This window comes from Rhodnius prolixus, unplaced genomic scaffold (assembly GCF_049639745.1).
Source record: "Rhodnius prolixus isolate KJV_2025 unplaced genomic scaffold, Rpr scaffold_16, whole genome shotgun sequence".
Lineage (NCBI taxonomy): Eukaryota > Metazoa > Arthropoda > Insecta > Hemiptera > Reduviidae > Rhodnius > Rhodnius prolixus.
In genome coordinates this window covers 1280438-1347792 of record NW_027411616.1, presented here as the reverse complement: position 1 = coordinate 1347792, position 67355 = coordinate 1280438, and the positions used below count along the sequence as shown (strand labels likewise).

Genomic DNA, 67355 nt, shown 5'->3' with positions numbered 1-67355 from the left:
CTCTCTTTGTTGTTTAAATTTCATGATAAAAATGTATTGATTATTTTTAAAATTGCAATAATAATAATTAGAGACGTTATATTTCGAACTTTTGCTTGAAACGTTCCTCCACCCCCCAAAAAATAATAGAAATTGGATTCCGGAAAAATCTATGGCATTGATATCAAATGTAAGCGTGGCTGTCTAGAACTAGAGAATCATTAAAATGCAGAATTCTGACGTAAATCAGCATTCTCAGCACCTGAGTAGATCTATGAATTTTCTAATAACCTTTCCGGAAATATTCTAATATTCTGCTTAAAGCATTAATTGGGACAACTGATGTCAAAATTCCCCTTAGAGCTTTGTATAGGTTTTTAGTTCATTCATGATGTGTGTCTTTATTACCGCGGTAGAAATAGGAGGAATTCATTCAATATCAAAGTAAAATTAAGCATTTAAATAACATAGATTGAGCGAAAGTGCCGCTTAACTGAATAAATTTCGTAGATTTTGTTTATGTTTTACCCCTATATGGAAATAACTGTAGACTATAATTGTGTAAAATTTCGTAAAAATCTACCGAGTTTAAAACGAGATATTTAGAGTTAAATTTTGTTTTCGTTTAACAGAGTGAAAAATTCAAATTCAAATATCCCGTAAACTAGTCGATAGAATTTGTTTATATTTTTCCTGTATATGAAGACAACTGTTGTCTACAATTGTGTTAAATTTAGTAAAAATCTATGTAGGAGAAAACGAGATACTTTGGGTTAAAGTTTGTTATCATTTTACAGAGTGTAAAATTCAAATTCAAATATCTAGTAAACTACTCGATAGATTTTGTTTATATTTTTCCTGTACGTGGAAATTACTGTTGTCAATAATTGTGTAAAATTTAGTAAAAATCTATCGCACAGGAAACGAGATATTTATGGTTAAAGTTTGTTTTCGTTTCACAGAGTGAAAATTTAAATTCAAATATCACGAAAACTAGTTGATAGATTTTGATTATATTTTACTTGTATATTATTTCCATACTTGTGTATGGAAATAACTGTGGTCTATAATTGTGTTAAATTTAATAAAAATCTGTCGCGCAGGAAACAAGATGTTTAGGGTTAAAGTTTGCTCTTGTTTCACAGAGTGAAAATTGAAATTAAAATATCTCGTAAACTAGTTGATAGATTTTGTTTATATTTTACCTGTATTTGGAGACAACTGTTGTCTATATTTGTGTAAAATTTAATAAAAATCTGTCGGGCAGAAAACGAGATATTTAGGGTTAAAGTTTGCTTTCGTTTTACAGAGTGAAAATTGAAATTCAAATATCTCGTAAACTACTCGGTAGATTTTGTTTATATTTTACCTGTATATGGAGATAACTATTGTCTATGACTGTGTAATAGTTAGTAAAAATCTATCGAGCGGAAAACGAGATATTTTGGGATTGTTAACATTTTACATAGTGAAAATTTAAAATTCAAAAATCTTGAAAACTACTCGGTAGATTTTGTTTATATTTTACCTGTATATGGAGATAACTGATGTCTATAATTGTGTTAAACTTAGTAAAAATCTATCCAGCAGGAAACGAGATATTTAGGGTAAAAATTTGCTTTCGTTTCAGAGAGTGAAAATTTTAAATTCAAATATCTCGTAAACTAGTCGATAGATTTTGTTTATATTTTTCCTGTATATGGAGATTACTGTTATCTGTAATTGTGTTAAACTTAGTAAAAATCTATCGAGCAGGAAACAAGATATTTAGGGTTAAAATTTGTTATCATTTCACAGAGTGTAAAATTGAAATTCTAATATCTCGTAAAGTGCTCGATGGATTTTGTCTACATTTTTCCTGTATATGGAGAAAACTGTGTTCTATGACTGCGTATAGTTTAGTAAAAATCTATCCCGCAGGAAACGAGATATTTAGGGTAAAAATTTGCTTTCGTTTCAGAGAGTGAAAATTCCAAATTCAAATATCTCGGAAACTAGTCGATAGATTTTGTCTACATTTTACCTGTATGTGGAAATAACTGTTGTCTATAATTGTGTTAAATTTAATAAACATCTATCAAGCAGGAAAAGAAATATTTAGGGTTAATGTTTGCTTTCGTTTTACAGAATGAAAATTTTAAATTCAAATATCTCTTAAACTAGTCGATAGATTTTGTCTACATTTTATCTGTATATGTAGACACCTTTATTCTATGAGTGTATATTATTTAGTAAAAATCTATGGAGCTGGAAACAAGATATTTAGGGTTAAAGTTTGTTATCATTTTACAGAGTGTAAAATTCAAATTCAAATATCTAGTAAACTACTCAATAGATTTTGTCTACATTTTACCTGTAATTAGAAATAACTGCTGTCTATGATTGTGTAAAATTTTGTAAAAATCTATGTAGCAGAAAACGAGATACTTTGGGTTAAAGTTTGTTATTGTTTTACAAAGTGAAAATTTCAAATTCAAAAATCTTGTAAACTAGTCGATAGATTTTGATTATATTTTTCCTGTATGTGGAGATAACTATTGTCTGTGACGGTGTTTAATTTAGTAAAAATCTATCGCGCAGAAAACGAGATATTTTGGGTTAAAGTTTGTTATCATTTTACATTGTGTAAAATTCAAATTCAAATATCTAGTAAACTACTCGATAGATTTTGTTTATATTTTTCCTGTACGTGGAAATTACTGTTGTCAATAATTGTGTAAAATTTAGTAAAAATCTATCGCACAGGAAACGAGATATTTATGGTTAAAGTTTGTTTTCGTTTCACAGAGTGAAAATTTAAATTCAAATATCACGAAAACTAGTTGATAGATTTTGATTATATTTTACTTGTATATTATTTCCATACTTGTGTATGGAAATAACTGTGGTCTTTATTTGTTTTAAATTTAATAAAAATCTGTCGCGCAGGAAACAAGATGTTTAGGGTTAAAGTTTGCTCTTGTTTCACAGAGTGAAAATTGAAATTAAAATATCTCGTAAACTAGTTGATAGATTTTGTTTATATTTTACCTGTATTTGGAGACAACTGTTGTCTATATTTGTGTAAAATTTAATAAAAATCTGTCGGGCAGAAAACGAGATATTTAGGGTTAAAGTTTGCTTTCGTTTTACAGAGTGAAAATTGAAATTCAAATATCTCGTAAACTACTCGGTAGATTTTGTTTATATTTTACCTGTATATGGAGATAACTATTGTCTATGACTGTGTAATAGTTAGTAAAAATCTATCGAGCGGAAAACGAGATATTTTGGGATTGTTAACATTTTACATAGTGTAAAATTAAAACTCAAATATCTTGTAAACTGCTCGATAGATTTTGTTTATATTTTTCCTGCTTATGGAGATAACTGTTATCTATAATTGTGTTAAACTTAGTAAAAATCTAACGAGCAGGAAACGAGATATTTAGGGACAAAATTTTTATTGTTTCACAGAGTGTAAAATTGAAATTCTAATATCTCGTAAAGTGCTCGATGGATTTTGTCTACATTTTTCCTGTATATGGAGAAAACTGTGTTCTATGACTGCGTATAGTTTAGTAAAAATCTATCCCGCAGAAAACGAGATATTTTGGGTTAATGTTTGTTATCATTTTACAGAGTTTAAAGTTAAAAATCAAATATGTCGTAAAGTACTCAATAGATTTTGTTTTTTTTTTCATGTATAGCAGAGATAACTGTTTCTCTAAAATTGTGTTAATTTTAGTAAAAATGTATGGAGCAGGAAACGAGATATTTAGGGTTAAAATTTGCTTCCGTCTTACAGAGTGGAAATTCCAAATTCAAATATCTCGGAAACTAATCGATAGATTTTGTCTACATTTTACCTGTATGTGGAAATAACTGTTGTCTATAATTGTGTTAAATTTAATAAACATCTATCGAGCAGGAAAAGAAATATTTAGGGTTAATGTTTGCTTTCGTTTTACAGAATGAAAATTTTAAATTCAAATATCTCTTAAACTAGTCGATAGATTTTGTCTACATTTTATCTGTATATGTAGACACCTTTATTCTATGAGTGTATATTATTTAGTAAAAATCTATGGAGCTGGAAACAAGATATTTAGGGTTAAACTTTGTTATCATTTCACAGAGTGTAAAATTGAAATTCTAATATCTCGTAAAGTGCTCGATAGATTTTGTCTACATTTTACCTGTAATTAGAAATAACTGCTGTCTATGATTGTGTAAAATTTTGTAAAAATCTATGTAGCAGAAAACGAGATACTTTGGGTTAAAGTTTGTTATTGTTTTACAAAGTGAAAATTTCAAATTCAAAAATCTTGTAAACTAGTCGATAGATTTTGATTATATTTTTCCTGTATGTGGAGATAACTATTGTCTGTGACGGTGTTTAATTTAGTAAAAATCTATCGCGCAGAAAACGAGATATTTTGGGTTAAAGTTTGTTATCATTTTACATTGTGTAAAATTGAAATTAAAATATCTTGTAAACTATTCGATAGATTTTGTTTATATTTTTCATGTATATCGAGATAATTGTTGTCTATATTTGTGCTAATTTTAGTAAATATCTATGGAGCAGGAAACGAAATATTTAGGGTTAAAGTTTGCTTTCGTTTTACAAAATGAAAATTTCAAATTCCAATATCTCGTAAACTGCTCCATAGATTTTGTCTACATTTTACCTGTATATGGAGATAACGGTTGTCTATAATTGTGTTGACTTTAGTAAAAATGTATCGAGCAGGAAACGAGATATTTAGGGTTATAATTTGCTTCCGTTTTACAGAGTGAAAATTTCAAATATCTCTTAAATTAGTCGATAGATTTTGTTTATATTTTACCTGTAATTAGAGATAACTGTTGTCTAAAATTGAGTTAAATTTAGTAAAAATCTATGGAGCTGGAAACACGATATTTAGGGTTAAAATTTGCTACCGGTTTACAGAGTGGAAATTGCAAATTCAAATATCTCGTAAACTAGTCGGTAGATTTTGTATACATTTTACCTGTACGTGGAAATAACTGTTGTCTATAATTGTGTTAATTTAAGTAAAAATGTATCGAGCAGGAAACGAGATATTTAGGGTTAAAATTAGCTTCCGTATTACGGAGTGAAAATTTCAAACTCAAATATCTTGTAAGCTGCTCGATAGATTTTGTTCATATTTTCCTGTAATTAGAAATAACTTACCTGTAATTAGAAATAATATATTTTACCTGTTTATCGAGATAACTATTGTCAATGACGGTGTATAGCTTAGTAAAAATGTATAAGGCAGGAAACGAGATACTTATGGTTAAAATTTGCTTTCGATTTACAGAGTGAAAATTTTAAAACAAATATCTCGTAAACTAGTCGATAGATTTTGTTTATATTTTTCCTGTATATGAAGATAACTGTGTTCTATGACTGTGTAATATTAAGTAAAAATCTATCGAGCGGAAAACGAGATATTTTGGGATTGTTATCATTTTACAGAGTGTAAAATTCAAATTCAAATATCTCGTAAACTAGTTGATAGATTTTGTTTAAAAATTTACCTGTATATGTGGATAACTATTGTCTATGACTGTGTAATATTTAGTAAAAATCTATCGAGCGGAAAACGAGATATTTTGGGAATGTTAACATTTTACAGAGTGAAAATTTCAAATTCAAATATCTCGTAAACTGCTCGATTGATTTTGTTTATATTTTACCTGTAAATAGTGGTAGCTGTTGTCTAAAATTATTTTAAATTTAGTAAAAATCTATCGAGCAGGAAATGAGATATTTTGGGTTAAATTTTGCTTCCCTTATACAGAGTGAAAATTTCAAATTCAAAAATCTTGTAAACTACTCGATAGATTTTGTTTATATTTTTTCTGTATATGGAGATAACTTATGTCTATGACAGTATATAATTCAGTAAAAATCTATGAAGCAGTAAACAAGATAATTAGGGTTAAATTTTGCTTCCGTTTTACAAAGTGAAAATTTCAAATTCAAATATCTTGTAAACTGCTCAATAGATTTTGTCTACATTTTACCTGTATATGTAGACACCTTTATTCTATGAGTGTATATTATTTAGTAAAAATCTATCGAGCGGAAAACGAGATATTTTGGGAATGTTAACATTTTACACAGTGTAAAATAATAATTCAAATACCTCGTAAACTGCTCGATAGATTTTGTTCATATTTTACCTATAAATAGAGATTACTGTTGCCTAAAATTGTGTTAAATTTAGTAAAAATCTATGGAGCTGGAAACACGATATTTAGGGTTAAAATTTGCTACCGTTTTACAGAGTGGAAATTCCAAATTCAAATATCTCGTAAACTAGTCGGTAGATTTAGTATACATTTTACCTGTATGTGGAAATAACTGTTGTCTATATTTGTGTAAAATTTAATAAAAATCTATCGAGCATGAAACGAAATATTTAGGGTTAAAGTTTGTTATCATTTTACAGAGTGTAAAATTCAAATTCAAATATCTCGTAAACTAGCCGTTAGATTTTTTTTATGTTTTACCTGTAAACGGAGATAACTGTTGTCTAAAATTGATTAATATTTTCTAAATATCTATGTAGCAGATAACGAGATATTTTGGGTTAAAGTTTGTTATCACTTTACAGACTGTAATATTGAAATTCAAATATCTCGTAAACTGCTCGATAGATTTTGTTTATATTTTACTTGTATATAAAGATAACATTTGTCTATAATTGTTTAAAATTTAGCAAAAATTTATCCAGCAGTAAACGAGATATTTAAAGTTAAAGTTTGCTTTCGTTTCTTAGAGTGAAAATTGAAATTGAAATATCTCGTAAAGTGCTCGATAGATTTTGTTTATATTTTAGCTGTAAATGGAGATAACTGTATTCTATATTTGTGTAAAATTTAGTAATAATCTATCGAGCAGAAAACGAGATATTTTGGGTTAAAATTTGTTATCATTTTACAGAGTGTAAAATTATAATTCATATATCTCGTAAACTCCTCGATAGATTTTGTTTATGTTTTACCTGTAAATGGAGACAACTGTTGTCTAAATTTGTGTAAAATTTAGTAAAAATTTGTCGCGCAGAAATTGAGATATTTAGGGTTAAAATTTGCTTCCGTTTTACAGAGTGTAATATTGAAATTCAAATATCCCGTAAACTGCTCGATAGATTTTGTTTATATTTTACCTGTAAATGGAGATAACTGTTGTCTATATTCGTGTAAAATTTAGTAAAAATCTTTCGAGCAGAAAACGAGATATTTTTGATTAAAATTTGTTATCATATTACTGAGTGGAAAATTGAAATTCAAATATCTCGTAAACTCCTCGATAGATTTTGTTTATATTTTACCTGTAAATGGAGATAACTGTTTTCTATATTTGTGCAAAATTTAGTAAAAATCTATCGCGCAGGAAACGTGATATTTATGGTTAAAGTTTGTTTTCGTTTCACAGAGTGAAAATTTAAATTCAAATATCACGAAAACTAGTTGATAGATTTTGATTATATTTTACTTGTATATTATTTCCATACTTGTGTATGGAAATAACTGTGGTCTATATTCGTGTAAAATTTAGTAAAAATCTTTCGAGCAGAAAACGAGATATTTTGGGTTAAAATCTCTCCCGTTTTACAGAGGGAAAATTTCAAATTCAAATATCTCGTAAACTAGTCGATAGATTTTGTTTATATTTTACTTGTATATAAAGATAACCTTTGTCTATAATTGTTTAAAATTTAGCAAAAATTTATCCAGCAGTAAACGAGTATTTTGGGTTAAAATTTGTTATCACTTTACAGAGTGTAAAATTGAAATTCAAATATCCCGTAAACTGCTCGATAGATTTTGTTTATATTTCACCTGTATTTGGAGATAACTTTTGTCTATAATTGTGTTAAATTTAATAAAAATCTATTGAGGAGGAAACGAGATTTTTAGGGTTAATGTTTGCTTTCGTTTTACAGAGTAAAAAAATCAAATTCAAAAATCTTGTAAACTACTTGGTAGAATTTGTTTATATTTTACCTGTATATGGAGATAACTATTGTCTATGACTGTGTATAGTTTAGTAAAAATCTATCGAGCAGGAAACGAGATATTTAGGGTTAAAATTAGCTTCCGTTTTACAGAGTGTTTTCTGATTCAAATATCCCGTAAACTAGTCGATAGGTTTACTCAATAGCGGAACAGTTTTTGTTAAGGAGATGGTGCTTAGGAACTCATTGTCCGATCCAGGTTTTTTTTTTTTATTATTATTTTTTAGTGGCTCAAATATGCAAAAAAATATATTTCATTTGAAAAAAAAAGTTGGGTACTGTATTTCGGTATATTTGGGATAAAAAATATGGGTCAGTCACTGAAAATAAACTAGACTAAAAATGTTTAATTATGTGTTTTCTATTTTTTCGAAATTTCCCGCCGTTAAAATAAAAGTGGGTGGAACATATAACTCTGGTCACCCTGTATAAGTATAGGGTGAATCAGTACGTATTGTCTATAGGCTTACTGTGTGGAGTACATCCAAAGTCCAGTTCAATGACGTATTGGCCAACTTCATATTTTCCACTGTTCTTGAGTGACGTCACTTTAATTTTTTTTTCTAAAAACATTACTTTTTTCCAATAAAAATGTTATTACTCAGAAATTTTTAGTCCGAATTCAATTCTGATGAAACGGTTAGAAAGACAGATAAATTTTCTAAAAATTGACACCATTTTGAAGCATAAGTAATTCTCCAAACAGCCTCAATCTTCCTCCGAATACTAGAAAAATAAAAATAATCGAAATTTTCAAGAAAACTCATTAAGCTCTTACGTGATCATTATCAGACCTAGGTGCTGGCATTTTTCATAAAAGTTTCCTTGTTTAATGGGCTTTCAAACGGTATATCATTTTCCAGGATTCCTTTTATCTTCGTATGAGAAATTACGTTTGTTTTGTAAGAAAACGTGTTGACGAGCACTCAAGAGTGTTAGTTATCAAGTTGTTTAATTCATTGAAAACTCTTTTAGATGGACCAGTAGTCAATTTTAAAGTAGGCTAAAAATAAGAAAGTCAAAGGTTACAAATTGTACTTTAAAAATTTACTTCTGATCTCTCTGAAATACTTGACAAAATGTTAGGAAATACTTTAAACTAGGAAATATTTTCTATTGTACCCTATTTGAAACTAAGCAAATTAACCTTCGATTATAAAAATGGTACTTTCGTTTCTGAAGTACATATTTATTTATCTATTAATTCTTCCATTAAATTTATTCAATCAATTATTTATTAAATATGGTGTGCAACCATTGAGTGTTTTAGGAACAGTTGTAAATTTTGGTGTAGATGGCAGCACGTGTAGTCTATACATAAATATCACCAATATTAAGTTTGCCACAGGCCTGAGAGAGACTAGTACTCTGATTTATAGATGTTCTATTTTTTTCCCCCATTTCTTTTAAAACGTATCCCCGTAAATCTGATCCGTACCCACCAAATTCCTTCTGGGGTTGGAAAAATTCTCGTACCGAACTGATAGATTTCATACACGTTTTTCCACATTAAATTTATCTTTAAAGCAACTGCCAAGGAAATGCTCTGAAAATCCCTTGGTACAGTAGCACTTCTGGTGTGCTAATTACTTCCTTCTGGGAATTGCGGTTAGACATTATATAATTAAATATTATGGAAGATAGATGACCTAAAATGGCACTTTAGGTGAACCTTCACCACATCCTTGGAACCCCATATAAATGAAGTCGTTTGGACGCACGTTACAAATCAATGTAATCATCCTTCAAGTAATGTAGAGTGTTTTTTAATCGACGTTAGAATCGATTTCGAAAGAATCGCTAACTGCAAATCTTTTCACTAAAGTGGCACTTTCTGGTATTATGTTTTACCCACAAGCTTGGGGACCAATAGAGGTACCTAAATATCAAGTTTCAAGTTTTGGCTTTTGAGTTATGCTGATCACACAGGGGTTAACCACTTTTGTCGCGCTTATTGCCTTTAATTAGAGAGATTTCAGATTATTTACTATATTTTAAATGAATAGCGACAGTCACTTGGCACAGTAGAGTTTAGCAATAAATATTGAGTAAAATATCGATTATGTTCAGCTATAAGAATGTATCATTTAATAAATAATACCTTAAATTATTTATAAAGTACAGTTGGGTGATGCAAACTATCGATTGGCCCAAAATATGCAAAACTACGTGGCTCTTCGACGTCAAAAAATCAGATGTGAACCACACTACTTTCTCTCTGCTTACTATTCTCATGTACTAAATTACAAATTTTCTTCCAATTGCGAATATTTAAGTCATAATTAATTGTTAACAACATTAAACACTTAGTAAAATGTATATTATACTGAATTATCGTATATAATTGTGAATTGTCCCACAACCCAGCCTGAGGGCTATTGCCCTGAAACTTTTTTTTTTAAGAAAATGATAACTAAATGTTTGCGTGTACATCAAGTTTAAAAGATACTTCGAGAAGCCACTTTCAAAAGAATCTCAAAATAGTGAACACACCATTTAGTTCAGGGATCAAGGAAGTTAGAATCTTCTATGACAGATTTGTTTTGAAAGCACTGACTCGCCCGGATAGATCAATGCTACCCTCAAAATCGCCTCCTCTTCTGCTACATGCTGTCCTGCTCCAATATCCTCGCCTGATATCCAAATACTAGCTCCTGTAAGGCCTGTCACTTTTATTTGAATCCGTGAAACCAGCGTTTCTGGAACTGTAATGTTCTAACAAAATCTCTCCTCTGGCCTTCTAAATCCATCTGGGATAAAAGGATTGGCAGTCCTTCTTATAGTTATCATCTCTTAACACGAAAACACTTATTCCACTCCCACTCCTATTCAGTCTGTGGAAGGCTTTCACGGTTTCCTCATTAATGATCACATCCAAAGACGCCAGATTTAGAATAATCTCGATCGCGGTCTTCCTCCTGCCAACAAAAAGCAAATAAGCCACTGTATTTACTAACAAGCTTTTCACTTGCCTCTGGAACACCTGTCCACCAAATATCCAGGAGTACGTGGTCTGATCACCGACGGTGCGATCCATTCATAACTTTGGGGCTAGCTCCTGTTTCTCGTCGACTATACAATAGTACACTACCAAGTGCCCACTCCGTGCTGGGTAGAAGTTCTCAATCAATGCACTTCCAGGTAAAAAAGTATTTAGATATTTCGCATTATCTTTTAGTGTCCATAAAACTTTTAATATTTCGTTTATTCAGAGGTTCCGTTTGGAGTCGCCATTGCATTACACCTAAAAAGTTACCACGGATGCAGCCTTTTCAGAAATAAGTAACCACTCTAGGATACCTCTACTTCTTACAACTACAATCTTACCACCTTAAGTAGAAGTTTATTAATAGCTACAGTAAGTGAAAGTGTGCGATTGCCGCCAGTTTTAGCCTTTGGTTTGTTATTAAGGAAGTGAACAAAACGATTGCTAAACGAGGCAGTCACGGTAGAGCGTATACTCACCACTACAATTTAGTCCTGCTCTGTGATCGCAAAATGTGCAAAATCGGTTTCGAACTGAAATATTCCTAAATTTACTACTCATTTGGGAATTCATTTACACATTGCTTTGTTTTCACTAGTTACTCATTACAATAATAAAATCTGCTGTGAAATAAACGGCTATCTCAAACTCCGAACATGAATAATAACATTTCATTTAAACTTGAATTTGTTATAGTTAATTATAATAAAGTAGGGGCGAGTGTTGGTCTAGTGGTCAAGAGCTTGGCTTACTAAGCAGGAGATCCCCAGTTCAAATCCCGCGACTGCTTTTTATTTGTTAGAAAAAATGTTTTACAGTAAAGTATGAGCTTCCGCCCCCGTCTACGACACCTAATTGATAATTGGACGTAAAGCCAGCCTGAAAAAATAGTCATTGCTTCACTTACCTCTCTGAAATAACTTGTACAAAGTGTTATTCAAATAAAAGTGATGCACCTACATGAATTAATTAGATGAGGAATTTTAATCAAACACCCTGCGGCCGTTTTTGCTAAAAGTGCAATCAAAACCAGAAAATTGATGTAACATAGTACACGCAATTGACCAATGTTTACCAAAACCTTGTTGTCAGGTCTACTAATAGCACAAAAACGAAAATTTGTACTTTTTGCGATTTTCATTTTTTACTTCACTTTGAGGTAATATCCATTTTGACCTCCCCAGAGACAAAAAAAAAAGAAAGAATTTTGTAGAGGCTTCATGTGCGCATGTGCGTAAATAAATGTATCAAAAACGAAAAGCCGCCAGAAGCTGAACTGAAACTTTATATTTCCGTTCATTTTCCCCCCGAGAGCGAATAACCCCTGGCGTACAAAACCCTTCGCCCTTCCGGCTTCTTCCCTTTTCCACTTTTCTAAGATTTCCCCCAAAATGGCTCCTGCGATTTCCTTCAACTTCCAAAGAAATAGTAGTAGGGAAAGTCGTGAGAGCATTAAACCAGGGTTATTAGTACTTATTTGCAACTTCCCTTGTATAACTTTGGATTATAACAGCTGTTAATAAATAAATAAATAATAGTTCGCTTTTCTCTAAGACATCAAAATCTTAATAAAAAGAGCGAGAATAGTATCAAAACGATACCATTTATAAACCCAGAAAGGGGACGTAAAAATTAAAGATATTGCATTACTTTCTCTTGTAAGCATTAAGGGAAGTGTTTAGAAATACTGAGGGATATTTCCCTGAACCAGACCAACCTGCACGCTGAGCGTGCGCGCGCATTAAGTATACCAGTGTTGAGCAGAAGAAATGGGCAGGCAATCGATCGCTAACAGATGGACAAGTGGCTGAATGAGAGGAGACTGTGGCTGTTCGGAAACAACCTGCCGTTATTGCCTCGAAGGTCAGCCAAACTATCTACACAAGCAGACTCTACTATTTTTAAATTTATATTTCACCAACAAAATAAATTTAATTAATAAAATCAGATTTTATATCACTAAAATGCACAAGTATAATGTATAAGCACAGCTGCACGTTGCAAAATGCTTTTCTGGTTTTGCAAACTGTTTATCGTTATATAAAATACTCATACAAACACACACTACTCCCTTTGGCTACTATACTCAACATTCTAACCCACAAATATTCTTCCAACTTGGAATATTTAAGATATAGAATTATCTCACCAGAATTATACAATTCGTAACTTTACATATACTAAAAAAGACAAGAACAGTGTGCCTAATTTTTCAGGCGGGTTTTATGTACAACTACTACATTACACTAAAATGTAACCCTTACAGGAGAACCAAATCACCCCTTTCCAAAAAATTGCCCTTAAACGAGTTTTTCCGGAAAAATGATTAAAGTAAACCCTATAAATCTATGTGTTTATAGTCTATGATTATATCAAGTTTACAAAAATGTCTATTAGGATTTTGGTGAAAACAAAACATTGAGTATACTCTTCAAGGTTGAAGAATTTTCATCAAACTCAATTCGTAGTGACACATTTAACCTCCTTAACAGAATACAAGAGATATGACTGCACGTTAAAGAAAAATGGGCGTTGGTCTAGTGGTTATAAGCGTGTTTTTGTAATTGGAAGATCCCCAGTTCGAATCCCCGCTTCTAACTACTTTTTATTTGATACGAAAAATAAATGTTTACAGTAATGTATGTAATTTCGCCCCCGTCCACGATATCTAATTGGTAGTTGGAAAAAATAGGCGATTACTTTACATTAAAAAAAAAGAAAGAAAAATGTCACTGTAAAGGAAAGCCAGACCATCTCCTTCTTCCAAATCGTTCTAATAGAATATTCTTGAAAAAAAGATTCAATTAAAAGATCTCATAATGTTAAGAGAAGATTGAAAAAATCGTTTCAGTTTCGGTTGACTAATTTTGACCAAAATTTCATTATGGCTTCCTCTATTGATATATAATGTACATATCAAATTTTAACTTTCTGCGATTTTCTTTATTTGAGTTACAGTGCTTACATACACAGGAATTTTTAAAAATCACTTTTTCGTATTCAGGGTGCCTTATAAACTAATTTTTCCGGTGAAATAAAAAAATAGGAAATCTTTACGATTAGTAGCAGGAGAAAATGAGCATATTAAAAAAATTAATTATTTAAGTTAGATTTCCTCTTGGTTAGGGCAAAGTTTGGAATGTTTACATAAATTTAATTTGTACTGGAAATTGTTCTACGTCACCTTTCTGTCAGTACTCTCGTAAAAGAATTTTCCTGGAGAAAAGATTTGAAATAGAAGTATTTGGTGCTAAAAGTTTGGATGCTCAGGCTGGAGACCCAAAATGCACATCTACATGAAATTTCTAATCGAATGATACCTCAATTAATGAAAATCGGTTCACGCGTAAATTTTTTTTTTTAATAGAAAAAACACCAAAGGTATACAGGCAGAATGAAAAACAGAAAAATAACTACTATTGAAAATATTACAAAAAAATAGATTTACAAAAAAGAAATCATATAAATCAAATGTAATTAAAGAAAAGAAAATGCAGCCACTCCCAAAAAGTAGAAAATGTCTCTTCTACAGAAATTATAAAAGCTGGAGATAACCTGTGCCGAGGGCCATCTTCAACAGGATTTGAAAAAAGTTCTTTAACTCACTATTGATTGTATGAAAAGAGAAATTTATTAATATTTAAAGTTTGTAACCGAGAACGTTCGAGCACAAAGAACGCCACTGTCAGGCAGCCAAATGACGTTCTCAGTAAATCCCCAAGTCTCAACAGGGATGTCTTCTGCACCACTTTTTCTGCAGTGAAGTACTACGCAAAAAACCCACCTCAATTCTTAAATGGTGTGAAAATATTGCTGAGAAATCCTCCGAAGAATTTGGGCCGCACTTTAAACTATTTAGTTCTCTTTCATGTGTTTCTCCACTAGGAATCTCATCCTCATCCTCACCTCTATCAAACAGAAGAAATTGAATCAGAATAATAAAATTTAATTCACGCTCTTTCAACATTCTTTTCCGCTTTTAGAAATTACGCAAAAAAGAAATCATTCTCGCGTGCGGTGAAAGATTAGAAGACGAGGTGAAACTTGTTCAAGTAGGTCTTGGCTCTGCTGCTACCTAGTAGCCTTTAATGATACTAATAAAATTAAAGTTAGCCCACTTCGCTATTTTCAAAGAAAACAATTATTTTTGGGGGACTAGGGAAGTATTTAAGAGAGATAAATAATAACGAAATAAAATAATGCTCTATGTATGCATTAAATAATAAAAATATGATAAATAAATGTGAATTGAAGTAACTAATCGGCGCTAGTAAATTCTTGGTCCAGACAAAAACCTCATTTGTGTCCCTGTCCATTAAAAGAGCAAAATATTGAAGAATTTCTATAAATTGGGGTTTAAGTTAGATTTTTTAGAGGGAGGCAAAGATTTGTAAGACATCCAGTCAACAGCGTCCATCAGACGCTTTGGCTATCGTTGAATTTATTGTATTAACGGTTATTAGCCTTTTTAATTATATACTCAAGGGGCAGGGCGAAAAGCACAGTTTTGTATAAACTGACTGGTTTAGTTGCGCCGAATCACAAAAATGAATTTGGGGACATAATATATCCATCCTTATTTTCCAACTTGGAGCCATCAGTAAATATTTTATAATAATGCTACCAATTCGGTTCCATTTATTTCTATAAAACACAAAATTTTTACGGTTTTGAGGCCCTGATGTTTAGTTACAGATTAATATTGACTCTTCATTTTTTTTCAATGTTTTCATCAAACATTAGGAAAAGGTAGTCAGAACATAAGAGTCACAAATCAGTAAATTCTTATGGCCGCAAGAAGAAGAAATTAACAGATACGTAGTTAGAGTAAGTTAGCGTCATTCTGTATCACATGCTTGTTATTATAAACCATTAAAGTTTTAGTAACAAGCTTCAGCGGTGATTTTCATTTTGAAACAAGAAAGGATGGGAAGCCCTAAGGCCCAACGTTATAAAAAATTTAACCATACATTTGATTTTGGTGTGCTTAAGCTTACAATAGTAACAGTAATAATAATGCAAAACTAGAAATTATTGTACTTGAAAATATTTAACTGTTTCAGATCAAGGGCATCTTCACGTATGATGGAGCGATATGAAAAGTTAGGCAAATTAGGAGAAGGCAGTTATGGAGTTGTGTTTAAATGTAAAAATAGAGAAACTGGACAGTTAGTTGCTATTAAAAAATTTGTAGAATCCGAAGATGATCCAATTATAAGGAAAATAGCGCTGAGAGAAATTAGGCTTTTGAAGGTCAGTTGGATTAAATAATCAAATAAATTACATTTACTAGCTGTACCTAGCCACGCGTTGCTGTGGCTCAGTCTAGTTAAATATGGCTTCTGCAAAATCAAAGTAATTTCTTTTGTACCAAACTTTGTACTATTTAGTAAACTCGCATTACTTGTAATTTGTTTATTCCTATTTTTGAAAGTGTATGAGAGGTAGGAATAAGAAAGATCGTCTGGAAATTCAGGCTGAACACTGCTGCTTGAACCATAATGTCCCGTCTTGAGACACAAAAAAAACCCTGGCTTGCTGAAAGAAAAGTTGTCACAATTGAAGGGAAATTTAATTTTCGGAATTCTAATTTCCACTAATCAGGCATAGCAAGTGATAGGTAAGGGTTAAAAAAGTCATGATCTGAGTTCAGTAGAATGTGTGAGCTTTCGGGATCTAAAAAAAAAATCATTTTTGAGATGGGTTAAAAAAATGTAAGAAGATTTACCGTAGATTATTAGAGAGCAAGTACAATACTCTAAGACAGGGGTCCCCAATTTTTTTCACGGGGGCCAGTTCACTGTCCCTCAGACCGTTGGAGGGCCGGACTATAAAACGAACTATTTTAAAGTAAACAAAACAAAACGGGAACAAATAGAATATTTCAAATAGAGAACAAGTAAATTTAATCCAACAAACTGCCCAGTATTTCTGTGGGAACTATGGACCTGCTTTTTGTGCTAATGAGATGGTCCAATGTCCGATTTAGTTATAGTGCTTTGCCTTTCTTCCTACTTCTGCTGTTATTTTTCGGAGCCGTGACGCGTCCGTCCCGCTTCACCGGAAGTAGTACTGTACATGAGTGACGCAGCGCTTTGCGGCACCGCCACATATAGTGCTCCTCTCACTGACCACCAATGAAAGAGGTGTGGCGGGGGCCGGATAAATGTCATCAGGGGGCCGCATGTGGCCTGTGGGCCGTAGTTTGGGGACCCCTGCTCTAAGACATAACCTTCATAAAAAAAAACTCATTTTGTAGTTCTGCAGCTAATCAAAAACTAACTCACAGTCTAAAATGGCCAAGTTTGAAAGTTTTTGATTTCTACTGGTGCTGATTGGCTCTCAAGCTTGTAATTGATATTTCAGAATGCAGTCTAAAAGAGAGTTGGATTTTTTCTAAGATTTAAAATTCCTTTCCTTACGAACTGATGTTTTATTTAATGCATTATCAATTTTGATTTTTTTTTTTATTTGCGGCGGCGTTATTGGCCGATCGTATCTATCTTTCAGCACTAATATAATAAACTTATTATTATATTTATTAATAGTTATTATATTTACTAATAATAATGATATTGATTATAATTATACATTTATTAATAACGATGATATTGTATTATATATATTAATAATAATGATTGTTTTCAGAGCTTGAAACATCCAAATCTAGTGAACCTGGTGGAAGTTTTTCGACGGAAGAGGCGTCTACACCTTGTGTTTGAATTCTGTGAAAGAACTGTGTTAGCCGAACTAGAGAGGCATCCGCAAGGGTGTCCGGCGGGAGTATGTAAGGAGATCGTGTGGCAGACGCTACACGGTCTGTCCTACTGTCACTTGCACAACTGTATTCACAGGGATATCAAGCCAGAAAACATTCTATTAACTGCTAATGGCGTAGTAAAGCTGTGTGATTTTGGATTCGCTAGAGTTATGAGTCAGTTTCAAATTAAAACAGAAACTTTAATAGACAGAGATTTATTACTTCTTAGTACGAACTTTCGGAGTTACTTCTGAGTCTCATTACTAAAAATATTTTCGGTCAATGTACATAAGGCCTTTTGCAACAGTATGTTTGCTATCAATGTATCTGAACCGAAATCTCTCATTAATTCAATAACATCAGGGCCTATGCAATCGAAACGCGTGTATCCTAATATCTCCAGCCAACTCATACTTCTCAATTTGATGAAGTTCTTGCACATATAGCATGCTAGCGAAAATTCAGACGGCCTAAACCTTCGCTAGCAGACTCTTTGGTCCAAGCGTGAGGAACATATTGTCTCAGTAAATCTTAGCCCAATTTTGATCAAATTTGGCAGGATGAAGACGTTACTGATACCCTATATAACATTTTTGTTGGCATCCCGCTCTTACGCCTATAAAGAGAAGTATTGCAATCGTTCCGAATTATCTACGCATGAACCTATTTTCTTGAAGTCAATCGGTAAACAATTTTATGTAGATATGCATCTTGGAGGGCTCGATGCTGTACATATTTTAAGAGAGAGTTTGCCTCACATATAAGTATGTAGACCTCGCTGAACTTATTACTTCTGTAAACTTAACGATCCTTTCTAAAAACCTCACTAAAATCAAATATTAGGGAGGAAAGTTCCTGGAAAACTGAAAAGTTTCAAGTAAAAGTCTTGTTAGGTTTCCAAGAAAATACGGAAAATTGGAAAAATGTTCGGCAAATTCCCATTTTTTTGTTTCTTTATACTCAGAGTTTAGCAACCCATTTACCCTCGTTAACACTTCATAAGAGATAGGAACCTTACATTTTTGAAAAATCTCAAATGAATGAAATTCCATTCTGTAATGAGATACTTCTTGTAAATCAAATTTAAAATTTGTATTCCCCATACAGAGTTTAGTAGCTACACACACAAACCAATTTGTAAAAACTACTTTTTACCACTCATGCAATCTCTAAACGAGTATTTACGTGAAAACTCAAAAAATAAACGCAAAACCTAAAGAATATGAGAAATTTGAAAAAAAAAATGATTAGGTACTGAGGGGCGACGAAAAATCTATGAGTGAATACTTAATTTAAACAATTTGACTCTCATTGCACTCTCTCTTACAGAACGTGAATAATAGAATAGTGGTAATAATTCAAAAATGTAAATATCATTGAAATTAGGGAAGGGATTAGCTATGCGGTTAGCGCATTGGATTCCAAAACGGGGGTCTCGGGTTCAAATCCAGCTGCTGACCCTTAGATTTTCTCTTCCTAGGAGCTTCTTACAGCACACTGTCCAATGATGGAGAAGAAGAAACGGTGGCCGGAAGTGCACTGAAAAAAGCTCCGGGCGCCAACAACCTCAAATGTTTGCGCCATAAAACATTAAAAAAATGAAATTATACGTTTTTCTCTTTCATTGAGCTTAAACTGTATGTTATATTGCAGGTCCTGGAGAGAACTACACCGACTACGTAGCGACAAGATGGTACAGAGCTCCAGAATTACTAGTAGGCGATACTCTTTACGGATCTGCCGTCGATGTATGGGCAACAGGTGATAAAAACCACTAATACTGTTCTAATGGAGTAAAAATTTATTTTTAGAAATATTTTACAGTTATTTGGTTCTGTCATAGACTTATGCCAACATAGGCAGAATATGCGATTGCTAAATAAAAGTGTAAAAATCTGGTGAGTACATAGACTTTGTTTTACTACTTTTCAAGAGGTTCTAACTCACTGGTAGTCTTCAAACTCCAACCAAAAATCGGTTCATAAGATCCTGAAGGCGGTTATGAATCTGGGCATTCTGGGCCGATGACGTCCCATTCTTAGAAAATCAAATTCAAAATGGTAACCAATAAACTTTAAGTTATGGCAACAACCAGATAATTTCCCGACACTGAATACGTGGAGAGCGACCCTTTGACATAAGAACAAATATTTATTTAAAGAACAAAAATGGGGAGAGAGTCGGCTGCGCTTTTGCCGTATCTCAGACTGGCAGAGTAATTGCTGAACAAAAATATAGGCATTATCAACACTGCTCAATGCTTCAAAATGCAAACGAAAAGCTGGAAGATAGATTGTCACTAGTGATTAGTATTGTCTTAATCATAAATCTTTACCTCAAAAGTTAGACAGAAATATTGGAAATCTTATCAAATTATTTTAACTTTATTAATTAAAATTTACTTAAAAAGAGCAATTGCCAGTATGTTGGTCATTACAACAATTATAACCAACGAAACTAATGTGAACGCTCGCACCACTTTCCCTTGCATTGTGTTTACGATACCTTCTTTGAGTGCAACATGCGCCGAATAAAATTCTGTTAGTCCTGACATAATAGATACACTACAGTAACCATATGTCGAATAAATGAATAAAATACTTTTTTTATTATCCAAAAATTCAGAATACGATCTTTGCAAATGTTTTCAGGTTGTGTATTTGCCGAATTGTTACGCGGTGAAGCGCTGTGGCCTGGCAAATCAGATGTGGATCAACTTTATCTCATTAGGAAAACATTAGGTAAGTTGTGTGTATTTACAGATATTAACGTTAGGCAACGTAATATTGATTGAAGAAAAAAATATATTTTAAAATTAGATTTTGGGCCAGATGCCGTTCGGGCTCAGAATTGTGAGGATTTATGCAGATGTCATTTGTTTTGAAATTCATTCCACCATGATCGAATCCTTTGGATCTGAGAAACTTAATTTACATTTTTTCCACTCATTCTAAATACTTTTCTTATTTTGGGTTCACAACTGAAGCTTAGGGAGAGTCTGGAAATCATGACTAAAAAACAAATGGTGGTTATGGTTGATTGGATTTCACCAGAATCCGTTTCACAGCTGCCGTCAGAAGGGCTAAATTTTAGGATAGATCCAATGCACTTTTCAGAATTATTACATATTAGTTTAGACATGACTGCTGCTCTTTATATATTAGTGTTTGGAGGGTGGAATCAACGCACTGAGATCTTTATAGTTTAAACCATATTCTAATTTCTTTAATGATTGAAACCCTTATTGGTTAATCGCCCAAATTTTGTCTTTTACACTTATCTTAAAAACTAATCTTTAGATCTAATATTTACGAGTAGATAGATTTATTGTACTGTAACTAAATTAGTATTTTTTGATACTTACGTATATCCCATGGTTTGTCTACTATGCGTACTCACTGAAAACTATTTTATGAGGCATATTTAAATCATTTATATTTAATTTACAAAAATACTACTCACTAATTTTAATGGACGCATGGTAATGGTGCCATTAGACAATGATGTAGGCGCTTAGACACAAAACATTGAGTAGTAAAATAGAGTTACTGGAATCTAGTGGACGACTACGCCCGAATAACAACGCTACACAAAGTCAAATGAGCCCAAAAATTGCATGTATGAATAAGATAAACAAACATAATAATATAGTTTATGTTTTTTGAAAAGCAGTCTGTAGCTTCTCGTTTATTTCGTTTGTGTACATGCATGAAATTACCTAAATTAGAAGATTTTCCCACACAATTTGTGATATCACTTTTGTCTCCATAGCTATATGAAGTAGTGGAATGCAAATTGCCAATAATCAATAGCGTTTCAAGTTCGTTAAGAAGCAATGAAAAAACAAATTTAATTAATATGAATGAATTTTAAGCCAAATTCGATGACTATGTAATTATTTCATTTCAAAAGTATAAAAGTAAATGTTCGCACGGTATTTTTTAGTAACACTTGAAGCAATCGATTGTGGGTATCCTTCGTCTTTTGAACGAGCAAAAAGCAAATGTATTATTTACACTTTCCAGGTGATCTAACGCCAAGGCATATGCACATATTTAGAACAAATGAATTTTTTAATGGAATCACCCTACCGCAGCCAGAAACTATGGAACCATTAGAAACGAAGTTACCTCGTCAAGCTATTGCCGATGAAGCAGTCTTGGATTTTTTGAAGGTAACTCCAAGAAAAATAACTATTTATGATTAATATAATTTCTATATTGTGAAATATGGCATTAGCCTGGTTTTGCGACCGTTAGTGGCGGCTGTCCTTATTATGTTATCTACAACATTAATTTGGCTCCCCTTGATTGCTGTGAAGTTAATTACTTTCTTTAAAGGCCACTTGCTTCTACTGCAATGTTTACCACTTCCAAAAATGAGAATGATTTCCAAGCCAGTTTACCTATAATTCTTGAATATTTAAAAGTCAAAGAATAATTATATATTTGGAATCCTGAATATTTGACGTCTTATTGTGACTACTTTTTAAATTAAAGTCTAAGTAATCTAATCTGTTTTATTTTTGTATATTTTAAATTTAGAAGTGCCTTGACAAAGAGCCTACAAGAAGATGGTCAGCTCATGAACTGCTCAGGCATCCTTACTTTGATAATTTCCACTTCAAGATACCTGATCTAGAACTAGAAGAATTCGAAAAATTAAAGAAGAGCCGCGACAGATCCAGAGTAAGTGGAAACTGAATTATTATAATTATTAAAAATTATGTAGACCCAAAAAAACAAATCTGGTAGGAAGTCAACCTCATTTCAGACGTGACGCCTTACTACAGCCATTTTTAGGAACAACTGTTCCTTTTCCTTTAATGGTGTTTGAATTTTTATGAATTTAGTATTTTGCTCAAAAATTGCATTAATATTGCCCGTATTGTCTTACAATTAAGGGCCACTATTCATATTACAGAAAAAAATATAACGCCTTCGGCTCACGGAAGACTCTCCTCTGTCAGCAGAACTCGAGCTCAAATGGCATCAACGTTGGTGGAGCATTACTTCCTCAGCTGAACCTGAACAATGGCCCGAGTCCGGAGTATGGTAGAACAGTTGGTGCTGCGCGACCAATAGGCCTAACATCTGACCATCTGCCAGACATATGACGGGGAAAACGATAGCTTGAACTTGGCATAGCCGAACTGAACAGCCAGCTGAAGCGTCTAAGAATGACCGTGCTAAATATGACAATTTCTTGGATGACTTTAAGATATTTAAGCTTCATAAAAATTACTGTACATAAAAAATAATAGTTTTGTATGTTTTGAACAAAATTTTAAACTTTAAAATAAGCAGAAAGGCACCAACCAGGTCTTTTCTGATTAAAAAAAAAAATATTGTACTCACTTGACGCTCCCTTGATGCACTTCTTAAAGTTTTAAATTACAAATTTTCTTAAAACGTTTACTAAATGTCAGGTGGCTTTGAAATTAAGCAGCTTCGTTGCAATAGGGTGGTTTTTAAGCGAGAATATAATGCCAATTCTTACATTACTTTTCCAAAATGAGTTTTTGAAATCATATTTTAATACATGTGATTAGCGAAACATGAATTACGGTAAAAAGAATCTCGAAAATGAAAAACCTAAAGTGGTAGGTCGACCATTTTCTTCAACTTTGAGGTTTAAAACACGAATTTGATTCTTATTATCATCATACGCAGAGTTTATGTTATAATGAGCTAAAATAACGGTTTAGAAGAAGACTCTTTCATCAAGTCCATCATACCCGCAGGGACGCCATGATTCCTGAAGAAAACTTTATTTTTGAATTTTAAGTTTGACATTTAAAAATTGTCTCATTATCAAATCAATAATTGAACAGTTTTACTAGTTAACAGTTCTATTACAGTACACGTAAAATATTAAAACCAATTAAAATTTTGTAAAATGCCAAGTTTTAAAAAAAGTAAGTTAGAACTTTAAGAAATGCAGAAATGCAGTCGTGTTTTTTAAATGGTAACGTTGGATGAAATTTTTATCTGGAAATGCCTGATTAGTTACATGATACTTCCTGTAAATACTATAAGGGTGAAAGTACAATATTTCAGAATTGAAATACTATAATGTTTAGTTAAATTAAAAACGAAATTGCAGAGAGCCAAATTTATTTTCATCTTAAAAATTTAACAACCAAATGGAATACTCAACAGCAATCGGTTTACCTCAGCACACCAGGTTGTGCGATTAAAGTTTTTATATCAACATAAATAAATTTACGAAATAAATGTGAAAATCCAAAGAAGTACAAATTTTTAAATTACTGTATTAAAATGAAGTAAAAAAAGTAAACATTTCTGCCTTTATACATATATCGTATAAAGGCAGAAATATACATCAACGAATTCACAATGGAAGATTTTAATCAGAATTATAAAAATAAAAATACAAAAATAAAATAGCTTGGAAAACTGAATTTAATGTGCCAGAATCAACTGGTAACTTGTAAATTTATATATGTCCAGTTTTAGATCAGTGATTTAGTTATGTTATCAAAGCTCCAAATTCAGGGATAAGCAATCAACGACTGTACTGATGCTGTTTAAAAGTATGCTGAAGCTTCTTCTCTCAACCAGATGGAAAACCCGGCAAAATTTGATTTCTATGTATTTTTAAAAAAATATATTTTGCTTCTGGATCAGATACATATTGGAAAGGTTGATATTTTGGAGTAACGAAAAACACTATTTCCCATCGTCATCCACCCAATTTTTTAACGAGATTGTATAAAAGTACCGCCAGAATGTACAGATCTATTCTAGGGGGAACAAATCGACAATCGACTAAGAGATGTGGGCATCAGTCTAGTCAACAGTTGTCTCCTGACACGGTTTGCTGCCCGTAGTTCCCTCCACTCACATTTTTCTTTCTAATTCTTTCCAATTTTGGGAATAAATTTTATGTTATATTTCTTTCATTTTTAATTCACATTTAGTAGTGTTATTCTTTTTACTAGGATTGGATACCCGGCACTGTTTACAACTATGGTGCTGAGTTGTGATCCCTCTTACTTTTAACCAAAAGTTGCGGGAGATGACGCTTAATGATCAAAAAATGGCCTGCAAGCCACACAACAGTCGTTAGGGTGTGATCTATTTAAAAGAAAAAAAAATAGTTAAAGGTCTTTGGGGGAGGGGGTCGCATCAACTTTTGTGTTAGCTTTATGATTTTATTTTTTAGTAAAAAAAAAATCTAAACTTTGTATGTTCTTGGTTTAAATAAATAAGCTGCATAGCTTTCTTTAAGATATTAACTTTCAAAAACAATAATTGTAAAAGCGTATGGACCTGGAGGTAATTTAAAATTTTATTTTTAATATCTATATTTTAATAAATAGTACAAAATTTATGTTTAATATTAAAACATTTTTAATGTACTCCATTCTCTAAAGATATTTGTGTAAGGACTTACGAAAATCATGTTTTTTTTTTAATCGAATAAATCACATCTTTCTTATCAAGTGATAAATAGTGTCCTATTTCCGCGATCGTAAAAATCATTAGAAACAATATTTACTTCAGATAGAATGAAACAGAAAATACAGCTGGTAAGTACAACTCCAAAGACAGTATTTGAAGAAATTTCACAGCTAAGCGCAAGGTGGACAATGTTTCACCGTATACGTCCTTATTTATTGAAGTAGAAACGAGTATGCGTAATATACAGATGATACTATCATGACCGTCGAATGTACTGATAGTATCACAACACTTAAAGAGGAACATTTAAAAAATCTGGAGGAGATATTTAAGGAATTTTCCAACAACAAAAGGGGAGAGAAGATGTACTAAATATATTGTTATTGTTTATATAATGGTAATGTAATAGTAAATATAATACGAGGTTATAAGAGGTCATAAATGTAATATGAGGTCAGGTAAGGAATAGCTCAGTGGTTAGTGTACTGGATTCCCAAGCGGAGATTTTCTATTCCTAGAAGCTTCTTATATGCCGGAGATAGGCATTGCACTGGAAAAGATCTGGGCGCCATTGACCCCAGATATTGTCGTGCCTTAAATTAAGTAATATGAGGTTAAGAGTAAAATCTTGCAAAATTTACAAAATAATCATTTACTTTTTATTTTTCAGCTAAATTATAGAAATGTGATGCGCATAAATTTATTTTACTGCAATTTTTTTCTTTTTGCAAATGACCAAACTCATGGCTATAAGATGTATTCTTAAAAGTCAAATAAACATTAAATGAAAAATTTATTTGTTTTCCTTCACATGTAAACATTATTTAGTTATCAGTTATGCTTGTTGTAGGTTACAGATAAAATAAGTTTAGAATGAAAAATATATTCACATTTATACCTATTGTACAAATGGGGTGGTATTAATTTGAACCAACCAAACATAAAACAAACACATTGAAATCAATTCACACAAGTAATCAATTATTTTGTGCCACACTTTACAAATATAATAGTTATGTTAATATAAAATGGCTATGATGAGAAAGAAACATGTAACTTAGTATATGGCTTGAATTCCTAACAGGACATATGAATTTAAATTTAAAAAAATATTTCTAGATTTAAATGTTAGTGACAATAAATAATTTGTAATAAACGATTTTATTATCTAAACCTCACGGAACTTGTTAACTTCAATGGTTTGAGATGCTATGTTCGGTGGCATGGTTGGTGGTTTTGGCGTAGAGATCAAACTTTCACCGGAATGAATGCGGAACCTTGAATCTCTGATTCTGTTTTGCAATAACCGAGGTGTGTCGGCCAGAAGTCTTATTTTACAGAAGAGAAAGAGCAGCCAATGAAATTCACACATGGAGTAGAACGTACGAGGTCTAGTTCTCTGAACTGAAGTAAGAAGTGTTAAGACCTTTCTCATTGATTGCTATAGCATATTATTTCCCCACATACGCCCTTTTTTTTAGTATTAGAATTGATTGAAATCTCGCCAGCTCCACCACAAAAAGATGTAAACGCAGTAACTGTAAGCCGAACAATCGTGACCTAAATTGATATTTAGACATAATGGTATATATTTGATTTTTGTTTGTTTAAATGGAGTTTTCAGTTTAATTTCTCGAATAAGAAAATTTATACTATGCTAAGCCGCAGCAAACACGGTCTTGACTTCTTTCTTCATCGTTGCCCATCCTCCCATCCATCTTCTTATAACATTCTTGTAGTACTTTCTTACTTCGATAATTTCAACTGGATCCTTAGGGTTGCTAAATCGTAGATCGAGATGGTGTGAAGCACCTGGTATGAGTACTGCAATAGCTGTTTTGGATACATTGTAAGTTACCCCGCCACCAGACCATGGGTCCAACAGACCATTACTGAAAATTAAAATAGCAATAAATTGAATGCTAGCTGATATCTATTTCTTAATCCTTAGAGGGAATAGCTCTTGGAAAAAAGAACATTAACAAAATTACACATACTTTGTGAAAGATCAATTTGGCTGAATAGAATAAGCCATTATTATTATATATAATAATATATTTTATATATAAATACATAAATAAATTATAAAATGAATACATTTAAGGGAAAAGCTATTAAAATTAATTTATATTTTAATTTGAAGGTAAGGAGAGAATGTTTACAAGGTTACAATTCCTTTTCTATCTCACCTTAACCTCTAAGCCAACTTCATACCAGCTATACCGGAGTTAATTTATTGATTAGGCTTAAAGATGCGTGGTAACCCGAATATACTATGATAAACCAGGAACAAAATATTTTTAGCAGTTATTTAGAGTGATAAAATTTTTATTCAGTGCGTGGCTTCTACAAACTTCACTCTTTCCTTATCTGAAAATGACCTAAATGTAAAATCTAACAGAAAGTGAGGTTTATATTATTAGAAAAGAGTTAGCCAAGTGGGCTATAGCATTACAAAAGTAGCCTACGCCCTAGGATAGTAGATAACTCTCAAGGTAAGGCTGGGTATCACTCTAAAAAGCCTGGTGAAGAATGACCGAGACACATGTCAACAGTCATAAGTTTTTGAGACATCAAGCTCTAAAATGAAAAAAGATTAGACAATGAACTCAGAAATCTGATTAATAGTGAACATAGTGTAGCCATCTTAACTTCTAAAACTGTGAAAACAGGACGGAGAAAAAGAATGCCTATTTGACTGTCACTATCCACTAGAGCACAAAGTAAGCAAACACCAGCTTGCAAACGAACACCTCCACTGTGGTTGAACGAATGAAGTCGTGTTCTTTGTTCGGATGAAATGAAAAGCGACTGAGCTCCAGACGCCAGATTTACAAGATTTGATGAATGTATTATCATTCCCTGTTTCCGCTTTCGTAGTTGGCGTAATCATGTCAAACAGAAGAATCTCACTGGGAACACTGAATCATTTATTTATTATTTGAGGAGGAGGTATAAACGCATAAAGGTATGTCGAAAAGCCCATAATTTTTTTCATGATATGCCATTTAGAAGCAAAATTGGAGCTTAGACAACCCAAGGCGACTATGTTGAAAGAACATCTTAACACTTGTGGATTGAAAGAATCAATTTTCACCTTAAAGTCCAGATCTGACCTCATCGAACGTGACTGATTCCATATTTATTTACGTGGGTAAATTTTTCAACTCAGAATACCAGATCAGAGGATAAAAAAAAAAAAAAACTATAAAATATTTACCTGAATATTATATTGGTGGCCCATTTAATGTTCTTTCCACCATACAGGTCTCGCACCAGATTCACGCTTGGTCGTACTTTAAATTGTTTAAAGCAATTATTTGAAACTTTATCAATATCCCATACTTTTTTTTCAAACATAGTAGAAGTATCATCAGTACACATTGGCATTATCATTTCAGTACAGGACTGCAAAGTCAAAGATAAATTCAACCTTAATTCACTGGAATCTAAAAGAATTCCACTGGAACTTGATTTATAATTAAAGTTTAAAGATCACCGATGCGTGCCGTAGGATGTGCCATACGCTTGGAATTGGAGGATTCAAAGTCGGATCGCAGAAATCATCTGATGCCGGAGAAGATGGGTCCGGAATAAGTAGAAGATAATCAGTTTGAGATAGAAGGTACAGCTAATTAGCCAGCTAGTTGCGAAAATCATTGATTGGGTTGAGGCAAACTGACAGTGCCAGATAGCCACTTGAACAGATGACGAAAGGCATGCTCCGACGATATAAGGTATAAGAAATTTGCATTAGAATTGTGTTGGTAGCTATTCAAAACCTGCTCCTTTCGAAACAAGCGAAGTGTCTATAAGGCTTTCTCATGCGTCCCTCTTCATCGAAGCAAATCGGATGGGGGAGTCTGACAGAAGTCGACTTCGTGTTCTGTCTATAGTTGGTTTATTTCAATCAGCTGAGAAAACCCTTTTTCGAACTAATGTACATACAGATGCTAAAGTTCGATTCCTGATTAAATCAGGATTATAAAGATTAAATTTAATCGCAAGAATATAAAAAACAAATACATATATACAAATTCTATATATGGTATATTTAGGCAACTAAGGTACTATCTAAATAATTGATATGAAGCAATATAAGAATAAATTGTATGAAAAACTATTATTTAACCAATAATATATTTACTTGATAATCCCAGGATTCTGTTCCAAGCTTATCTGAATCCACCAAGCTTAGACATTTTGCAGTACCCGTTCCATTGAAGTATATAGAAATACCTTTAAATAAGCTCCTGAGAATATCTTTGTCTGATGATCCAACGTTTCTGAAATTACTACAAACTTCCTGGAATTTAAATCACTTAATTAGCAATCATAGTTTCTGATTTTACATCCCGTCTCTTAAAAACTTTTAAGATCACTCTCAACTTCAAACTCTTAAGTTCAAAAGTCTATGATTTTACAGACTGACAGAACAAAGGTTTTCAGGAAAATGAAGAAAATGGAAAACAAATTCAAATGAGAATTTGAATTTTTTATTTAGCTTTTCTCGTTCAACCAGTGCGCAATAATCTCAAGGCTATTATGATGAGTAAACATATTAATGTGAGCAGTGCCGAACTTACTTTCTTGACGCTGGCGTTCTCTCACACAGTCAGAGATCTTAGTGGGAGTTAAAATCACTATAACTATATTCGAATCTAAATAAATTACTAAATAGTCTTTAATCGATACTCAATATTTAATTGTTCAAGGGACAAAACAGTAATTTCTTATAACTGATTCATTACATTTGCACTTTTGTACTACATGATTATCACATAGTGAATAGCGCTTGCAAGAATTTAAACAGACTCATCTACACTTATGAGCAAATCGAAGGGCTTCTCACTACTATTTATTTCAAATCCTTGAAATTCAAACTTAATTTCTACTTAGTCCTTCCAAAAATCTGGTAACACATACTCGGCTTTCTCTACTGTTGATTTGTTCTTATAATTCTAACTTATAAATTTTCTTAAAACCGAAACTTTGAATTTGTTCTACAATTTATTTGATTTATACATATTTATTATACATTAAAACAAAGTGACATTTTTGAGGAGGCTTGATATCACAGCTATCTCAGAGCTACTGTACAAATCCAGTAATGGGCCTACTTCATTCGTGATATTAGTGTATCCAATTCTCCAAACAGTTATCGAGAAAATTCAAGCAACAAAAAGTACCCGTTAGTAAAGTCGTATTAAATATTCTCAAAACTACGATTTTTTTGCATCACACTTGGTTGGTTACTGAGATACCGAGTCTTCTGGTACTGACAGAAGTGTTTATCAGATTTTAATGAATTCTGTATCGAATGGTAGAGAATACATAGGTGTATAACGGGCAAAAATTGCAATGTTCTGGAGACAATAGTTAAAGAGACTTTGGCAACGACATAAGGCAAAGAGACATATAAATGGCAACGTATTAGTGATAATAGTTCGTGAGATATTCAAGATTACTTTTTGAACGTTTTTAAATTCGTTTCGAATTCGTTCAAAATTAAAACGTTTATATCTCTTGTCGTATTTATCACATTTTTATGAATTCTTTACCGAAATGTAGAGAAAAGTTAGATGTATAACTGGTACAAATAGTAATGTTCTGGAGATAATAGATATTGGAGGTTAAATTTTGGATGTTTTTAAATTAATCCAAATTTCAAACGTTTATATCTCTTGTCGTACTTATCAGATTTCAATGATTTCTTTACCGAAATGTAGAGAAAAGTTAACTTCATAACTGATACAAATTGCAATGTTCTAGAGCAGCGTTTCTGTGGTACGCGAGTGGCTAGTTGGTGGTACGCGAAAAATAATCAATAATGGTGGACATGAAAAATTTAAAAGAAAAATTAAGCATAAAAATATACGAGAAACGTTTTTTCCTATAATACATAAAACTTATTTTAGTTAATAAATTTACAGTAATGTTGTTAATTTGTATTGTAATAAGGTTAGTCTGTCTCAAGATATACGAAAAAATCGAGAAAATATAATGCACATTTAAAAATATTAAAGTTGTCTTTTATGCAGTATATTATCGATAAAAATAAAGAAATGTCAATAGAATTATCATGTGACAGAACTTGAATGATAACTATTTAAAAAATCTGCTTAAAGAGACTGGATTGTAATGAGTAAGCTTTATACAAACAACATTAAATTTAATTGGTACTTAACAGGTAGTTGAATGCTTAAAAGATATTAATCAATCATATTTGGGCACAAATATAATAATCCTAAAGAAGAACTTTGTAAATTAATTAATAATTTTGAAGAGAAAATATGTACGCAATTTTTAATTATTTAAAAAATGTTTTAAAACTAAGATCTTATAATTTACAAAGTTTATAAAGAGGACATGAACTTGAACTATTTTGTAACATATACATTGTATCTCTATACAAATAAAGATGATAATAAAGGCGACACGGTAGCCGAGTGGTTAAGAGGAGAGACCTGCAAAGCTAATATGTATTGTGGTACTGGGTTCGATTCCCGGTCTTATGTCTTGGATTTTATTTATTAATGGTTAATAAGAGATATTTTGTAGTAAAGTACGTTTTCTAGTCGCCTCCGTCCACGGCACCTAATTGGTAGTTGGACGTAAAGCCCCGCTTGAAATAAATAAAATAAAATAAATAAAAATAAAGATAATAATAATACAACAACACATTTGGAATAACAAATTTCACGAAATACAATCATTTTGACGAATTGGTACAATTTAGCATGATGTACTACCAAGTGTTACGCGATCCAAAAAAGGTTGGGAAACGCTGTCTTAGCAGAAGAAAAAAATAAATAAATAAAACTCCTGATTCTACAATCGTACTAACCTTTACTGGATATGCTGGCAACGGAGCCAAGAAATTAGCTGGATACGGATAATTAACCATGGCTAATATACCATACAGATCTGACAACCAATCTTTAAATGTCTTTAAATCTTCTACAGTTTTTATTGGTGTACATGTTTTAAACTCAGCTGACAGCCACTCTCTACCTCCATCTATTAGAAAAACAGTAAATTTAGAGTAACTTTTAAATAGTTTTCTGCAATAACTTATCCTAAGAAATTTTGATGTGCGGTCAATAAAATTTTATAGATAGATTTCTTTTTTCATACCGAAGTTTCGCCAAATTTATTGCCTTCTTCAGAATCTGTACTAAGGAATAATACAACATAAATATAAATACAAACTGAGTAGATAAAAATACATAAAAAACAGAAAAATGGTTGAAAATTTAAAATTTATAGAAATAGTACTTAAAAAAATGGCAATTTTAAAATACATTTTAAGTTGACTTACAATATAAATTTGTAGAGTTACGTGTTTAACCGGGTTTAAAGTTATAGTGGTAAGGGAGGGGTGAAAACAATAGGGCTGGGAAAACCGTAGGTATGTGGTGAGTTAAGTTACGGGTTGAAGGATGTTGTTGTAGAAATTTGAAAGGTTGTTGGTATCTGCACTAAAATTAATGGATGTTTTTTGCTGTTGAATGTATATCATTTATAATATGTTCCGTTTTTTCCTGTTGGTGTTCGTCGTAAGTATGGAAGTGTTGTCAAAGTCAAATTCGTGTTAAAGGTGTTTAGTTTTTCTTTCTATAGTAATAACCTCAATAAGTGCAAGCAATAAATTGTAGTAGGAAGTCTAGATCTTTAAACGCTTTATTAAGATTCATGTAAAAAAGTTCATTATTTATTTCTTTAGTAAATTTGCTGAGACATTATAGTGTACATATATTGCAAGAATTGTAGAGATGGGATTCGACACGAATTTCTACAATTTGTCTATTTTATATTCAAACAACTTCAGCGAAATACAGAACAAATTTTCAAGCATCGTATAAAAACCCTTACACTTAAACACTTACAAATAATTGGCAACGATTCTTTTGGGTATATACACAGAAATGGAACTCAATAAATTTGAATAAGGACTTAATTAATAATTTCTCTGTTCACCTGAACTTCCGACTGTATTTAAAGATGTCCACGATCTTTTTATAAATCTATCACAACCTGGAGACATCTCTGCAAATACCGAACTCGTGATCCTATTGTAGGAATCACATGGTGTCATACTAGTAAATTGCCATATTGGAGCTGAAGCTGCTACAGCCCTGCAACAAATTTTGATAAGTGTTCCTATACAAAACTTCCTTGGCAAAAGGCAAAGAACATTATCAAAAACTCATTTTGGATACTGTAAATTGATGGGGTCAAATTAGCAGCTTCCGTCCGAACCTTAGTGTGACTTAGGAATCCTGATTTTCTGCTTTATCCCGATCAGCTAACGGGCTCTTTTCTATTGTAAGTCTAGATAAGATAAGATGCCAGGGGGGTTCCAGAAAGCATAAGGTTAACCCACGCTTAGGGTTAGTGGCACTCCCACTTTAAATCCTGTTTGATAAGACCAAGGAATTAAAAGGTCCTTCTAAGCAAAGCGTAGGCGTGAGGTTTTCCTTTCCAAAGAGCTGACTCTGAGCAGTACCAGCCCTTTGCACTGACGTAACACATGAAGTGTCGTTTTCTTCTCTTCTTGACCAAACTTATCCAGCTAACTGTTGCCAGGCCGACAGACGAATGTTTTTCTATGCCCGATACCGTCCGAATGGCCATCCAGCCTTGTTAGACTAATGTTACCGAGTTTAGACGTTAATTTTCAACTAGTTCTGCCATCCCATCCATCACTCCTACGACTTATTGTGCAGCCATTCTTTGTTGGAACTTACTTGCTCTTTCAATACCATAAAAGAATTTGAGGCCCGTTAAAGCTTCAGAAGACCCTCCCAAAACAAGTGATTTGCCATCTTATTGCCCTTACATCCCGAATATCAGGGCACCAACGAGAAAGACCAACTTTGGGTATCAAATCTCGTTAGGATTTCTAGTCGAGAACAGACTTCATGCGACTTGATAACCTGAAAACCTTCTAGCTGTCAGGGGAGATGACGACTCTGAAATCGATGTCTACGTCTTACAATCTCAGCTGCAGAAAATATATTATGTCAGCTCGAGATATCAAGTATCAGATTGTCCCTGAATACACGGCACCCGTTACTTTCTCTGTCTTGGAGCCGTCCGTGTACTACGAAGTGCGAAAAAAATCTTTTGTAGATTTTCGTTCTAGGCCAAAACGCAATTTTCTCTATCTATATTCAAAAACTATTTTTCTTTCGAGTATCCTGAGTTTCAGTTAGTAATATTATTTGGTTTTGGTCAATGGACAATAGCGCAAGAGGTTTTATTTCTCTGAACCAATGACCAAAACTACAAATCCCTTGAAGTGAAAACGCTAACAAATATCTTTTGAGATTGTATGAAGTTCAGAACGCCGGTTTAGTGAAGATTCTTAGATGTGAAGCGAAGAGTTAAAATGAAGGCCCTGTTGAGTTTTATATTAAAATGCGTTAAAAAATTATAGAAGAGCTGTAACTATAACTTTTTAAGCAAAAACTGCATGCCTGGGGTCAAAAATCCAGATAATCCACACATTGAAGTTAATTAAAACTTTTCGGTCGGACAGTTGTACAAGTCTGCATTGATCACCAAAAACTGCATTCCAAAAGCATCAATATTCGAATGGAAATTAACGTGTTACCCTGTGATGACGGCTGGATACTTCATTCTCATCCAAGAAGCCAGCATTCCTCCATAAGAGCCACCAAAAGCTATAACTTTACTGTCCGTCGCAGAGAACTCTTTCTTGACAATATTTATTACATCAACATAATCAGCAAGTGCTTGTGACGAAGACAAATATCCTGAATACTTTGGATCCTAAAATGAAAATGTATTTAACTTATTCATTGCACACCACACTTACATACAATAATTACATGTAAATTAAAATGCGCGTGAAGCTAAGAGTGTGTGCGATCTGTGAGATAGATTTTTGTAAGGCTCTAACACAGTGATTCCCATCCTGGGTGCCGCTAGCGGCTGGAAAGGGTGCCGTATACTTTAATGTATATCTTTATAACTAGTGAGTTTATTTAGTAATTTATTTCTAAAATTAACCCCCTGGATAAATGGATAAATTTCTAAATCAAAAAAGGTCTGCAGAAAATATCGTATATTCCAAATCTGAGAGTGCAACTAATTCTAAAAAAAAATAGAAATATGATATATGATTGATATGTTCATTTCTAATAAAAACAATCGCCATTTTTTTAGGTTGGGTTGGTGGATGGGTTCCTTGAGATTTTCAAATTGTATATTGGGGTGCCACCATCTGAAAAAGGTTGGGAAACACAGCTCTAACACATAAAACCTAGAAACCTATTTCTAGAAAAAAATATTTTATATAATTAATATAGCAATAAAATCAAATTGGTTATTTATTAAATCAATTAAAACTAAACAGAACGAACATTAAATAAACAGTAAAAAAGGTATACTTAGAATATGCATCGATCCTACTTACATAAATAGAAATTTAAAAATATGACACTATCCTTTAAAAACTGTAGAAGAGTTCGCACAACATCTGTGCATTAAACATTTTCGCTAAGTGCAAAGGACTTTTGGTAACTGACGTAACAAAGAACATTCGATTGCATCTCATTACCTGCGCTTTGGGGATAAGATTTAATATTAAGACTACCTTTTGGTTTTGTTTTAGCTCCTGAAATCTCATGTATAGTTTACAATATTTTAAAAAACTTTTTTTTTGTGATTTCAGGCGCGTCAACATCTAAGATTATTGATGCCCGGAGCTTTTTTCAGTGCACTGCCGGCTTCCGGACATTGTTCACTCGTTACAGACAGACAGCACTAACCATTACCGGACAGTGAGCAGTAAGAAGCTCCTAGAAAGACAAAATCTAAGGGCCAGCAGCTGGATTCGAACCCAGGATCTCCGCGAGGGAATCCAGAATGTTAACCGCATAGCCAATCCCCTCCCCAAATTTTGTTAAGTATATTCTTAATGTAAAATGAATAAACTTCAATTGAACATTCCTTACTTAAAAAAAGAATCCAAGTGGACAAATTGAGGCAATCAAGCGTCTGAAAGCCCTTACAAACGTGACTAAGCTTTAAAGGTTTCTCGGAATGTTATCTTATTTATTGATATTTATGAAGAAACAAACCTTTTTAGAGATCTATTGCGCTAGTATATTCCATAGCATTAAAATCACGTTCATCAGCAAGGTTCTGGAATCTCAAAATTAAATTAACAATCACTCCAATTCTACTATTTTATAATCCTTCAAACCAATAACATTATCGGTATTCTACAAAACAATTAGCCTATAGTTCAAAAACTCTACTATCCCAACGAAAAAAGTTCGTTATCAAAAATTAAAAACTGTTATAAAAAATGAAATGAAATGCTAAATGAAACCCCCTAGCCAACATATCAAATGAACGGGATAGCCAACAAACAAGAAGCACTACCCATGAAGTTGCATAAAACAAGACTTATCGTTAAGAATTTGGGACCAATGAAGGATTCATTGATGGAAACAGAATCTTTTTCGAAATCTAAGAAAAACGAACTAAAATAACTTCTAATAGTTATATTATAATCAATAGTTTCTTCAGATTTATTTAATTTCAAACATAAAGACAAATTATTTAATTTGGATCCCTAATTAGACATCTTAGATTCCAGAGAGATATCTGTTAGAAAGTTAAGTAGTAGTTCTCCGTACCTGAAATACCCGAGTGTGTACAGTCGAAGGTCTTGTGACCTTAAAGAATTTTTTAGATTCTGGAACTTTTAACATAGGATAGCTTGGCCTCAATTCCTATAATTCGAGGAAGGCAAAAATATCTTGAGAAAATGCCACGAAAAAATGCACACCTTTATTTAGCAAATACAGCGTGGAACATACAGCAGAATCAGTTGCAGAGGAAAGTCTTATCAAGTACAAGAACTTGTGGAAGGCTTTTATTACCAATGCAACACTAGACCAGAATTAGAAAACAAAAAATGAGACAGAAGTCAGTAACACCACTGCAATCTATGATCGATTATGGGTAATGTATTAGGTTACATTTATTTTTGTTTTTTCACAATGTAATTCTTTATTAAATACCTATGAAGAAAAAAGTAGCGAAAAAATTCTATACTACATTTGTGGTAATTATAATAAGCCTAAAAAGTCTTAATGATGGAACGTAGAAATGGTATGTGGGCGTGTAATTGAGCGTGGTCTACCCCTACCTCCCTACGGTTCTATTGGCCAGTATTCACGCCCCCTAGACCTTTGTTATCCGCCATTAGGATTTTTAAAGCTAATTATTTCTATTAAAACAATAGTTAAGAATTATTTTACTATTTTTTCCTCCGTAGGTATTTCATAAAGAATCACCTTACGCAATAAAAATTTTCACTACAAAAACTAATGTAATTTTTAACTTAACTGTATTATTCTGACGAAATTCTGACGAAATTCTTCAATCACATCACAATAACGTATTCTTAAAAGTAGATGATTTTTTTTAAACAAGAGGGATTGGAATGGGGAAACTGCGTTAGTTTTCGTACTGATGGTGTTGCAGCCATGAAATGAAAATTGTTGGATTTGTAGAGAGACTTAAAGCAGAAGGTAATAACCATATTACATTCACCCATTGTATTGTTCACAGAGAAGATCTTGTAGCAAATAAATCTCAGTAGACCTATATTCAGTGTTACAAAATGCTTATTTGATAAGTATGTCTTTTATGTGATAAGTATAACTTTTAAGTATACGTAATATAAAAGGATGCTAATTCGTGTAGAATAAAAAACTTACTGTTAACGATTTATTTCCAAATGGCATTGATTCGCCATAGTATCTGTGCTCAGCAAACACCACCAAGGCTTCAAACTCTGGGGCTGTTTCCCACATATAACCCTTAAAAAAAAATACTTTTAATGTAAATTTAGAATAAAAGTATGAATAGTGTATAAATCGGAGCCAAATGTCAAATTGAAGACAAGATGTACTAAATAGATTTTATTGCTGCAGTCGTTCATGATGGCAATATTACACCAGTTATTTTGTTACAGTGATCTGAATTGCTAAGACCGATGTGTGAGACCTGTGACCTGAGTTGTAATGAAGGCCAGTAAATAGTTTGGTCAGCAAATGAGTATTTGTGCTTATTTGAGACTCAATACATTGATTTGGTTGATTAAACGACAAAAGGTGAGGTAACAACAAAAGGTAACACAATAAGCAAGTACCCAACATTTCATTCATACACAATTTCGTAATTTCAGCCATTTAAAAACATTCGAAAAAGCTTAGGTGTTTTATTCAAATTTTATAACCATAATATCATTTAAGTAATTTTACTGCATTAAATTTTCATTAAAATTGTTTAGAATGTATTAGATGTCATACACCCTTATGCTGGCTGGCTATTTCATTCATTATAATTTTTTTGTAAAATTAACAATGAAGTGTATATTACATCTTATAAATAAATAGGCACTTTATTTTAATTCTATTCCAAATTATTCTTCTGAATTATCTTTATTTTTGTCCTTTATTCTAAATAATCATCACATACACACGCATATTAAAACAGAAAAAGAGAAAGTTAAAGTTGGTCTATCACTGTTGTAATTTGAATCACGAAGTTAAAGTGAAATTTAAGTGTTAAATTCGCCTTGCAGAAGAATACGAAAGCACAAATTACACACAGTTAATAACAAATAAATAACTACTTGTAATAACCATTAATTTTTAAATGATAATTTAATATATCCCTTTTAATGAGTACTTATAAAAAAGATTTATAGTAAAATAATTAGTAAAGTGCATCCTATCTTATCCTAAAAATATCCTTATCATTATCTATTTTAAGTTACATATACATTTATACCATTGTGAGGAGAACATCTAGATTAAGAGTGTAATTGAAGGAAACTACATTAAATTTTAATATTAACAAACACGGTTAATTATTAATTACATATTATTTGTAACATTTAATGACAAAGTGAAGTGAATTAACAATCAATTTAATCGAAGTATGAACTAAAACCATCGTTTACTTCCTACTGCTGCACTAAACTTGCACTTCTGCCAGATGTGGAAAGAAAGTTGGTATATGCATTTTTTATAATTATGTTTTTATTTATTTTTTCTATTAGCATTTTTTTTAAAAAACCAAAGCATGAATACCTCTTAATACAATCAAATTTAAATCGGTGCTACACTTTACCAACTAATATTATGTAGATGAAAAAAGGCCAGCATGACATCTAATAAATTCGAAACATTATTAATGAAAATTCAATGCAGTAAGATTACTTAAATGATATTATTATTATAAAATTTGAATTAAATACAAAGTTTTTTGAAACGTTTCTGTATGGCTGCAATTACGAGATGAAGTATGAATGAAATAATGGGTGATTGCTGATTTGTGTTCCTTTTGTGGTTTAATCAAACCTTATACTTAACTGTAAGTTTTTGTTAAGAAGTATATTATATAATATATATAGATATTATACTATCTATACATATTATGTATATAGATTATAATTATAAAATGAATTATATTATGTAATCTATAATTATAATTATAGATTATAATTATATATGAGTGAGTTAATATTTCTATACTTACTATTTACTAATTACTATTAGTACTAACTGTATTTTCTGCAAACAATGAGATGTCTCCTTCGTTGCCAGTATAGAAGAATATCGGGCCTCCTTCATTCCAAAAGGTGTCATTGACCAGATATCGCAATTTAAATGTAGCGTTATTTACAAAATTAAAGTGGTCCAGCTGCAAGAAAAGTTACATATGTGTCAAGAAACTTCTGTCATAGTTTGTTCAAAAACAAATGGAAAGTAGGAATGAGCCTGGCGGGTACGTTTAATGACGAATGATTCCCCTTTAAAATCTACTATCATTTTCTTTGTTACAATTTGCAATGTGATGCTTGATTGAGAAGTGCTTATACTCTTGTGTACTTGTTCGAGTAGTTGAACCAATTATAAGGTATTTGTAATACATTTATTGGTATTTTGTAACTTCATTTTGAAATCTACCAATGTATAAAAGAGGTTTGCGCGGCAACAAGTTTAAACAAATTTTAAAAAAATAACTAATTTTTCATTATACACCGTACTAGTCCGATCTATTTTACGGGTTACTATTTATTTTTATTTAACAAATAAGAAACGAATTTTCAGTTTTCGAAAGTTAAAAGAGTCTTCTTATTCTTGGACCTCAACCTCCAACGAAGCAGGCTCCTTTCACACGATTGCTCTCCAACCTTCCCTATCCTCTGTGTCCATCTTGCAAAGGCTCCACCCGAAAGTTTTACCTGATCCTCCCACGTTGACCTAGGCTTTGTTTTTCCTTTTTCCATGTACTTGCTTCGAATGTCCTCTTCGCGCTCTTTCTTTCTCCATTCTTTCCAAGAGACCAAAAAACTTCGGCCTACTTTTTCTCAATATCTGTCTTACGTTCGAGTTCCGAAGCTTGTCTTTTCTTGTCCTCTATTCAATTCTACGACGGAATCCCAAATCTTTTGCTGGAACTGAGTCTGTTTTTGGATAAAAAAAAGTTCACAATTACGTTTGTGATAAGCAGGTAAATTGTTTTGTAGACAGCCACCTTGCTTTTTCCTTTTTAAAGATGCTTTATTATAGGGCTTAAAACATCCCACCTGGTAGGATATATTTTCGTTTATTCCCGAGAATCTATTTTTCGCAGAAGGACAATATGAATTATCCATTGCAGGTCTCCATCCTTTACTTTATTTTAAATTTTTCACTTTACACTACCTATTCCCAGTGTTTTTGCTTGCATTAATAATGAATTGGAAAATTTCTTCTCTTTTTGCAAACATAACGACATGGTCCACAAAATCTAGCCAACTAGGGAAAAATTCTGGTGCCCAAGGGCTCCCATCCATAGTTTTATTTTACGAGGGTCGTTTGAAAAGTCCGTGCAAAGTCAGAGAGATAGCACCACTGGCGCGTATCGAGGTTATGTTTAGTTAGTAGTAGTGATGGGCAGAACGAGTCCGTCTTTGGACTCGTTGGATTTGAATCAGTTCCAGGGTTGGAATCGATTCCAACAACTCGTTCACCGATTCCGGTCTCTGTACTTACCCTATGCATTAGTAAAAATGTCACGCAATTCATTAAAAAATATCATTAAATGTTAGCTTTCCCAGTTAATAACAAAACTATATTTCTTTAACACACATTGAGTACTATCCCTAATTTCCAATTGCACTGATAAATATAAAATTAACAACGTAACACAAAAATTAACATAAAAATAGACTAGTCAATTATAAAAATTAAAGCAATGATGTTTAGTCATTATCTAGCTTGACCACTGGAAGACTGGAGTTAACGTGCTTCAAGAGGATCCAAGGTAGAGAAACGGAAATGGGTAGGAAATTATTCCCATAAAAAAAATTCTAACCCTTCAAGCAAAATGATAATTACTCATAAATAAAGAAATATTTATTTACTAGGACTTGTATATCAAGCTTTAAAAATATTATCTTATTATCTTACGAAAAGAAAAAGCTGTGTGCTTAATCTTTAACATAGCGCTGGACACTCTTATTCTTATCTTCATTGGGTAAGTTTAACCGTGTACATGACCGTGAGACAGTCAAAGTAACACTGAGCCAAAATTTAGTATTACCTAATTGGTTTACTTACTGCAGTATCCCTCCCACTCTATCACCAATTTCACAAACATTCATCGATTGGAAATAATTTTTAGTTAAATATTCGTTTTATTTGAATACAAAAAACATTATAACGCTTTCTTAAGATGATTTTAATTTTTAAAATTTGTTTTTGTCCATTACTCTTATATAATACGAAGAATTTCAAATAAAATATAATATACAAACACAATGATCTAGTATGCAGGTGGAGTCAGTCCTCGTTACCATAGCAATGGAACCGTTAAACAACTCCGGTTCCAGCTCCAGCAATTTCTATTGGCTAGATTCAGTGAACGAAAAAATGGAACGAGTCCGGTTTCAAAAGGATTTAAATCACTCCGGATTCGACTCCACCAACTCCAGTGGATTTAACCAATGAAAATGCTAGAGCTGGGCCGGAGTCGTTTAACGGTTCCGTTGTCATGGTAACTACGACTGACTCCACCTGCACACTAGATCATTCTGTGTTTGTATATTATATTTTATTTGAAATTCTTCGTATTTTATAAGAGTAATGGACAAAAACAAATTTTAAAAATTCAAATCATCTTAAGAAAGCGTTATAATGTTTTTTGTATTCCAATGAAACGAATATTTAACTAAAAAATATTTTCAATCGATGAATGTTTGTGAAATAGGTGATAGAGTGGGAGGGATACTACACTAAGTAAACCAGTTAGGTAATACTAAATTTTGGCCCAGTTTTACTTTGACCGTCTAGCTGACATGTACACGTTCAAGCTTACGCCAATGAAGATGAGAGTAAGAGTGTCCAGCGCTAAGTTTAAGATTAAGCACACAGCTTTTTCTTTTTGTAAAACAATAAGATAATATTTTAAAAGCTTGATATTCAATTCTTAGTTAATAAATATGAGTAATTATAATTTTGAAGGGTTAGAATTTTTATGGAATAATTTCCTACCCATTTCCGTTTCTCTACCTTGAATACTCTTGAAGTAAGTTAACTCCAGTCTTCTAGTGGTCAAGCTAGATAATGACAAAACTGCATTGCTTTAATTTATATTTGACTAGCCTATTTTTGTGTTAATATTTGTATTACGTTGTTAATTTTATATTTATCAGAGCAATTGGAAATTAGGGATAGTACTCAATGTGTGTTAAAGAAATATAGTTTTGTTATTAACTGGGAAAGCTAACATTTAATGATATAATAATATAATAAATTGCGTGACATTTGTTCTTATGTTTAATCGTTCCAAACCTTCTGCTGCCTCATTTTCATTTTTATTTGCCTAAATTTTTTGGGGCGGGGCGGAATCACTTTTTTTAAAAATAGGGATTTGAATCAACTCGTTCCACCATCGGACTCGTTCCAATGGAACGAGTCCGCTCAAATAGCCCATCACTAGTTAGTAGCATCTCTTGGAAGAACACACACCAAGTTTCAGCCAGATCGGTCTATTTCTTTGTGTTTGGCATTCGTTTGAATCGAGGAAGTCGAGTGATTTTCAAAAAATGGACGAAAAAGAATTTCGTGTGTTGATTAAACACTACTTTATGAAAGGCAAAACGCCTCAGGAGACTAAAGAGAAGCTTGATAAACATTATGGTGACTCTGCACCTTCGATTAGAACAGTTTATAAGTGGTTTCAAAATTTTCGGAGTGGCCATATGGGCACAAGTGACGCTGAACGTTCTGGACGCCCTGTTGAGGTTACTACTCCAGAAATCATTGATAAAATCCATGATATGGTGATGGATGACAGAAGAGTGAAGGTGCGTGAGATTGCTAGTGCTGTGGGCATCTCGAATGAACGGGTACATAATATTTTGCATCAACATTTGGACATGACAAAGCTATCCGCAAGATGGGTGCCGCGATTGCTCACGCTTGACTAAAAACGAAATCGTGTGAAGTGTTGCAAGGACGGTTTGCAGCTGTTCCAGAAGAATCCGCAGGACTTTAAGCGTCGTTTCGTCACTGTGGATGAAACATGGATACATCACTACACTCCTGAGACCAAAGAACAATCTAAACAATGGGTTACCAAGGGGAAATGTGCGCCAAAAAAGGCGAAGACCGTTCTTTCGGCCGGAAAGATTATGGCGACTGTCTTTTGGGATTCGCAAGGAATAATCCTCATCGACTATCTGGAAAAGGGTAAAACTATTACAGGTGCATATTATTCATCGTTATTGGACCGTTTGAAAACCGAGCTGCAAGAAAAACGCCCACGATTGGCCCACAAAAAAGTCCTTTTCCATCACGACAACGCACCAGCTCACACCTCAGCAGTTGTGGTCGCAAAATTATTCTATTATTATTCGGAAGGGATCAACAAACTAGAGCAGCGTTGGACGAAGTGTATAAGCCTAAAAGGAGACTATGTTGAAAAATAAAAAAGGTTTACCCCAAAAAATTAAGTAGTTTTTATTTTTGCACGGACTTTTCAAACGACCCTCGTATATCGCCCGCCTTTAAGTTAAAGCGCAAGTTCAAATAGTTGTGGGAGCACTTCTGAGGTGGTTGGGTCTCGCAATAGAAAAAAACCGACACTCCAAAACTGCCACAAATTGAATTTTCTACTTTGTTCATAAATATTTTTGCGTGGGCTTACAACTTTAGGGAAAATTGTAGGAACCGTTTTTACAGAAAATTGAAATAAAAATGGACAAATGATTAAATAAGACGATACTTGCAAATTTCGATTGTCTAATAAACAATAAAATCTAAGCATTGGAAATTTTTTCAATTTCTTGTTTTGAAATTATGTTAACGATTATTAAATTTCTCAAAGCCGCTTTACGTGCACTAAGAGCAATGTTTGTAACCTTAACACAAAATTGACAGTCAGTACAAACGGCGGAATACTTCTTAAAGATGGAAAGAAAAAACGTCAATTTTGTTGTTACTTACAGCAACATCAGCATATTTTGTCACAAAACGTGGCACATCTGATGAAACTAACCAATTGCAGTTAAACAGAACTAAAGTAAGAATTAGAATATCGGCGTCCATGTTAAGGACTGACGTCAGTGAGACTAAATGTAAACTGGCAGGAGGAAAGATGTAGCAGAGCCTTTCACTTTAGCGTGGTGTGATTAAATTAAATTGAAGATCAGTTCAAAAAATTAAACGAGATATTCCAAACTCTACAACTGATAACATTCTACAGAGAAACAATAAAGATTCCAAGTGTACTCTAATATGATTGATAAATTTAAAGATAAAGCAACAAATTATATCTAGCATAATTTTAGTTATTTAATTAATTTATTTCTGTTGATACGTCTTTTAATATAACTAAGTTGCATAACTGAAAATTATTTTTTAAACGTTGAGATTTCTTCAGATTTATAGATATCCATCCATTATGTTTTGAGTTCAATCAATAAATCATTCCTGTAGATGAAATGAACAAAGACCAGGGCGTAATAAAAGAAGAGATAAAGCGGCGGATTAGAGACATTAGTTAAAAGAAAATGAAGTACGAAATAGACGAAGGTCAAAAAAAGGTAAGAAAGAAATGCGAGGTGACAGAATAAGTAAGAAAGTAAAGCGAAGATGTGAAGACAGGTTTGCCGTTAGGACGGCTGAAAAATTGCTCAATGAAGAGACAAGAACTGCGTTTTTATCTTTATCACAAATCAACGGCCTACCAATCGGCAGTACAAGGTCTACATTATTACAGAATATTAATACATGGTTTAGTATGATTTGGTTAAATTTGTCCAATTTTGAGGGTATAGTAATAATAAATTAGTAATCTCAAAGTCATTTCAGCAAATTTAACTTGTATTGCTTGAATACTGGTAAGGGAACTGCATGAGTGTCCTACATTTAGAATTTGATAGAGATAGCTCAACCGACCATTTTTCTTAATAGATGTGCCACTTTTATACATTTTGCCGAATACAGGCAAAATATATAGGCCTGTATGTCAAAACACATGCACACATGCTCATAGATTTGTACTTTTACCTTATCATGTGAGTTGGGTTAGGTTTCCTGTGAGGAGTTCTGTCATTACGATTAGCTTATTTTTTAAAATTATATTTCAAGTGCTGGAATTTGAAGGAACAGTTTGTGTACCTTGCTAGTTTAAGTGTTCGTACCAGATTTATTTTTGTAAATGTGGCGAGAAGTCTTTTAGGTCCAGAGACTTTGATTGTCTAACCACTTACACAAATCAATCCAATTCTAATTGTTTGTAGGCTTCCTGCCTAGCCTCTAAATCTAGTTTCCAAGCTGCTACAAACCCATTAATAATAATTCCTTCTAAGAGCGCTAATGACCATAGACGTCGATGCGCCGGCAGAAAAACAAAAACAAAAATCCTTCTCAAGTCTCTACATTTCCCATTCACCGAATTCGAAGTCTGTCACGTCCTCTTCCGCCTATCGTCACCACTCTTTGCGGAAACTAGATGCGGTCCACTTTAACTTAATGGGCAGTTCACTTAATCCATTTAGCATGCATATGTCCCTAATATTTTAAATTCTTGCTGACAATACAATCGTTCAAAGAGTACTATTATTTTTTAGTATCATTTATTATTTTACCTGCTCTGGTTTTCTGCTTGTTCCTCCTTCAGAAGTCCATCGCAGCGGCAATTACGGATGATTTCGTAATTTCTTAGAAGAAAATGTGCAGATTTCACCTAAGCTTTAGTAATCATACTTAGAACCCATCACCTTAGCTTAATGGATCAAGGCTTTATTTTGGAATGTATTCTTCTGCTTGTTGGGCTTTATTGATAATAAAATAATATAACTTGTACTTACAAACTTTTTTAAATTTATGTGCATATTTTTCCGTATTTATTTAATTAGTAAGATATTTTATCTATGTTACTCACTTTCATATTTTAGATAGGGCCCCGCATTCGCCGCATCTGTAATAGGTAGGCACTTCCGAATACAACAGTGTTTTCGCAACGCGTCATTTTGACATAACGTGAAAAAAACAGTTAACGTTGTAGCCGAAGGATTCAGGAATATTTTTTTAAAAAAAGTAATAGCCTATTTTTTCAGGCAGGCTTTACGTCCATCTACCAATTAGGTGTCGTGGACGGAGGCGACTAGTAAACATACTTTACTGTAAATTACTCGTATTAACCATTAAATAAAATCCAAGGCCTAAACGGGAATCGAACCCAGTACCACAATACATATTAGCTTTCGCCTCTTAACCGCTCGGCTACCGTGGCGCCTAAGGATTCAGGACTATTGATTGTACATTGACATCTATGAACATTCAATTTAATAATGCAATCGGAAACATTGAATGGAATCCCAAAATATTTATAGTATGTTGTTTTAAGTCTAACAAACGGCGATTTAAAAAAAAGAAAGAAAGAAAAGCATGTTTTTACCTGTCAAAGGTGTGATATCTGTATAATAGGTATATAAAAACACGCGCATATTCAAATGCAAAGTTGTGTCAAAATTTTAAAGCAATCGGTGAAGAACTTTCGGAGATTTAAGATTTTGACAAACGAACATTTACATTTTTATTTATATACAATAGGTTATTGTAAAATATATTCCACAGCCCTGAAGATGACCTAGTCCCTAGGTTGAAAGCTCGGCAAAACAAAAATCATGACTGAAATTGGCATTAATCTTTCTTCCTTCTGGATTACTGAATCAGTCGCCAGAAACAATGAACAATAATCAAAGAAACAACAATAAACTTTACGCTGAAACAAAAACAAGATGAATGATCTTATTAATTAAAAATTCAGTAAAAGTTGAAATTGTTCATTATAAAGTTGCGTAACAAAATAAATTAAGATAAGAGAGGGGAGAGTGAATGATGGGTACGCGAGAAAGCGCGAACTCTTGAGCAGAACTCGACTTCCGGAATTTCAGTTTAGGAATCCAGTGCACTATCTACTAATCTCTTCCCTTCATTAAAAAAAAAAAATGATTACGGTCTCAGGAATTACTAATAGAGGTAATCATGAATTACGCTCCCTAAAATTAATTTAAGTTGACGCCAATGAATATAGAATCATTAGATCTCAACAGGCCACTAAAGAATAGCTACTTGACAAGTAAAAAAAAAATCTGAAATGCGCTAGTCTAGTGACTAGTGATGAGAAATGGATTTTTTTAACGAAATACTGAGACAGGGGTTAATAGTTGGATCGCTGTCTAACGGTAATTTGAGAAAAAGACGTGCGTTTTCTGCATCACGTATTTCCGGTGAACTTTCCATGAGTTGCGATTTTACTGCCAAGAAAGATAGAATTAATTCGGAACGGCCGAGCGCTATCTAGAGTTATGAAGCGCAAACAAGTTCTGGTCCAGAAGATGACGCTCAGCCATACAACTTCCGTTAGACTTGAACTGAGAAAACGTTCAGCAACTTGGCGTGGAACTTCTTTTACACCAATCCCTTGCATTCGATTCAAATAACTAAAGTGGACATCTTCTGCATATAGCAACATACCAGTAGATGAGTTTTTACGTTCATTTAAACTTTTATTGCAAAAATAGATATTTAATTTGTGTAAACGCATCACTATTTAAAAAAAATTGTCAATTATAAATTTAATTGCAAGAGAATGTGTTCCACACTTGAATTTCGCTGGCTCAGTTAGACCTTAAGAAACCACTATATTTCGAAAAGTCAATTTCCAAAAATTATGACATGGTCGCGATCCCTTCATCGTTTCAGTAGCAGGAAGACCAACGTACAAACGCACTTTCTCTCTAAAAATGGAATTCGGGTATTACCGTTAACATTCGTTAATCGCCGCTTTGCGCAAGTATTTTAGCCATTTAAGGTTTCTCTCAGTGTATTCGTAATCGATCGACTTGAATTAAACGTCGCTTTTTTATGTTCATTCAATATATCAGAGTATTGTGATTTGAAAAGTGCTTTTAATTAGTAATTAAAAATTTATAGAAAGAAGGAACATTGTTGGACAATGTCTAGTAGTAAAACTGATATTGAATGTGGTGTGAGATTGGCCGGTCATGAAGCCAAGGACAGGTTATACGAACCAAAAAGAAATCGTAAACTCATTAGAGCTGTAACAGTATTGGTTTATGTTCTGTCAGTTAGTTTGGCCGGTATAATATTGTCTTTGTACTATGTGTTCTTTTGGAATCCTTCATCCCAACATACTGTTCCAAATACTAACCAAGCTGCTAACTGTTTAGGTAAGATAGGATTTTATACGAAACTTATTTTCTTTCAAAGATAATTTTTGAATTATTGCTTTCGTTAAAAGCTGCAAGAAAAAAAGGGAAAACAAGAATTGTGTTCTAAGCCGTTTCTGTTTTCGAAAATGAGCTTTAACAAAAAATGTGCGTTTGTGAATAGCAACAGTGCCCAAAGTCAGTCTGGTGTGAAACACATGATTTATGCAGATATAATTTGTACATTCTTTAAAAAAAGCAATATTTCTTAAATGTTTAGTTGTTTTCAGTAAAACTATCAGCCCAGCTCTGTCTCGGAGCCTCAAAAATCACTGCTCTTTTAAGAGAAAACCGTTTGAATATCCATTTAGAAAAGTGGAATTCGCGAAGCAGCAAGTTATGAATTAAATATGGTCATCCCTGGGTAATTTCTAAACGAAATGTCAAGTTAGAACTATATAAAGTGTTTTTCCGATTTTTGGGTTTACGCTGACCCTACTTATAAAGAGCAGTGTCTACTAAACACACTTCACGGCTTAGGTGCTCAGGTTTTGCAAGTCGGAGGTCCCGAATCCCTGGCGTGCTTCCTATAACTACAGACAAGCTAGTTTGGTCCCTGGAACCCGACAGTACACAGAAAAGAATCTGGCGCCAATGAATTTACATGTTGCCCACTTTAAATTAAAATTATATGAACTATAATTTTAAAATCTCTTTTTCGTTTTTAAGGCTCTAGAAACTGAATTTACAGTTGAAACTCAAATTCCATTTTCAATCTCATACTCAAATTTTTGCGAAAATGCAATAACCCTTTTACCAAGATGAAGCACGAAGTATTTTTTTTTTAAATCTCTGGTTTAATGCTTGCTTTAAGCCCACTTTAGGCCAGTCTTCCGGCGAATTACTCTAAACTCCCAGTGTAACATTACTAAGCACTTTGTTTTAGTGGTTTTCACATTAACTTGACCAGACATACACTCAGTATTACATTCCAGAGGATTGAGCTCTATGGTGACCTTCTGAAGTGAATCTGCTTCTCTCCGTTCGTTTGGTGATAGCCTCTTGCTATGGATCCACGTTGTTTTTTTGGAGATGAAGTCTTTGCTAAGTTCTCAAGAATTCTTGCTGCATGCATGACTCCAGCAACTGTCACACGATCAAATACCGGTGATAAATAATCATTATTTGTGGCAGGGTTAAAATTAGTTTACCCAAGTGGTGGATAAGTAGACGAACCACTCTGTATTTCTCGTATATCATTGGGTAACAGTTTGGTTCTGCAGCAAAATGAAGCACTAACACATGGTACTTGCAAAAGTGTCGTGAAGGTACTTTTCCTGAGTGATGGATTAAGAGATGCTTTGTAAAATGCATCTGCTCTCATCACTTCGCTTCCAGAAGTTCTGATATTCATAGCAGTGAAAAGTTGTCAGTCTGGTCGAGATTATTTTTAATTCTCCTACTACCTAATTCCTTTATAGTTCCATATAACTCAGTCTACCGTAGAGCAAAGTTTTACCATTGAATGAATGTGTACAAAATATCCATCTAGGCACGGACGCTACACCTCTTCATTTTGCTTTTTCATTTTTCATTTTCATTTCACGTTTTTCATTCTCAAATTTCTTTAGATTTAGGAACAGATTTAGGCTGGATGTTGGAATAATTTGTTTTTCTAATCCCTCAGTTTTCTTATTGCCAAAGTACCTTTTGGGCATTCTCCTATTGAATTTTTTTTTTTTTGCAATCCAAGTTTCTTTTCACGAATGTTTCATCCATTTGTTTTGGAAGACTTGCGTTAACATTCGCCCTTCGCTGGGTACTGTATGAAAAGAAACCTTTTTGCACGAAAAAGAATTCAGAAAAATCTGGTCATGGCCATTCCGCTAGATATCAACTTTATATGTATTATAAAAATCATCAGCATGTTGCCTTGATTGTTGTTTTGTTTCTGGAGGTTTTAGAGAAGTTAATTTTTAGTGGAGAACCTTCGCATTATTCAAGTCTTACAGAATTTATTAATAAGAACTACAAACATTAGCTTGGAGAATGATATAAATGTGAGTAATGAATAGAAACTTTGCAAAGGGAAAATTGCTAAATTCTACCCGTTCTAAATACATTACATGAGTAAACATTTAAGTTATTTTTAGAAACGTTGCTTTTAGTGGTGTATTCTTGATAGAGAATTGAGTTCTTTGTGCTATTGGCAGACTAATATTACACACACTTCGATTATTTTTATTATATATCTTCTCCCACTTTAAAATAAGAGGAAGTATTGCAACCATGCTACGTTTTCGAAATAGTTTTCTTCTGGGAATATGTGATTTAAAATCCTCTGAAACCCAAAAGAATCTTGCTTACAGTTATCGAGATTCTAACTTGTAGGGAACATATTCCATTCTTACTGACATTTGTGAACAGTATCTTAAGGCTCATCTCTCAAAGCATGGAAAATATAAGTTGCTCTAAATTTTTAAAGATCTGAATGAATCAAGTCGAAATAGATGCATGGAATAAAAATATATCACCTCTTCCTTCACCCTTATGGGTCAGAATTCATACCAGACCTACATACCCTTTAGACCTTTGCTGTGTCATATTGTCTATGTAAAACGTTCGAAAGACTAATAAAATCAAGTCTTGACTGAATCGGAGTACATAATCTTTCCTATATCAAAATGAATTCAGAAGGAAACAATCCACATTGAATACGAAATTGTGTAATGATAAGAACTCTCTATTGGTAATCAATATAGGACTGACAAACGCATTTTACAATGTCGGCGCACCAGCTCTTACTAGACAAATGATAATGCTTGGTACTCCATGTAAACTGGTAACATAGGTAATTAGTTATGTGCACGCTCTTTTGTAATTCACAAGAACGGAAAGCCTCGACTTACCTTCAAAAATCCGCATAAGGATCAGCCTCTGTATACACTGCAGAATTAACGGCTACCAAAAAATGCCTCGAGCTCGTCACTACCATAAAAAAAAATAAATATTTATTTTTGAAGTAGTGGAAGGTAGTAAAAGTGTATTGAACAATCTAAAAGAACCTGGACTCGCTGCTTAACTACTGTCATTAACCCTGACGCTTGAATGCCTAATATTCTAAACCAGAGTGAATTTCTGTACTTGATGTGGTTTAAAGTTCGCACCCATGGTAGTAAGAAAAATCAATAAAAAAAAATATATACGGAAAAAAGTAGAAACCAATTCGAATAAACCACATAAACTTTTTCGAACATTTCTAACTGGCTGAAATATGAAGGAAATGTTAGGTACTTGCTGAATTGGGTACCTTTTGTTGTTTAATTAACCCTTAACTTTTTAAATTGAAATAAACTGAGTTTTTTTAAGGGTAAATATTGAAATTTGTTTTGAATAAATGAGATATATATATTTCAACGTTACGCTTTTCTCTTTTTCGTGCATGTTTTTATGATCAACCCTTATACTACTGTCCTACCGGCCAGTTTTAATGTGAATGTATATCTCTTGTTAAACACTACTCTTGTAACCAGCTGTAGCTGAATACAATGAATAAATATTGATTGTATATCTCTTGTTTTGGTTTTATTACAGGAGCAGTTGCGGATGAAGGGTCCCGTGAAACTCCTAAAGTTCTACCACAAATGGAAGATACTACACCTGCAATGATTGGCATTGACGACGATGAAGCCATGTCGTCCGAAATCCCTGGATCTTATCTAGTCCCAGATTAGGATATCATATCTTAAATCAAATAAATTATTACTTCTTTTTTCTTCTTTTTTTTTAAAATATAAACGAACAAAATGTTAAAGGAATAAACTTGAGTCCCCAAACGGAGCAGGCGCACTGAAATAGAAGAATAAAACTTAACAGCAAACAGTTCATGATTTGGAATAACTATTCGTTTGGAAGGAGTCGCATTAAAATTATCTGGCTTGCTATCTGCAAGTAAGATGTGATGATTGACTATTTGTTTACTAGCGGATTAAGAGAAGGTATTGTAACCTTCTCGATTTTCTGTTTCATCAAAATATAAGTTTTGAGGACCCCTGACTCAGGTTTCCAACTTGATTAATTTGTTTTGTTCATCCTCTGAATATGGGGTCCATATTGGTAACTTAGAAACCAAAAAACACAGAAAGTTGTAAACGCCACTACAAGGTTTTAGAAAAATCGATTCCCCGGGAGTACCACTTTACTAAGACGTTTTTCCAGTTTTCTCTAAAACGGTTTTTATGATTTTTTCAAACTTGGAGTACTAGTTGAATACATGAGATCTATAGCATTTATTTGATTGGATTTTTAAGGAAAATTCAATTAAGCATCATACTGCTGGGAGAGGTGGATATTTAGGCTTTTCTCTAAAGAGACCTTTCCGTATATTTTACTATTTTCATTATTTTGATATTTCTTGAAAACGGTTTCTATCACTACCATGAATGAATATAAATAGTAAATATACATCTTCTATTTGAACTAATTTTCCCGGGAAGTTAGATTAAGAGTACTTATGGGAAAAGGGGTGCCACTTAGAGGTGTAATTTACTCTTGAAAACTGTTAAGAGAGACTAATTGCATTGCTAAATTTTGTGAGTTTGATTAAAATTCCTCGACGGAAAAATGCGTCTTTAAGTCATGGTTCTCCCATGGCTCAATTTTTGGTGGTTTTGTGGAAAGTGGCTCTTAGATTACCTTTTCAAACTTAGTACATTTATCATTTTTCTATAAAAATTTGTTTTTAGGCCGTTTCTGAGGGAGCACCAGGGTAGGATTCTCTGTATGGTTACATTTTTGTGTACGTACGGTTGCTGACTGTTTAATGTTAATAATTAAATATGGCCCAAAAGTTTAAAGGAAATTTTGAGTTAGACCGTTATGATTAGTAATTATTTTGGCCGATGATCCGTTTGCTTCAGTGCGCACTCCTGTAAAATAAAAGTGAGTATTAAAAATAAACAATACCGTATTGTTTGAGGGTGAAAGATATGACATTAATAATTTAAAATATTTACGTATTTTGATTGTACTCTATCCAAATGTTTTATTTCAATCCAAAACTAGGTTTTGAAAAAAAAAATTATCTTATTTCAATGGAATGACTAAAAGACTTTCGTTGAGATTTGCCTGTAAACCGTTTAGAAATTTAGTTCTTGAAACATGCCCATGGTGTAAGATATCTTGAAGCGTTAATTGCATGTTACAGTCTTACTGTGCTGCTGTAAGAGGTCCTATTGCGACTTACCGGATTTCCAAAATTGAGTTTTTACCAGAATGTATCCAATTTCCAGTCACCTGAAGTTGACATCTATTGTGGTACCCATATTTATCCAATTTTCTCAAATCCCAAACTTAGTCAACAGTCTACAGCGAGGCTCATGAGCAAATCTTAAAGATATCAGTTATTTTTGCCTGAAATGCCTAAACACTCCTGGGGAAAAAACAATGTGCGTTACCCAATAAGGAGACACGGAGATCAACATTCTCACCGGAATAGTTGGAATGTTGGTGAAATTCTGTAGTAGTCGTAGGCGATTTGCTGTTAATAAACTTGTTTCACTCCTAATTATTTTTACCAACCATTCAGCGGCTTACTGTGCACTTATAATGCTAAAAAGAGAAAATGTGACCGTATTTGCAGTGAATAGGCGATATGGAAGGCGATCTTTGTGCCTGAAGATGGAAGATTAAAGTCCTGGCAATGATTAAATGAGGCATACGTCCTTTAAGCATCGTTACTGCCAGCATTATAAACAGCTAGCCAATATAGGAACTTGTAATGGTGACGCAATGAAAACAATTGTGCAGTTGTCAGAGGAGAAAAAAGAGGTGTTGTGCACAATCCAGCTGCGTAAAGATCGAACCACAGAGAGTATCTGTCAAAATTTATTAGGCAAGCACATTAACATGTGTCTGAGTACACTATGAATTTCTAACAAAGTGTAGATGAATCCCATTACATCAGCTCGCCGAAGACATACGACTTGGGATGCTATTGCGGACTCACTCGCAACATTAGAGAACTCTTCTTATCCAGAAAAACAAAAGGAGACCTCACACAGCAAAAACCTGTGTGATTGAGGCAAGAAAGGGCGACCTCCACATTCAAATTCACTAAAGCAAGGTGCTTGTAATGCGCTGAGGAGAATGAAGATGCCAAACTAACCGTTAGCAACGCATATCTTTAAAGGTTATAATCCTCATCATATTTAAATATCAAATAATTGAGATTTAATTATACATTCATCTTGGTTTATATCGACTTATAGTTAACATAGTGTTTAGCTACTTTTCTATGCAGTTGGCAACAGTCTGGAGTCGTTTGGATTACGTGGTTACTAAATTAGGTTAATATAATAAATCGGAAGAGAATCTAGTGAAGTTGGAATTAATGGATTTTTGTTTTTAATGTTGGTTAACTTTAAATTTTTAAAATGGAATTTAGAGAGATGATTCAGCCTTTAGATCATATTCTATTTTTTTTTACTTATCCTAAATTTCTTTATTTGTTGAAGTGATGTGATAAGAGGTTCTGTCTTCATGTATCCATGTACTATGTTGAACCAAACAAACATGCATTGAATATCGTCGCCTAAGAAGTGATACCTTGTAACTAGAAAATATCAACTTTACAGGAGAAGGAAAAAAACAGGATATAAAATTCATTTTAAGGCATACAGTAATTCTTCTTTCAATATTAACTATTAGTGTGACTGTCGTCTTGAAAGTGCATGATTGAAAAGAAATTTTTTTTCAACATTTATTTATTTTTTCAACATTTATATATAAAAATGTAATTTTCGTTGAAATTTTAGTTACGAGGTATCACTTCTTAGGCGACGATATGCTAGAAACAAAAATGTCTATTAGGAATCCAACCTAGTGAATTATCTTAAATGTATGCAGTTGCATTTAGGTGCAAGTCAAATTAATATTAAACCAAATTTATTTTATTTTTTGTAGAAATGGCTCAATGTTTGCTACTTTGTCTGAATCAACATGCTTTTTAATGTAAATGCATACGTGCCAGTGACGAAGATTGGGAGAATCTTATCATTCTTATAGATATATTACAAATAAATTTGCAAGAACTTAATTCTGTTTTATAGATTGCAACCCCCACATAAAAACAATTGACTCATTCAGTAACAAAAACTAATGTAGAGATTTTATGTATTTCTTGGAACAGGTAGATAATACACATGTAAATCCTGGAAGATGATATGTATTTCTTAAAAAGGTAAATGTAAACTTAACAAAACACACACGTTTTCATTTCTCTTCTCTCCACATAACCATACTGTCCACTCCCCTCCTCCTCAATCGATCTCTATCATATCGATATCAAATATACCACAAGAGATAAGAGTGGTAAACTAAGTTATGAAACTCTACTTACTCGGTAAGACATATATATATACATATGTACTAAACAAAGTGTTTCAATTTTATTTTCAAATTTGTTTTTCAGATCTTCCTTTCTGAATATTTAAAAAAATATTACATAAAGTGCTTGGGTCTCTATATGCTCAACTAGAATCACGCATCTATATGCAACTATATTGTTGAACCATAAAATTTGTGATTTTATAATCGTCCATAATTATATTAAAAGCAATGTCTTAATGTTATAATAACTTTTTTAGCTGTGTACGATGTAAAATTTTATATGATGTAAATTTAGTATTCTAATAAGAAACGTATTTATTAAAACTTCTAATGCCATAGATTTTGCAGAATGTTTTTGATCAGTTTTGTCACCTTTTTCTATATTATTTCTTTCCCAATTATGATAAATTATTCTGTAATTTAATAACTAAAATTAATTATCGTTTTAGGCTATATAATGTATAGAATAGAATAGAAATGCTTTATTAACAAAAATAAACTTCAAAGCTATTTGGCGTGGTGCTTAACACCGTCAGCCAGAGCTGTCATCTATTATGAACTGTGGTATTTACAAAAAACTAAACAAAGTAAATGAAACTTCAATAATTAAATAATCAAACAAATCTTTTATAAAATAAATACCTGTGAAAATAAAGCAAAAAAAAGATTTATATATAATAATAATAATGATATATACAATAGTAATAGTGAGATTCCTTTTGTGTTCAGTAGTTGAACTCCTGCACAAGTAGGCTTCTATATTTATAAGCACATGTATGAAAACTTATTAAGTTTCTCCAATTTTCACCATTCAATTGGTTTATCACTTCATTCAGTGTTAGACACTTCTTACCAAACCACTTCACTCGCCATTCTTGAAAGGTAGTGCATACACCCAAATAGTGATAAACATCCTCCATTTCATTACTATTACAAAGGGAACACCTTCTTTGTTCCTCGGATCTACAAGTGCTGAAATTGAGCTTAATTAGCTGTCCACGCAGTTTAAATATATCTCTTATAAACCTTAAGCTATTGTGATCCGAGATATAATGATCTTCTGAGGAGAACAACTTCAGATCTTTATACAAGGCATGAAAACTGGATTTTTGCGCTTTACATATCATTTCTTCTCTAAAATCTTTTTTTAAAGCTTCTAACACATTTTCATACATACCCCCGGACAGATAATCCAACTGCAAACCCATTTTATTACACAAGTCTAAATTATCTTTGTGCCACAATACTCTTTTCTCAATAATTTGCTTTGCCAAAATTTTAGGCAGCCTTGAATCTGGCATTAGCAAAACCTTCCTAATATAATTAAAATGTAAATTCAGCGTATAGAAAAAAATCGGGTAAAAATTTGTTTCCAAGTACAAAATATATCTGTGTGAATTGAATGGCAGCGAAAACAATTTTTTCATGAAGAATAGATTTAATTTTTCGATTTCTTCAAAACTTTGGCTCCCCCATGCTTGGACCGCATAACATATTATTGAGCGTACACATGCATTAAAGATAACCATTTTCTTTGAAATTGGAATTTCGTTTTTATTAACAATGTTACTGTAAGTGAAATTCAAGGCGAACTTAGCTTTAAGAGACTTCTCTAACAAGTGTTTTTTCAAATTGATACGAGGGGTAAAACCAATCTCTAAATAACTATAATAATTAACAATTTCCAAGGGCTTACCATCCATCTTCCATTTTTCGCACGCCTACCTTCTCGCCCAAACACCATCACTTTAGATTTCTCTTTATTAACTGTTAAATTCCAAAGCCTACAATAGCGTGATACATTGTTTATCATCATTTGCAGTACATAGGGATCCGGCGCCAGCAACACAATGTCGTCGGCGTACATAATACATCTTATGTTTACTCCTCCAAAATAAACTCCTCCACCAATATTATCATGAAAATTGAAAATAAACTGGGGGAGAGCAAACAACCCTGTTTCAATCCAAACGCTGTTTCAAACGACTCTGTAAGCCCATTTTGTGTCCATACTGCGGATTCCGTAAACCTATACAACCCTCAAATGGCTTCAATAAATTTATTTGATGCTCCTAACTGAAATAATTTGTAAAAAATTGAGTTTCTATCCGGAGAGTCAAATGCTGCCTTAAAATCGATAAAAAAAGTATATGTTTTGTGACGTTTTAAATGGGTTTGAATCCGATAACATTCACCAAATTAAATATGTTATCAATCGTTGAATACCCTTTTCTGAAGCCCGCTTGGTATGTCTGCAGATACGAGTAGTGCTATAGCTTGCCAGCTTTCTCAAGGTACTAGGGAGAACAAATGCGTCTTGGTCAAACATGTAATTTAGCCTCACATAATGAGGCTCAGAAAGTTTATTCAGAAAACAACCCTTACCTACTCCACGAACATCCTTAGTAAAAACAGACCTCTCATGGGACCTTACTATAAGTATCTGGATGAGTTTAAGGCTAGGTTCACAGGTAAAAGAGTAGTAGGCATTTTACTGACGAGAACTTTTTTTTTTTGTACGAATAGTATAGCAAAACGCAGAGGAGTTAAGAAAATACAAATTACAATCAATTAATTTGATAGAATATAAAAAACTAATAGCACAAATGCAATTTATCATTAAGAAAGCAAAAAGGGCCACTGAAATTATTTTGCGATAGATTGAACACATGTATGCCATCGACATACGTATGTATATCTGGGAAAAAGTTAAAACTTATAACCCTTTTAAATAATTACCTTCCCTTAGACAGGGAAGACTGGGTTTACGATTTTTATCATTCTTCCTAATTCTCAATCGAAATTAAGCCAAATACAAAGAATAATGTCCTTACAGTGACGAATTATATGTGAGAGAAACCATTTATAATTAACTAGCTGTACCCGTTCACACGTTGCTGTGTTTGAACAAAAAGGCAGTTTTGATACCTCAAACATAATTTATTAATGACCAAATGTATACAATACATCGAAATGAAAATTAACAATAAAATTACCCCTACTTCAGAGTACAGTAGTGTCCTTGCAAAGGTATCATTTCTACATAATGTGAAAATTCAGTTAATGTTGGCGGTGGTGACATTGCTCTTGCACGTACATTTTCTGATGTAAAATACACACGCTATCCATTTTCAAGATGTACAGCTAAATGAACAACCGTTGAATATCGTTCATGAATGGAAAATGATATACAGGTAATACGCCATACAGCCTCATTGCTACTTATGAAGCGTCCCAGTTGATATTGGGTGACTTCATCGTTAGATGCAGTTGTATTTTCCACTCCAAACACTGCCATATCGCTTCCTTTGTTCACATATTTGCAAATATATTTTCTAGCTTTCACTGAATTGCAGTACCCAACATTTATGTGTGCGTTATACGTTTTTAGTAGTAATGGAGAATATGGTACTACCCAACGATTATCAACATCAATAGTATTGTTGAGTACTTTTAGTTTAATGGATTTTCCACCATCTTCGGTATAATTTATTCTCGTATTAATAATTGCAAAAAACTGTTTTTCATGGTTTTCATGGTTACACTTTCAACAAATTACTAATTAAATGTTTTGATATTTTTAGGATATTTGTTCGGGTGTACCTAGAACCCCAACTCTGATTTTAAAAAAACTTTGCAAAAACCTTCCCGGGGATATACCTAATAATTTCCCAAATTTTCACGGCGATTGGATGTATGATTTTTGAATCTATCGAGTACAAACAAACAAACAGACACACATTCATTTTTATATACATATATAGATGAATTAATAAGGCAATTAAAAAATACTCTAATATAGCTCGAATCCTAGATTACATCCACAACTCAATGTCATCTAATCTACTGCTCGAAATGTGGTAGGCAGTAAGTATCGACGACAGTGGCAAAATGATCATAAAGTATTAAAACGAAAAGGGAAAATTATGACTCATATAGGCCTATCAGATTGTGAAAACAGACCCATGTACAATGCAAACTTTATTAAAACTGTCCTATAGGACAGTTGTATAAGGGTTAATCGTCAAAAATAGAATGATGGAAAAGCGGCTGGAGAAATGGTTGGCATTTTATAAGTTGCTACATGTCACTATGGTTCTAGAAAGTGTTTGTATACGAGTGTCAGGCATAATGGTTAGATACACATATGTATATTCATATATTCGGGTTTTGCGTCTTATATGTTAAAATAAAGCTGGCGCTATTTCTACCATTTACAACCGCGTACGACTCTGGGTATTTCTTTTCTTTTTTAAAGTACGCCAACATCTGAGGTCATCGGCGCCGAAGAGTTTTTAGTAAAATGTCGGCCTCCGGACAGTGTTCTCTCGTTACAGCCATACTGTCCACCACCTGTAAGTGAGCTGCAAGAAGCTCCTAGGAAGAGAAAATTTAATGGCCAGCAGCTAAATTCGAAACAGGCATCTCCGCGTGGGTTTCAATAACCACCGAGTTAATCATTAAAAAAATTTTGGGAATGAGCATGAGTCAGAAATTTGTTAAAAATATAATAGATTTTTGAAGGAGATATAAGGTGACAAAATTTGGGAGCTATACATTTCCTTCATATTTCGAATTGCTGTATCTCCAGTCCTATTGGTGTAATCTCAGCGGAAATTTGTACAATTATAGTACTCGTTTACCTCTAAAACTGTCTCAATTCTAGCTTTCAATCTGTATTAAAAATATCCGGTAGGACAGTTGTATAAGGGTTGATCGTCAAAAAGTGCACGAAAAAGCATAACGTTGAAAAACACATAACTTTGACAATTTTTCTCTCTTTTTCAAAATCATCTCCCATATAACAAATCAAAAAAATTATATGGGTAAAAAATTCAAAAACTTTTTTAAAACTAACATACATCAATGATTTTGTTCATTGTATTTTTTTATTTATTTTTTAAAATAAAAATCGTCGGTTAAAGTTCTTTCTCCGATTAAATTGTTACTTCACTTTATGCTCTAGTCAGAAGTTAAAATAATTGGTAATATTTAATCTACATTAATATTAAATAATATAGTTTTCTTCAATTACATTCTTAATCTAGACCTTCTCCCCACAATGATATATAAAATAGAGAAAAAAGATATGTATATTTTTAGGACAGCTAATTATTAGAGTATTTTACTACAAGTGCTCAATTAAAGGAACTACATTAAATTACAATTGAAAAAAGAATAATTATTTTGAATAATCTATTTGTAATTAACTGTGTGCAATTTGTGCTCTCGAATACTTCTGTTAGACGAATTGAAGATTCAAATTTTGTTTTAACTCCGTGATTAAATTTAAATAGTAACCAACTCTAACTTTGTCTTTTTCTATTTTAATGTGCATGTGTATGTGATTACTCAGAATAAAGGGATAATAATGTTCAATTTAAAGAATAGTTTGTACTAGAATCAAAATAATGTGCCTATTTATTATGAAGATGTACTGTATATTTTAGCATAATTTTAACAAAACATTATTTTCTGAATAAACTGGTCAGCATAAGGGTCTGTGACATCTAATAAATTCTAAAAAATATTAATAAAAAGTTAATGCAGTAAAATTACTTAAATGATATCGATTGTTATAATAATTCCATTAAATATATGTTTTTTCGAATATTTCTAAATGGCTGAAATTACGAGCGGAAGTATAATTGAAATGTTGGGTACTAGCTGATTTGTGTACCTTTTGGCGTTTAATCAACCCTTATACTTAACTTTTAAAACTATAAGTTTTTGTTAAGGAGATTTTTGAAGGAGATACAAGGTGATAAAGTAAGGGAGTTTTACATTTCCTTCATATTCCGAATTGCTGAATCTCCTGTGAAATCTCTTAGAAAATATGTACAATTCTTGTACTCATTAACCTTTTCTATTGAGCACACTTCCAACTTCCTAGCAGTACATTTAGAGGAAACGAAAGGAGATAAATTTTGGGAGTTTTATATTTCGAATTGCTGTACCTCCTGTTCTATTGATGCAATTTCTTTGAAAATATGTACAATTAATAATTAATTAATTAAGATGAACGGTGATAAATTTTGGGAGTTTTGCATTTCCTTCATATTATGAATTGCTGTATCAGCTATTTGTCAACTATCATTTACCTGCCTTGAATAATTTTATGCCCGCGTTGTTCATCTAAATTTTACAAATTTGCTAATTATCTCTAATTGAAACTGATTGACTTAAAATATAATAATAAATTTAAACCCATTTTTGAATCATCAGAATCAAAAATTTATTTTTATAATTCTTATGTCACAAAAGAATAATTTTCTAATTTGAGAAATCTGGCACAAAAGTTTGTTAACGTTTTTGGATCTACTTTCACTTGCGAATTGTGTTTTTCGATAATATAATTTACCAAACTTTAATCACATTTGGACTTAACGGATGAAAGCCTGCAACATCAATAATTATGTTATGCAAATACGCGCATTGTGATCTACTTACAAGAGATAAGTGAAAGTGTTATGGAACACATATCTCTCCAAATAAATATTCGATCATCTCATAATTGTCATTATATTATCTATATTTGTATGTATGAATGATAATAATAATAATGATTTGACTTTTCACTGCTAAATGTTTTTGTAGTCTGTCTAGTCTAACAGATAGACATATCCTGGCTTAAAACCTACATTCCTTCCTCACAAGTTTCCATTCCTAATTACACCTTCTTGCGTTGTGACAGCGAAGACCGTACCGGTGGATGTGTAGGTCTCTTTGTCCATGATAGCCTGAAGGCTAGACTCCTTGCTTATTCCTCTTCCTCCGAATTCCACCAACCTGAATATATGTTTGTTGAAATATCTTCTCCTCTTTCTTCTTCTCCCCTCCTTTTTGTTGTCGTTTACCGTCCCCCTCGAGTTCCTTTTGACCTATCCTTTGAATCTCTCCTCTTTGAGCTTGTCCCTACGTACTCTCATATAATCCTTGCTGGCGATTTCAATTCCAATCTGCTTGTCGAGTCCACTAAAATGTTATACCTTACAAATCTTTTCTATTCCCTGAATCTTTATGTTGTTCCTTACTCTCCTACTCATCACACATATTCTTCCGATACCTGGCTAGACCTTTTCATTATTGATTCCCAAGATAAACTTCTGTCCTCGTCGCAGCATCCTGTATCTTTCCTATCCGCTGACGATCTCATTCAAATAACGTATAATCTACATACCCCACCTTTTGTTCCTAGGACCTTTTCCTTTCGCGATCTTGATTCCTTCTGTTTTGAACAATTAAAAACTGACCTTGAAACCCTTCGTTTCGAAACTTTATTTTATACTGACTCCATTGATACCAAGGTTAAAATCCTTACACATCACCTCCTTAATATCTTAGACTCCCATGCTCCCATTAAAACCTGCCATGTTCGACGTCCTCCTGCACCCTGGCTTACACCGGAGCTCAAAGACAAGATGAGGAGAAGAGAGGCAGCCAGGAAGTTTAGACGCACGCTCTCTCCTCATGACTACTCTCTGTATAAGCTCCTACGTAACCTTACTCTGAGCTTTGTCCGCCGAGCCAAATCCCTTCATATCCACTTATCTCTCACCAATGCTCCTGATTCCAAATCGAAATGGGCTATCCTTCGTAAACTTTCCCACTGTAAACCCAATCGCTCCTGCCCCATTTCAATATCTCCTGATGACCTGAACGCCCACTTCACTTCCTTCTTAACCAATGCCTCTTCTAGTGTTCCTGCTCTCATTTTACCCTCCTTTGATCCTAACAATTTCTTTTTCCATCATATTACACCTGAAGCTCTCCTAACCTCAGTTCTGAAATCCCGTACTAATGACTATGGCCCTGACAACATTCCTCTTAAATTAATTAAAGCCTGCCTCCCAGCGATATTGCCAGTCCTTTACCATATTTATAATTTCTCCCTTCAGAATTCTATTTTCCCATCCTGCTGGAAAACAGCCCTAGTCCGTCCTCTAAATAAAATCTCAAATCCACCTCTCCTATTGATTTTCGTACTATCTCTATTTTATCAAATTTCTCCAAACCCTTTGAACGTTTAGTGTAATCCCAGCTTTCTAATTACCTTGAACAAAACAATCTCCTTAATCCACTCCAATCTGGCTTTCGTCCTTCTTATTCTACTCAATCTGCACTCTTGAAAATTACTCATGACTTGCAGACGGCTATTGACGACCAAAAACTTAATCCTTATACTCCTAGACTTCTCCAAAGCCTTTGATACCGTTGACCATCATATCCTGCTATCTAAACTACAATCCCTCTCTTTTTCCAATAGCACCCTCCGTTGGTTCCAATCCTTCCTGTCTAATCGTTCCCAATTCGTTGTCACTCCCGATAGTAATCCTTATTCACTCCTTCCTTTGTCACGTGGTGTACCTCAAGGTTCTTCCCTATCTCCCACCCTCTTCTCCATTTACATCAATGACCTTCCTCTTTCCATCTCTCATTCCCAGTATCACCTCTATGCTGATGATTTTAAGATTTACCTATTCTTTTCCCCGTCGGATTTGTTTGAAGCTGTGTTTAAACTTCAAGAAGACCTCAATAATATCTCAGCATGGGCCACGAACAATAAGCTAACCCTGAATGTAGAAAAGACCAAAGCTATTGTTATTGGCTCCAACCCACTCCTTAAATCATTGGCTCATCTTCCTAATCTTTTCCTTTATAATATCCCAATAAAATATTGTTCCTCTGTGGAAAACCTTGGTATAACTTTTGATCAAAACCTATCTTGGAAAAACCATGTTTCCCAAATCTCTCGTCATTCCATCCATATCCTAAAGTAGTTTAATAGTTCCCGTCACCTTTTTCCAATTAAGACCCGGCAACTCCTAGTTTCCTGTCTTATATTCCCCCATTTCGACTATGGTTGTTTAGTGTATGGCGGTCTTTCTGGTGATATTGAAGCTAGCTCAAGCGCCTCATGAGCTGCTTTATAAAATTTATTTTCAGCATTCCCAGAGACTCTCGCATTTCGCACTGCTACGATGAGTTGAAGTGTCTTTTTCCTGTCTATTGCCGCCAATATTTTTTGGCTTCTTTCCTTTTTCAAGTCATCCAGTCTCAAAGACCTTCCTATATTTTTCAACTCCTTAAGTTTAAATCCTCCATCCATTCCCGTAATACTAGATCTCGCTCATCTGATCTCTATATCCCCTCTCACCGTACCTCATCCTTTGACAAATCCTTCCTAATACGTGCTACCTCTCTCTGGAACTCCTTGCCATCATCTGTCCGCCGTGCTCCTACCCTTTCTATCTTCAGATCCCGTCTATTCAGTTATCTCCTTTCTATTCAGCTTCCTCCGAAATTTTAATTGTTTTATTTCCTTAATTTTTATTGTTATTTTGATTTTCACTTTTTGTAAATACTTATTTATTTATTTTCTTTTAAACACAGGTCAATCTATTAAGACCTCTATTTGTACCTGTGATTATTCTTAGGGGACAATTGTCCCAGAATAATAAATTTCTTTTCTATTCTATTCTATAATTTTATAAGCGTCCCGTAGGCTTATAATGAATTTCCTAAGTGGCCCACAAGATTATTTGGGTTGGCCACCCCTGGGCTTAAGGTTGCAGAATATAAATCGCTGGTATGCCCCTTTACTAGAAAAGGAGAGTAAACCTTCTTATATGAAATGGTTTCACCTATAGGCGATTTTTTTTTTTTTATTAGGTTACACATTTGGGAGTCACCTGAGTCAGAACATTAAATTCATCAAACAATATTTGATATAAAATTAAATGAAAACTGTTGAGGTAAAAACACAAATATTTTATCATTCGATTATTGTAAACATTAGTTCTAGGGTCCATAAATAATAACCCCACCGACGTAATATATGCTAAGGTTGTGTATTTCTCTTAATTTACAGAAAAAATTGAGCAAGAAATGGATAAACACATTTGTCAAATAAATACAAACGTTCTAACACATATTCTGGAAGAAAAATAATGCTCCAGGGTTTACACAAAGTTTTATTAACATATCTAAAAATAAAACCTCATTAAAGATAGTAAAATGGCACAATAGAAATTTAGAACTCTAATTCATTAAAAGCTACATATGCGAAGACGTGGCTAAATGCCTGTACGAGCAAGAGGTGCAGTTCAGAAGTACTATTTACTTAGTAAGACACTGGCCTTCAATCTTGCTTAGACCTACCATATTTTTTTTGCTCAAACCGGGATAATTCGAGATTGTTCAAAATAAAATGTAACGTTTCCAACAAACGTACCTTCGATTGAAAGGGTATAGAAGACTTGTAACCGAAAAAACTGTTTGTTGAAGTAATAATAGTTAGTTTCTTTTAAACTAGACCCGAGACTAACCTGGAATTTCACCCATTACCCTGAAATTAAGACAGGCGTTCCAAATTCTCAGCCAGCTGTATCCTCTTATTCACCGACGCACACCTGTATAACCGCACTGCTCAACATTCTTATATTCGTCTCCTCCCAGATATTTAGTGACTTGCTTGCCCTGAATGCATGGTAATGAAACTAGTTATGAGGATAACGTGCTTCATACGGAATGAACAAATAAGGAGTAGGAAGTAAGACTTCCTACACACACATAATTCTAGAAAACCTACATACTACCGAGACAGGACAATACAACATAATCGCATAGAAAATATCCTTACCGGCTTAAACCTAAACTATTATATAACGAATTTCTTAACTTATAAAGCAGCGAGTGATAATTTTAACTTTACACTTTGAGTTTGCATCATATCGTATTTTGTAAGGCACAAACAAACTACATGAACAACTACTGGTATTTTTCTAAAGCACAAACGCTGAAACTTTGCAATTCAGCGGCACTAACGACTGAAGAAGAGAACTTTTGAAAGTCAAAGGACAAATAAGTACACTCTGACTTCACGTTTGGGTAACCACTTCGTCTCAAAAAAAGCTGAAATTATGCAGAACAACGGCACTAACGATATGCAAAAATCTCAGATAAAATCTTAATGGGCCTCCAACGTCAAATTGGAGTGTCCATTTTT

The 67355-nt window shown here is 33.0% G+C and overlaps 4 protein-coding genes across 11 annotated transcripts in view; 3 read left to right on the top strand and 1 right to left on the bottom strand.

Moving 5' to 3' along the window:
* The first annotated feature begins 12715 nt into the window (after positions 1-12715).
* On the top strand, positions 12716-26681 carry LOC141457507 (cyclin-dependent kinase-like 4). Of its 4 annotated transcripts, none has more exons than XM_074134598.1 (8): positions 12716-12849; positions 16050-16239; positions 17635-17920; positions 19400-19507; positions 20398-20487; positions 21772-21920; positions 22291-22434; positions 22719-26681. In XM_074134598.1, the coding sequence occupies exons 1-8, from the start codon at positions 12782-12784 to the stop codon at positions 22860-22862; spliced, it is 1179 nt and encodes a 392-aa protein (XP_073990699.1). In that variant the 5' UTR covers positions 12716-12781; the 3' UTR covers positions 22863-26681. The 4 variants fall into 4 exon arrangements, with proteins under 4 accessions (XP_073990699.1, XP_073990698.1, XP_073990697.1 ...); XM_074134597.1 differs by having other exon boundaries at positions 22716-26681; XM_074134596.1 differs by having other exon boundaries at positions 22650-26681.
* LOC141457506 (lysosomal Pro-X carboxypeptidase) lies at positions 25948-44911 on the bottom strand. Its single transcript, XM_074134595.1, has 9 exons — positions 44724-44911; positions 39793-39930; positions 37938-38039; positions 34793-34971; positions 33154-33311; positions 32021-32193; positions 29321-29479; positions 28394-28581; positions 25948-27065 (listed from the first exon to the last, which is right to left on the bottom strand). Exons 1-9 carry the CDS (start codon positions 44823-44825, stop codon positions 26831-26833), a joined length of 1434 nt encoding a protein of 477 aa, XP_073990696.1. The 5' UTR covers positions 44826-44911; the 3' UTR covers positions 25948-26830.
* Positions 44912-48592: 3681 nt separating this feature from the next.
* Positions 48593-56685, top strand: LOC141457486 (putative transmembrane protein INAFM2). Of its 4 annotated transcripts, none has more exons than XR_012460390.1 (3): positions 48593-48979; positions 52553-53899; positions 55922-56685. XR_012460390.1 is itself a non-coding variant. In XM_074134548.1 (2 exons), exons 1-2 carry the CDS (start codon positions 48745-48747, stop codon positions 52690-52692), a joined length of 375 nt encoding a protein of 124 aa, XP_073990649.1. In that variant the 5' UTR covers positions 48593-48744; the 3' UTR covers positions 52693-56685. The 4 variants fall into 4 exon arrangements, 1 of the variants encoding a protein (XP_073990649.1); XR_012460389.1 differs by having other exon boundaries at positions 52553-55148; positions 56430-56685; XR_012460388.1 differs by having other exon boundaries at positions 52553-55148.
* A 10387-nt stretch (positions 56686-67072) lies between these two features.
* Positions 67073-67355, top strand: part of Rilpl (Rab interacting lysosomal protein like) — a 15292-nt gene continuing 15009 nt past the window's right edge. For both annotated transcript variants that reach the window (XM_074134547.1, XM_074134546.1), the window contains exon 1: positions 67073-67355. This exon is cut by the window's right edge and continues 614 nt beyond it. The gene's annotated coding sequence lies outside the window, so the exon portion shown is untranslated.

What these genes read in the sequence shown, in the direction of transcription:
- LOC141457507 (XM_074134596.1), top strand. Translation starts at nt 12,782, where the DNA reads ATGGACAAGTGGCTGAATGAGAGGAGACTGTGGCTGTTCGGAAACAAC. An exon ending in GAGAAATTAGGCTTTTGAAG is followed by an intron (nt 16,240 to 17,634) that starts GTCAGTTGGATT and finishes GATTGTTTTCAG; the next exon opens with AGCTTGAAACATCCAAATCT. An exon ending in CAGTCTTGGATTTTTTGAAG is followed by an intron (nt 21,921 to 22,290) that starts GTAACTCCAAGA and finishes TTTTAAATTTAG; the next exon opens with AAGTGCCTTGACAAAGAGCC.
- LOC141457506 (XM_074134595.1), bottom strand. Translation starts at nt 44,825, where the DNA reads ATGGACGCCGATATTCTAATTCTTACTTTAGTTCTGTTTAACTGCAAT. An exon ending in TATCCAGCCGTCATCACAGG is followed by an intron (nt 33,312 to 34,792) that starts GTAACACGTTAA and finishes AATTTGTTGCAG; the next exon opens with GGCTGTAGCAGCTTCAGCTC. An exon ending in TGCCAGCATATCCAGTAAAG is followed by an intron (nt 29,480 to 32,020) that starts GTTAGTACGATT and finishes TTTAAATTCCAG; the next exon opens with GAAGTTTGTAGTAATTTCAG.
- LOC141457486 (XM_074134548.1), top strand. Translation starts at nt 48,745, where the DNA reads ATGTCTAGTAGTAAAACTGATATTGAATGTGGTGTGAGATTGGCCGGT. An exon ending in CCAAGCTGCTAACTGTTTAG is followed by an intron (nt 48,980 to 52,552) that starts GTAAGATAGGAT and finishes GTTTTATTACAG; the next exon opens with GAGCAGTTGCGGATGAAGGG.